Source organism: Calypte anna, chromosome 5A (assembly GCF_003957555.1).
Source record: "Calypte anna isolate BGI_N300 chromosome 5A, bCalAnn1_v1.p, whole genome shotgun sequence".
Classification (NCBI taxonomy): Eukaryota; Metazoa; Chordata; class Aves; order Apodiformes; family Trochilidae; genus Calypte; species Calypte anna.
In genome coordinates, this window is record NC_044251.1 from 17,629,144 (window position 1) to 17,701,232 (window position 72,089).

Sequence of the window (72,089 nt, forward strand, 5' to 3'; positions counted from 1 at the left end):
TTTCCACCCTTGGGCTCATCAGCCCGGTTTCAATTCTCTCCCCCTTCAAACCAAGTTTAAAGCCCTCCTGATCTGCCCTGCCAACTTACAGGCTGTAGTCCTTTTGCCTCTGCTAAATAGCTGAAGCCCATCTGATTTGAGGACACAAGGTACCCGGGAATTTGCCCCACGGTCAGAGAACCCAAAACCCTGCCATTGACACCAGCCTCACGAGTCATGAATTAACCTGCCAGATCTTCCTGCCAGTTCCCTCATCCATAGCTGTCATGAGAGGGATGGAGGAGAACACAACTTGCATGCCTGATCCCTTAACTTGCTGTCCCAGGACCCCAAAATCTCTTGTGACTGCTTTTGTAGATCTTGATACCAATTCATCACTACCTGCCTGGAAGACCAAAAGTGGGCAGTAATCAGAAGGTCTCACCAGGGCTGGAAGTTTACTTGTGGTGTCCCTTATCCTGGCCCCAGGAAGGCAGCAAACTTCCCTATAAAGTGGGTCTGGTCTGAATATTGGGCCATCTGTACCCCTCAAGAGAGAGTCAGCAACAACAATGACCCTTCTTTCATCCTTTTTTGAATGTGTCAAGATCTTTGGTTTAGGGTGAGTTGGCCTTGATGGGAGTCTCAGCCTATGTGGGGTATTCTCAGCACTTTCTGCCATTTCCTCCCACAAGGCCCCAGACCTGTTCTGCAACAGCACCGAAGGGGGTGAAGTTCCAGAGGTAACACCTGCCCCATTTGTGGTGTCAGGCTGGGACCTGTTCCATTGTCCCTTCTCATGTAGGTTGTCTTGGGATGACTGAAGAGCTTCCTGGGAGAACTGGGGATCCTGAGATGGTAAGGACTCCTGCGGTTCCCCAATAAGATTTGCCTCCTGAGTCATTTTAGTGCCAAGCAGGCTCTTGAAACACTCCCCTGGCTCCATCTCAGTCTCCCTGGTACTCCTCAATCTGCTCACCTCCTCCCTGAGCTCCATTACTCCATCCTGCAGCACTGCCACCCGGCAGAGCAGATCATCACCCTGCTCACATGGGATACAGCCCTGATCCTGATCGCTGCTGTCCCCAGCTGCCATGGAAAGGATGCAGCATTCCCAACAGTCTGTGATCTGGATAGCCACATCCTTCTGCAGAGGCACCCTCTGAGTACTCACATCCATTTGGGTGGGTTCTTCCTCCGAGTAGCCACCATCGCTCCTGGGGTACAGCGCAGCTCCGGGGCTCGCTTCCCGTACAACCTTCCCTGGTTCCCGCTCCTCTGCGCCGCGCTCCGGCTCCCTCACGCTGCTCCAGGGCGTTTAACACCGCCGCGCCTTGCCTGGCCACGCCCCCCGCCGCTCCTGATTGGCTGAGCCACCGAACTTTCGGGTTTCTTCTCGGGGTTCTGGGCTCACGGAGTGTCCTGAGCTTCGGAACCCAACGGTACCGCTCCATCTGACAGTCAGCCCATGGGCTTATCTCGTGTTTTTTCTCTCTCCCACTGCCTCTGCTGGTCGCCAAACCAGTCATCAGGAGACTTTACAGTACCACGACAGGGGCATGCTGAGCACCCTTGGGTGCTTTGCGTGTGGTTAGAAATAGCACAATCGGCGGGTTAATCATGCCTGAGGTTTGGTCCAAATATGAAGTGTCAGTATCTTTATATTTTTTATTTTTCCTTTATGTTCATTGTTATTGTACTTTTTTCTTTTTCCTTTCAGTTTAAACATGGAAGTGTTAGGCAGTTTCCATAGATTTCAGAAGTTTTCATGTTTGTTCTCAAGTTTCCACACTGACGCTCTTTCCTTATCTCTGGAGTTAGGTCCGGCCAGCCCTTTGACAATAGGCTTAGAAGGCCTCTCCAGATGCTGAGGGCTTGGAGCAGCTGGGGCACATGCAGGACACAGCCTGAGGCTTCTGAAGCTCATCTTGGGCCATTTGCCTCATCAGGACTGCACACTGGGTTCATCCCCAATGCCTCAGCAGCTGATGGTGAGGGGTGGGTGCTGACAAGTAGGTGAGCAAAGGTCTTGAGTCCCAGGTAAGGGCATTAAGCTCATTGGGAATACAACATATGTGTCATGACAGTCAGCCTCTGTAATACAGCTCCAGGGCTGAGCTTTGCCCCATGGAGGCATTTGATGAGAGATGAGGTGCAGCTGAGTTGAACAAATCCAGAGACAGCAGCAGTGCAGTAGCCCTGATAGCACCCATTTTGTTTTCCCCTTTGCATTCTCCTGGCTGACATGCAGTGAGGCCACGATGCAAAATAGCTGGCAGGGGATGGGGAAGGAGGGCTGAGGACTGCTGTGCTCTGCTGCAGTGCTGCAGGCCAGCCCAACCCTACTCCCTCTAAGAATGGGGTTACCAAGGGTTAGTTATATCATGAGCAGATGCTATTCTTCTATGGTTTATCATTCTACATTTTTCTAACTGTCTCTCCTTCAGTTTACTTAAGGGAAAAAAAAAAAAAAAGACAACTTGAAAGGTGCAAAGAAGCATCTTGCAGAATCAGTAAATATTTTAATTTAGATCTATTCCTATGTCAGTCCTGGCACAGGAAATCAGTCCCTTCTATACACTGGAAAATGCAACACATCTTTTTCCCAGTAACAGTGATAAGAGAAAGATGCCAAGAGGTTAGCTGAGCCATAATAAAGGGTTGATAGTAACATTACTGCTATCTAAACTATTCTGATTTCACAAGATGCACTGTGTGGCTTCATTTCACAGACCTTTAAAAAAGGAAAAAATCTGGTTTACATTACCAACACAAGTTGGTAGCAGAGAGACTTTTAGTTTTCCCAAATATCCCCTGGAAATCAGGCTTCCCTGTAGCTGTACAGGGAAACATACACAGGTACCTGCTGAGACCAGCAGAGCCTTGGGTGCTTTTCTCTTCCCCCCCTTCCCCAGGTAGCAGCTGCTGAGTCCTGGTTACAGCAGAGTTGCAGCTGCTCTCCTGTGCCTACATCAGAGCAAGTGAGTGGCAGTAGTGGCAGTAATGTCACCGTTCATGAACTTTCATCTCTTGATGTCCTCTGGCAGGGAAGGGATGGTCCAGCCTGAGGACAGGGTGCTGCTGGCCTCTATGCGGGTCCTCACACTGGCATGTGGCTTGGCACTGGGTGATCTCCTCAGGGATAACCTGGGCTTGGATTCAAAAGCAGCTTTGCTCCACCAGCTCATCCCTGAGGCTGTCCCAGCCAGGGCAGCAGACAGGGTGGTGGCAGTGGAGCTTCAGGGACAGCCTCACTCTGCAGAAAGAGAGTGAAAATAGAACTGGGACAAGACCAGTTTGTTGTAGAAGGTAGGACAGGAGTTACAGCCCGGGGCAGCCAGGGAGATTGGGTGGTTGTGCAGTTTACCCTGTGAGGGTGGCAATCTGTCCAGACAGAAGGATACTCTGAGGAGTCTTTTGTCTCACCCAGTCTACTGTAAAATTCACAAGCACCAGTGATGCTGTCACCATACCACATATCCCGGTCCAGAATGTGTCTGTGCTCACAGCAAAGCGAGGTGGGAGGTGGGAGATGGACTGATGACTGCTCTGCACCAAAAGGGAATGAGATCCTCCTCCCAGATCCAGCTGCAAGGGCTGCAGGGAAAGCAACCCTTGCCTGTTGCCCTATGCACCACCATCCCAATATCTTTTTTTCTGCTTCCATGTACTAGAGGAATTTGAATCTTCAAGTTCTCACAGGATTCTGTCATTACAGCGCCCGAGGCTGCAGCCCTCATAGGTCACACCCTCAGTTCCTGGAGCATTTTCTTCCTTAAACACCCAAACCTGAGACACACACTTCTGAATGCTACCATTAATGATGAGGATGGGGCAAAAGGCCCCCTCCTTGCAAAATTTGTAATCCTCAGACAGGTGTTGCTCTGAAATTTAGCTTCAATACTTTTGCTAGGGCATGGTTTTTACTGCTGTGCTGCTGGCTCATCATACCTCCCAAATTTACCTGGGTAATGCTCTGTTCTGGGAAAGAAGTCTTGATGGAGCATGGTTCTGTTCCCTCTGCCCAGTATCCTGACCAGAGCTTGGAATTCAAACCCCTCTGCCAGCAGCAGAGGCAAAGTCTGTGGAGAGGGGGTTGTTGCTGCATGTTGCAACCCCCAAACGCATAAATGGTTGTGTCCCTGAGCTCAGCTTTCTGCATCAGACTCCCCAGCAGATCCCTGAGCTCTTCCACACTGGCAGGATGATGTGCCTGGTCACAGCACATGCAAGCAGAGGCCAGCAGCCCCCTGTTTCCAGGCTGATGGGCAAACTTGTCCGTCAAACACTGGAGCCCAGACTGCTACCCTGTGGCCATTTCTTGGTCATCCTGTGTCTGCTCTCACCTAGTGCTGTCTTACACCCTTCTAATAGCTAAGCAGCCCACAACAGCACCACCACCAGCTCTGTAGGGCAAAGAGGGCTTCAGATAGCTTTTGCCACCTCCTCTGAGTAGTGCTGTCCCTTCTGCTGCTGCTTTGCTAAACTGAAGGATGATCTCTCAGCTGAAAAATCTTCTATGCTACGTACAGAATTACAGTGTTGAAAAGATTATGTGGCTGCAATGCTTCCTAAATCATGGGGCATCAGGGACAAGGAAAATGCTCTAAGTCCATAGCTCTGGAAGTTACTGCTGGATCAGTGGCAAGGCTTGTAAGGGGAGATAGTATTTTGTGATTAATCAGACTGAGACAGTTAGGAAAAAAGGGAAACACCCAGGCACAGAAACTCTTGTTTAAATGCACTGGGCCTACTGTTTGGAGATCTCTTTCCCCCTAAGTACTCTAGTTGTAACCTCTGCTCTGATTTTGCCACTCTGATGTGTTTTTGCACAAGACACTCAACAGATATGAGCTGAGAAAAATGCCAGAACTGAAGGAGGTAAGAACAGCTGCATGAAATCATAAGTGATCTTCAGAGCTCTAGCAGCTTGTGCTACAGGGTTATTTCCATGCTTCTCATCAGCCACCCATACAGGAGATTTAAGACAGCCAAATTAACAGCTTCCCAAAGCTTTGGGTCTAGGGAGCCACACTCTGACTCCTCTCCTGCTAAACCAGTCTCCAGGGTGTTCACTAATATCAGGGACCACAAAGTCCTCCTCTCTCACCTCTGCCTGGAAGATTTACCACTTTGGGTGTCCAGCAAAGGAGACCTGCATGCTGGCACTGACTGTGTTTGCCACCACATGAGAAGTGCTGTTGACTGCAGCTGGCCTAATACAGTTTATTTAGCATCTCCAGCATTGTTTCAAATAAGCACACATGCAGATGGAATTATCCTCTTTCCTTTAAGACTGATTAAAAAAACAAAAACAAAAAAACACCCATCTATGTCTTGTGAAAGAGAATGGGAGTTTTACCAAATCTGAAGTACTCCACAGAGACAAAATTATGTGGGAAAGGGGAATCAGTTTTTACTAACCTCTCTTCCACTTCATGCTACTTTGTAATTTTCAGTGCAACCTCTGGTATCAGATGCATTCTCAAGAGTCATGGGAATTGTCTATGCAAGTATATTTAGCCATATCCCTTTGGGTAGGTGGGGGCGGAAAGAGACCCCTAAATAGCTGTAAGATAACACTTACTGCAAGCATATTTGCTTAGAGAAAGTTTAGTCAGAGTTCAGAGAAAAGACAAGTCCTTGGCAGATGGATGGCCAGTGGCCAGCTTCTTCTCAGGCTGTCCCTCCAAACCCTCACTCAGCGAGGAGCATGCTCAGAAAAGAAACCTCTATGCTTTCCTTTGGTCTACTTCATGTGCTCTAAGCACTCCTCAGTATAAAATAAATGCTTAAAGAAGTGGAATTTATCTAGAATTTTCTCCCTTCTTTACAAAAAAAAAAAAAAAAAAAAAAAAAAAAAAAAAAAAAGTGTCAAATCCAAGCCCTCCACAATATAAAAAAAGTGTCTTTTATATGTGGGGGAATTCCCACTATTCACATTACAAAAGAGTCAAAAAAGTTCACAGCATTTCAACAGACGGGTGAAAATGTCCTGGCTCTCATTCAACTGCAGTGAGTGGGAGTGGGGAGAAGCCTCCCCCACAGCTGCAACAGAAAACTGTGGGACTCGGGCTGGAAAAGTAGCAGGGGGAGGATGTGAGTGCAGTTAAAAATAAAACTTATCAGATGACAATTGAATTGTGAGAACGTTATCTGGTTCAACAGGAGTGTGAAAACAAATAGGCATTTTAAGATGAGGGCCTTGAGCAAGGTAAATAACCTCAAAAATAGCAGGAAGTGACCAAGGAAACATACCAAAGTGATGGCAACAGAGCTCTCCCCGACAGCAGTGGCCAAGGATTAGGGTGCTGCCCCCTTCACCCAGCTGTGTGGCACTGCACCCACCTGACACAACCCTGACCATGGGAAGACACAGGACTGAAAAGATTAGCACAGGACAACACTGAACACGACCCAGTGTTTATTGACAACACTGAACACGACCCAGTGTTTATTGACTCCTGACATGTATGCAACAGGAACACAAAATCTGATATATGGTAACACACTGCAGGGGTTTCTGTATCAATCCCATGCAAAGTGCCAGCATTGTTGACCAGCATACAATCTGACAAGACAAGATATAGCCATAACTCATCTGCACAGTTAAAGTAGAATTACTTATTAGCCTGCAAATAGATAGGTTTGCATCTAGATGCAAGCTGTGCTGGAGCCAGCTATTTTGCAACAAAGACAACAAATACATGTAATATATCCCAACATTTTAAAAAATGCAATAGGAAAGGGCTAAAACTGGTTAAAGAGAGAAGGAAAAAAAGAGCGGGTCTTTTTGGACACAACTTTGCAGAGGCCATTCCTCATAGACCCAGAAATCAAGACAAAATAAGATCTATTAGAGGCTACTTTGCTCAAAAGGCCAGTGGTTGCTGGTTTAAGAATAAAAATAGTCTCTTGATTTTCAAGACTGTTTCCTGGCCCTTTTCCTCCCTGCACAGCAGAAACCACCTGTTGGAAATTGTGGCTTAGTGACTGCAGATTTTTCCAATGCAACTCCATTTGAAAAGACAACCATATTTTTTTAAAGATCCATTAAAAACTTGCACGATGCACAGGTGGCACATAACATCTTCACAAATATGAGTGATGAAGGCACTTTACCTAAAGGTTGAAAAAATACAACAAAACTTCTGGAGGAATAAACACCTTATATAAAACATTCTTGTTCTCAACTGGACAACAAGCACTGTTTAGCCATATATGTTTCAAACAGTTTGTTGTGAAGACAAAACACAAGGTAAGATTCTCCTTGAAATGCTGTTCCTACTGTAGCAGCCTGCTTCCCCCACAGTTCTGCAGACAATTTCATTCTTGCAAAGCAGTTTGCAACAAGTTCAGAAGCAGGCAAGAGAAATCTGTGTAGATAGCATCAAGCCTGTTGATTCCTACATGACCAACACCCTACCACCTCCTCAGTTAAACTCCAGCATCTTCAAGATCATCCCACTGGAAACAGGGTAAATGTCTGGAACATAAGACTGAGGAGCTGGTTTCAAATTTCTGTGCCAACTTTTTTGTACTCAAGTATCTGTGTTAATAAAAAAAAAAGACTATGTTCTTTGCCATGGAATTGCTCTCTCCTCTATCTAGATCAGGAAGACACTGGCTAAAAATGAAAACATGTACTTTATTTACAGTAGATGCATCTACAGTAGACGCTTCATCTACCACACACGTAGCTGATCACTGCAGAAGCCAGGTGGTAGCAACATTGGTAACTGAAGTACCTTTCATTTTCAACCTTTACACAAAGTCCTTCCCCTCCTACCCCATAATTTTTCCACTATTCCAGGCTTCAGTGAGATGTGTACTAACATCTCTTTCTAGTGCATTTTTTTAAGGTTACAGTTTCTAAAGGCAAAGCAAGACTTGCTTTGCTGTCTTTTAGCTGTCTTTGACCCCTTTGAAGTCCTGTAGGAGTTTCAAATTTACATACCATTATTAACTTTGCACGGCAATACAACAGCAGGAGTTCCTCCCCCTCCCTTTTAATATAATAATCCTGTGCCCTCCCCTTTTTCAACACCTACCATCTTTCAGAGGGTTACTTCACTCTCACGGAAGAGCTCTCTCCACATTAACATTAAATGATGAGAATTTCAAGTTGTAAGTTTCCTTCAAGTCTGTGTTGTGGTACTTAGAAGCAACTGTAGCAGACTCACGTTTTTCTTAATATCAAAGGACATTTATCACATTACCTTCTTCTAACCTTGAGTTATAAGAATGTTTACCACACATGTTCCCTCATATTCCTCTCTTAAGGTGCAGTGGTCAGGCTGAACAAAGTCCAGCCCTGTAAGACCACAGATGGATCTCTGGGAGAAGCCAGAGAGAACAAGGGGATTCTTAGCATTTACATTCAGAGTTTGAGGACTAACTGAAGGATCTACAGGGTTTGGGGTTTTTCCCTTTTTGTTTGTTTGTTTGTTGTTGGTTTTGTTTGGGGGTTTTTTCCTTGTTTCTTTTTTCTTTTTTTTTTTTTTTTTTTTTTAAGATAGAACTGCTAAAAAAACACCCTTCCATTTTTATGACCATTATTTATGTTATGAAAGCTGTTTCTTTCCTGTCCTGTGCAGCTGTTACCCTTGTGTCACTTATATTTAGTAGTTGTGATTGCATGTTACCTTTTCATTCCCCAGCTCAAGTGCAGAGCTGGCCTGCAGACCCCTCAGCAGCACGAGAGCCTGGCACAGCATGGTGAAGAGATGCTGACAAACCACCCTCACCACTGCTGGCAGGTGGCACAGGAAAATATGGGACAATGAAGAGGACAGCTGTTTGAAAAACTTAGTAGGGTCTGACATACACACGGAAAACATGAGACAAAAATGAATGCAAGTGAGTGTATTAGGTTGAAAACGATTAGTGTGAGTGATAAATACATCCACCATCAGCTCCCACCTTCATTAAGAGCTATTCTGAATTGCATAGTAAGTGCTGGTTGTAGAAGCTTAGGTAGATAGGAAACAGCCTGCCAGTTACTCATTGAGTTTAAGAAAAAAAAAAGTGCTTTGCCATTTGAATAACTGATCTCATGGCTTGGGCACAGCAGTAGTAGTTTCCTGGCATAATGGATCAATCGAAACTGAATCTCTGTGTCATTCAAATTACATACACATGCAAAGTTAAACAAGTGTGTTAACTAGGGATAAGCAGCATAGAAATCAAGTGTAAGTTGTCCATTATTTATCATACATTTGTCAGACTGCCAGACATATCTTTTTCTTTCAGATTCTTATCTGTGTCATACAAAACATAGTAGATGAAGAAGTCACAAGAATAACACAACTCTACACATCACTGGCCTTTGGTGCCAATGCTCTGTGTGCCATCATCCTTCCAAGTTTACACAACTTTGGGGAGAAAAAAGCTGCTTTTCCAAACCATGAAAATAGAAAACGTAAAACCCATCGTGCTCAGAACAGAAAGGAAATGGTTTTACAAAGCTATGGGCAGACACAGAACTACTTCCCCCTCAGTCCTGGGACAGAAAGGAGGGGCAGTGCAGATGCACAGCTAGAACTTGTCTCACACAAAATCCAGGAAATGTGGCAACTGGGTGGACAACAATCTGTTTGGAAAGTCACGCTAGCAAAGCGCTGAGCCAGTGTTCTATGCACCAAAGTGACAAACAGTACATCAACAAGCCCATGTGGGACAGACCATAAGATGACACTCTACAAAAGTCCAGTTTAATTTCACTTTTCCAAAAATCTCTCCTTGCCCATTAGCAGTCTGCCACAGATTTTAAACTTGTAAAGCTCCCATTGAGCTAGAATTTTTCCCCCCCACCCATAAAGTGCAAATAAGACTCAGGTTTTTACCACTAGTTCCAGTGATCATTATCTTGGTTACAAGAGTGATCAAGAGCTGGTTGGCTGAGCCCCTACCACTAGTCTTAGTGATACTTTTTTTTATTTTTTCAAACCCTGGTTACTTATTCCAGCAAAAGGCAAACAGAAAACAAGTGTCTCTTCTGCCAGATGGAGGCATGACAGGAGGCTGCCTTAAGTACCATCAACATAAGATGCACATCCTAGACACAACCAGTGCATTCTTGTGCATAACAAGAATTTGCCCTTGCTCACTGGAAACTGAAGTCATCTTTGGGATTGTATTTCCTCACAAGTTCAGGAACAGTTTATTAGTCTTCATTAAGTGGTGCTTCTCTCTTCCTTGCATCTACATCAAAAAGATGAGAAAAGGAGAGGCAGTTAAGCAGAGGTTCCTTACAACCTTCATCTGAAAACTCAGAAACTGAATAAGGTTGGTTTTCAATGAACAGCACTTAACATTAACACAGCATGTTAATTACAGTCATAGCAAGGTTTTTTACATATGCCTTGCTAAAACTGAGACAATTCAGGCAGTATTTAAGAAACGTAAAAAAATTTCAGACTCCAGACTGTGAGACTTTGCTCCCATCCTGAATCTTGGCCCCTTGCTTATGACTGCCTTCAAGGGTGTAGCCAATATTTGCTTTGCCTACCAGCCACACAGATGACAGCTGCCTGTTGTGAAAAATACTCTACTAATTACAACTTTGCTACTGCCCAGCTGCACTGCACACATTTCTAAAAAGACAAATGTCCTCCACATTGTATTTTGAGGGACTGGTAGTCCCTGAAGGCCAGATCTTAAAACTGCTCCAAAGAGCAAACCTTTGATCATGGCCCCAGGTAGGGTGATGGAGCCCATCTGGACAACTCAGGCCATTACTCATATGTCATTAGTATAGTAGCAGGACATGTGGCTGCTGTTAGGAAAGCTGGGGTCACCTCTTCCCAGGATTCTGCAGAAGTGTCCCTGGGCTAACTTAAAGAGATCCAGTTTAGTGTAGGTAGCTCTTGAAGTACACTATGATCACAGCTACTCTAGCAACTGATGGCCAGAAGATGAACTTATATATATTTCTAGACTTATTTCCAACTCCTAATCTATACATTCCAAGGTAATAATGAATATCCCCACTCAGAAATTATGTGTAAAATAAAGATAAAGCCCTTTTGCATTACTGCAGGATTCAACTGCCCTTCATTAATACAGAAGAAAGGCCCTGTTTGTCCAGAACATTTAGAGAACATGATTATGAACCTGAGCAAGTCTCACAACAGAAAAAGAACTCAGACTCCCAGTGACTTGAGCAGTACCTGGGGAGGGACAAACTCGCAGCTGCCATTTGGGAGAGAACTCAGAAATTGTCTGTCCCATGTTCCCCATCACACTCATCAGGCCAGGCATGAATCTTCTTCTGTCACATCATCTCCACTTCACTTAACATAACTAACTTGTAACTAAAAATTGAAAAGCTTTTTGAAAATGAATGTAATGCCCACCTAGCTACAGAGTTATTCCCAGTCTGTCACTGGCTTTGGAAAGACCCAAAACCACTAAATTCTTCTGGTGAAAACATAAAATAATCATACCGGTTAAGTTCCTGAATTTTTTTTTGGCTTCTGCTCTTTCTTCAGCATCAAAATACCACACAGTCATGGCATATCTGTAAAAGAAAGCAATCTTATGTTTGTTTTACCTTCTGTCATTAAAACAGAGCCTTGGAGTTTAATGCTCATGAAGAAACAAAAAAAATAACAATGTTAAATTAAAACAAGCAGATAGAAAACAAGGATGCAAATGGTCTAACTTTATGGACAGAATTTTAAATGTGTATTTTATCAAGTCAGACAGAAATATAGGTGAGAATTTCTGCTTGGAGGCACAAAAGAGTGCACAGCCCCTGGTAACAGAGGGCAAAAACAGGTTACAGACCTTTCCGTGTTTTTTCTGTTCTGGGATGCCTGCAGGCAGCTTGGGGGTTGCCCTGCATCACATCAGTTTTTCGTAGTCTGTTGACAGTTGATAGCCCCAAGAATCCCTATAGTGTTAGGAGGGCAAAAGTATAACCCAGCATCTCCCAGCTAAATAGCTATGTCTGGCTTGCAAGATTTCCCGTGTCAATGACAAAGAGCTCTTTTTGCCTAACACAAGCAATCTTGCCATTCAAGCTTGTTCTTCCTTACTTGAGAGAATTCCCAGTGACTGAAAATCAGCAAATCCACTGGAAAATCTAGCTATTTATTTTTTTTATGCACATGATTGCCATAACTTTAGTTACAAATATTAGTAGAAGAGATGTTTTGCTTTTTCTGGCCAAATATCAGTCCCAAATACACTATTTACCTGGTTGCATAAGAAGGTTGGACTTCGTGTGGGTTCCTTCGATCTGACCAAAAAAAAAGTAATCGGTCAAAAATCGGCTCAACATCTGCTACATAGGACTTTCCCTCTGGGAATATCCGAAGAATTCCACCATGCAACTGAAAGAAAAGGAAAAGCTGTTTTTTATATGTAAACACCCACACATTCATATGAGTAATAACTTGTTTCTCCTTCCCTCAGCAGAAACAAATGGGGAATAAACATCTAATAATAACCAAGACAGCTACATGACAACACTAGAAAATCATACACTGAATCTCTTGGCCACTTTGATTTTCCCAAACTGTTTGTCACGTTTCAGAATAAACATCTGGCTAAAGTAAATGAACCAAGATAAAGACAACATTGGCCCTGTAATAAACACTGGGAAACTTCTGAGATCCAATCACATCCCTAGAACCAGTGAACACCACAAGGCGGGTTAGAGTGCTCCACCTGACCCGTCTGAGATCAGACTCTCCTCCCAGCAATTGCTAGATACTGTTAATGATATTTCAGAGCCTGCATCTGATCATGGGGGAATTAACTTTTACAGCCTGGGAAGACTGAAGTCTAGTCTATTGTTGCATTTGTAATAAACTTCTCATAAATGCACTGTTTCCCAGCCAGTTTTTTATCTCCTTATGACATAGCCTGGTTTCTCTGCCACATCATTTCTGTTTCCACATGCCATCAATTTCATGGAAAAGTCTGCTGATCTACACAAACTGCAGAAACTTCAAAAGATGCAGATGAACTCTGCCTCTTCCCTGCTGCTGTTAGAGGCTCTTCGGAAGCTTTTATGCTGCACCACAGACTGCAGGGAAGATGCTGTCAGCCTGGCACTGACCTGACTTAGTACCTCCACATGGCATGCAAACCTCAGTAAGAAACTATTAGGTCAGGTTTAAAGCAACATGTTTGCTTTGATATATTGCATCTACTCCAGAATATATTTGCATAAAATTACAGTCACATCCACATAATACTCTCCACCAGTGTCCTGAATTTCAGTTTGCTTTCTTAGTGTGTGCCTGGATGCTTCCTCACTACTAGAGTCAGAGTGCAGTGCACAAAATAAATTGGATAGTTGCATTCCCTCCCACATCTCCTCCCTTATTTTATTACATTTGAAAAGTTTCACTGTCATACTCTCCAAAAAAGGAACACATTTTTCTCCAAAGGTGCATTTTTAGTGGCATTGCTTCTATATCTGAACTCGCTTTTGGAAGTTCATAGGATTTACATGTGCTTAAAAAGCATCTACCTAAAGTGGCCAAGACAAATTAAAGGAAAAAAATCATTGAGCAATTTTCAGTAGATAAATAAACCATGTGAATGGTTTGAGACACATTATGACAAAAGAAGTGCAAAAAGATATCCTGCAATTTTACAAACCCTGAATTTGTTTTTAACTTAAAGGTAACTTAAGTTCAAGGCTGCCTTTATTGCCTTACTGTAATACAGGCAGAAAAGAGCACTGTCCTATCCAGAGACCCACTGGTGGAGCCAAAGATGGAGAGGACAAACCAAGCAGTTTGTTCTGGGTTGATGTGGTGCCATTTTTGGTATCAGGGTGGTGGGGTCCCAGGCATGGCTCCTGTAAGAAGCTGCTGAAAGCTCCCCAAACTCCAAAATGTCCAGCTCCACTTCTGGATAATGTTGAGGCCAACAATGACAATGGATGTGTCTCCTCAATTAACATATTCCAGAAGGGGAAACAAGCGGCTGTGAGAGGGCAGAGGAGAGAAGGAGGAGAGAGCAATACCAGGGGAAGGGAGCAATGCCAGAGATGAGAGCAATGCCAGGGTAGAGATACCAAGGTTGGTAAGGAAGGAGAGGGAGAAGGTGCCTGAACAGAGATTTTTTTCCCTGCATCCTGTGGTAAGATGGCAGGCTGTCCCCCTGCATCCCTTGGAGGAGAATGGTGGAGCACACATGGACCTACAGCCATGTAGGACCCTGCATCAGAGAAGGTGACTGTTTCCAGAGCAGGCTGTGGCTCCATGGTTAGACCACATTGGAGCAGTTTGCTCCTGAGGGACTGCACCTTGGGAGGGACTCACATCTGAATAAAGGACTCTCTCCTGTGAGAGAGAAGTCTCCTACGTCTCATTGGTGCAGAGGAAGGCTGAGAGGAATCCTGAGGAGGAAGGAGCAGCAGAAAACAACCAGTGATGAATGGACTGGAATCCCCACTCCCTGTCCCCCTGTGCGGCTGGAGGGAGGAGGTATCAGGAACAAAGTAATTTGTGCCCAGGAAGAAGGGAGTGGGGTAAAGTAAGGTGTGTAAGATCTGGAGTTTTTTGGTTTTTCTTTGTTGTGTTTTGATTAATGATAAATTGAATTAAATTGATTTTTTTTTCACAAGTTGAGTCTGTTCTGCCCATGACCATAATTGGTGAGTAAAACCCTCCTAGTCCTTGTCTTGCCCCACAAGGTTCTAGGTGGATTTCCTCATCATCATCCTGAAAAGGAGGAGGGGCATGAGCAGCTGCATAGTCCTTTGTTACCAGCCAGGCTCAAACCATCACACTCTTTCTGAGCCTCATCACTTCATAAGGAAGAAGACCACGAAGATAACTGCCCGAAGAACTTATGGAAGCTAGCCTAAAGGATCAGAAACACTAAAATCTCAAATTTGGGCTCACATTTTATTCTGCTCCCAGAACCCATTTGTTCTTTAGTGGATTATGTTTTTCTTTCAAGTGCTGCACTGCTCTTTCCTCTAGACAAAGCACAAAGGCCAGAAGCTCAGGGCTTAAAAGCTTTATTCTATAGCAACAACACAGTGTGTGTGGGATGGGAGAGAGAATGATAAGGAAACAGTTCAAATCCTTGCTTCCAAAGGGTTGCCATAAACACCAAGAAAAGAAATGTGGAGCTGAAGAATGGACCAGCTGTTCAAAAGTTCACCAGAGTTCACAGAAGCAAAGGACAGCTCCAAAGCTCTCTTTCTGAAGTAGTTTTTTCTTTGTGTTCTCCCTCAACCCCATGACTTACTTACCTTAGAGTCCCAGTTCTTATTCAGATAATAAATACAGGTGATGCAGCGCCCGTCGCCGTTTGGATTGTCCACATGACGAACATACCCAGTTCCATTTCCAGGATAGCAAGCAACCATAGCCTGAAAAAGAGATAAAGCTTGTAAAATAAATAAATAAATACATTCTACAGGATGTCCACCGTCAGTTTTTCTTTCTGAAAAACGTCCCACTGCCATTTAGGCTCAGCATTTTTCAGATGATCAATCTAAAACTTACAGCAGAAGAAGGTATTATCGCACAAACTTCTCTCCTGGGTGAGCCAGTGTGAAATTTCAAACTGGAAATAAATACCCTTCATATCTCACAGTATTTACATTAAAGAATGAGATGGGAAAAAATGAAATTAAACTAAAATACTGGTACGTGTGGTACAAGCTTCATGCTCTCTACAAGCTACACGACTCTGAGGCAGTTTCACCTAACGTTGGCTGAGCAGTCCTTGCAAAATTGATTTGCCAGTCATTTGCCAGTCCATATGGTCCAACATAAACTGAGGATCCTCACGAGGTGTGGGTAAAAATCCAGAGAGCAAATTCTGCAAAAATCTGCAACTCCTGCTGTGTTTGCACAGGGCAATGCACATTTGCTTTCAAGGACTGAGCCACAGAACTAACCAAACAGCTTCAAGAAGCATACTTTTCGCTTTGATCATCTTCAGACTTGCTGATACAATCACTTAATTTGTGGTTTGTTTAAATTTCACCTTGAATGATGATATAAGCCTAACGTGAATTACTCCAAACCACACTACATTCAGCAGGTCTTAAGAGTTTTACAGGAAAAACATTTTAAACAAGTTGACACCGTTTACAGCATAATTTGGGGAACAATTAAGGGAAGAGCAGGTGGGACTGCTGGTAGGGTACCAGATCTTTGAGTCACTTCACTATTGTGACTGCTTGGTACTAACACCAAGCTCCACTGAGGCTGTGGCAATAGAAGTCTTGGTCCTACTCCTCTGACATGTCCTTTCATTGCTTGCCAACCTTAGCTGCAAGAGATGGGGGGTGATGGACTAAGTTTGGTTGGAAAACTGGACATGGTTTCTAGACCACATGGTGGTCTTTGAGGACAGGGTTATAATCCTCTCAATCTACTGGCTGTGCTCCTGTGACTATTGCCCCGGATGCTGTTGTACAAGGAGCACACTGCAGGCTCCCGTTCAGCTCACTGCCCACCAAGACCATTACAGTCCCCAGGCTTCTCCAGGCAGCCTCCAGCCTGTACTGGTGCAAAGGGCTCTTCATTCCCAGGGGCAGGATTTCACATTTGTCCTTGTTAAATTTCCTGAGTTGTCACTGGTCCATCTTGGTCACTTCAGGTGGCAGCGTTGCCCTCAAGTGCATTAACTGCTTCCCCTCAGTTTGATGTCAGATTCAGACTTGACGAGTGCACTCAGCCATATGCATCAGGCTACTGGCAAGGCTGCTTAACAGCTCAGGTCCTCTGATAGACCCCTGGGGTGCTCCATTTGTTACCAGACTCTAGGTATAATACAAGTGATTAACCATCACTCTCTAAGCCCAACCATGCAACTCGTTTTTTATCCAATTATCCATCCATCCAAATCATAACATCCGAAACCTGGATACAAGAGTAATGTACGTGGCTATCCCACAGAATGAGGATGTGATTGTGTACCATTCGTATGATCTGCAACAATCTGCCTAAGTACAGTCTAACAACCTGCCAAGTACAGATGATAGCATCGAAAATTGACAGTATAGGCTTTACCAAGAACAATTGAAAATTCTCTCAGAACACCAGAACTCTTCTTTTCTGCTTCCTAGCACATGCTGAAGTCACGCTGCCCTCATGAGACACATGATCAGCTAGAGTATAGCACATGCTGCTTTAATCACAAAGGTAATTTTACTGTGCCAGAAAATACTGGCACAGAAGTTACTGTCAGCCAATACAGTGGATTCCTTGTACCTCTGCTAACCAAGAGCGAAAGTCTGTTCATTGGAGCTGGCCAGTTAGGACGGGTGTACAAATACAGATGCAAAAATACTGCCCTGCAACTCAAGTCACATATGAATTGACTTTCCTTCCTCCCAAAAGCAAGGTAAATGGTACCTGCAGGCAGCAGTAAGTCATTGCAGCCTGCTCCTTGCCCCAACACCTCAGGCCACAGCTGCTGTGGGGCTGGTGGCCCACCCGGGCAGAAGATTATGCTGAACAAAAGGGAGTACTTTTAATTTCCCGTGATAAGCCCTCTTCCATCACACCTGGCAGTATGATAGGTGCCCTGCTGTAGGCTCTGTCTGCCCTGTTGTCATTCTGATGTTAAAAGCAGCTGCACAGATGAATTTGCATTTTACTGTCAGCTTGATAACAGCAGTAAGGGCCAGCCTACAGCCCAGCACTGGAAACAAGCTTAGCTTACATTCACAAGCCTGGTAGAAACCACAAGCCAGCTGTAACTGCAATGTAGAAATGGTCCAAGGGAGCTGTACCCCCACTGGGGAAAGTAGCTTCCCCTTTGCAGATCCCCCCCATCCCAGCTGCCAAAACAGCAGCTCACACAGAGGCACCCTTCACCCATCCAGCACATTAGGGAGCTGGATTAGGTGGAATAATTAAAATAGTAACGCTCTGCTAAACCTGAGCCTTTTATGCTGGGGAGCCCAGAAGCTGAGAGAAGAGGAAAGGGGGCAGCAATGCTGCAGAAAGGCAGGGGGGAGGATTGCAAGAGGGGAGCCGGGGCTCCTGTCTGCAGCAAGCACAGCTGCTGCCCAGGGGATGTGCCTGCACTGCCAGCACCCAGCCTGGATCAGCAGAGCTCTGCCAATCTTGCCAGAGAGACAATGCACGGTGGAAATAAAACTTTGTTGGTGGACAATGCCTTGTTTTGTGTTGATTTACAACACAAAATTAAGGAGGCTTTAAGTAATTCTCTCTTTGGAGAGCAGACATTACCCCAAGACTAGTGAGCTGCCTAAAAATCAATCCAATATTACTACTATTTTTTAAAGCCACAATCAAGAAGCTGCTGGAGACTAATAAGATTGCAGGCTAGACCCTTAAAGGGATTTAGGTGCTTTACTTACTACCGAAATCTGGGCAGAAGGCCAGAGTTTTTCCCCAGCCTCCCCCATGTAATGTGTTCTCTTAGCAGAACATGTGCTTTAACTCCAAGACATTGATGCATTAGTTATTTATTTATTTACAGCGTGCACCTTGTGCAACTGCAATTCACGGAGTCCCTGGGGATGAAGAAGTAGTACAATTCCCACAGAATCCAAAAGTACTGGACACACTGGAGCTAAACTTTATGAAAAGAGGGGGAAAAAAAGTTTTCTAGTAGCTAAGGGAGAAAAGCAGAGGTGAAATATCCTTTTTCCTGGCATGGTGAATATTTGAATGAAACCTTAAACAATGAAAGGAAATCATTGTGGTCCTCCTAGAGCCTGTTGAAACGATATCAGGCTTTATCAGAGCACTGGTTGGAGCAGCTCCAGAGCTGATCAAGCTGGCCTCAGCAGGGATTCCAGCTGTTAGCACTACTTTTGGATTCATTCAAAGCAAACAAGAAACAGGAGATGAGATGCGTGACCCAGACTTAATTTAGGTAATTGGTGAACACTGCTATTTGCTAGTTTAGTGCACAGGCTACTTACAAAAGCTGGAGGCTGGATCATAATAAGCAAACCATTTATCAGGTGAGCGAGTGAATGTTTCCTACACTTTTTCAGATATTGTGCCCACTTTGAGCACACTTTGGTTTTGGAAGCATCACCCTTCATTAACCAGCTCCAAACCTAAATTAACTATAGCAGGCAGTATTGAGCAGGAACTTAGCTTCTTCCCCTACCTCTCTCCCCCCTCCCCCCCCAAAATACAATCTATTACAATGGCTGCTGGTTGGCTTAACTTTCCAGTGTAAGTACTCAGAGCAAATCTCAGCAACACTTCCCCCCTATTTTAAGTTAAAACAGATGAATCTGTCTTATATCACAGCTGTATGGTTAATATATAGGGATATATGCCTTTACAATAATACACACACACACCACAGTTTGAAGACCAGTGCTCTGGTGGTCTAGTTGACAGTCATAAATTAAAGCCTACAGGACTTGTAAAATGAAAAGCAAATCATCAAGGCTGCAGTTTCTGTAATGGCTTTTTTTCAGAGATGCTGTGTTTCCCAAGAGGGTACAAATCAACCGCTGGTTAAACAAGCAGTAATTACCAGCTTTAGTAAGGAGCCAGGAATCATCAGTAAATTCCATGTTGCACAGAAGCTTGCAAAAATAAGTTATTCATCATTCAGTTTAAGTATTATACTCAAGTCAGCCAGAGAAATCTGCAAGTAAAACTGCAGGACACCAGCAAAGTTTGGAGGCAGATAAAAACCCAATTCCATTGAGAGGATTTTTCCGTTTCCCAGTACTCCTAGCAAGGCAAAAAACAAATTCTCTCCACTGATAGCCAAGACCATGCTGTGAGGCATCATCCTGCTACATTTCACGAAATAAGCAGCAGTGGAATGGACTGATCCTTGGATCAAAACACTTCAAAGCTAGAAGGTGCTCTAAGTGGAAAGGCACACTGCCTAACAGAAAGCAGTGATGACAGCCATTCAGAAGGAGATGCTCTCCACACCTGTTAGCACTAAGCCAGGGCCCTAATGTATCAGTGCAGACTGTATAAGTGGTATTTTAGCCCTATACTGATCCTGTATTTTCCTCTCAGAACGAGGATGACCTCTGGAACCAGCAGAGAAAATCTTGATCTGCATCACTCTACTCTACCAATACCAACTGCTCTTGCAGATTAAGCTAAAGACTATACAATATATTTTTCGATTTCTGTACTAGATTTGTCCTGTACATTGTTGAACATCTTATAATTCTGATCCAGAGCATAGATCAGCCCTGTGTACAGTCTATACACCAAACAGTTAAATTAAAAAATTACTTGTAATGTCTGTTAGATGATAGAATGGTTTGGGTTGGAAGGGACCTTGAAGATCACACAGTTCCACCCCCCATGACACAGGCAGGGACACCTTGCACTAGACCAGGTTGCTCAAAGCCCCATCCAACCTGGCCTTGAACACTTGCAGGGATGAGGCATCTTCCCTGGGCAACCTGTGCCAGTGTCTCACAACCTTCATACCAAAGAATGTTTTGCCAACATCTAGCCTAAATTTACCCCCTTCCAGCTTAAACCATTACCCCTTGTCTTATAACTACACGCCCTTGCGAAAAGTCCCTCTTCACCTCTTTTGTAGGCCCCCTACAGAGGAAAAGTAATATATAGACACAAAACAATGGTCATCTACAATATCACCATGATGACTGTCTAGAAAACCAAGATGTTAATAAGAATTAATTCTACTATGATAGCCACTGCAGCTTTGATACATTTTTTTTATTTGGCGGTATGCTTCCAGTTTCCCCCAATTTCAGTCCAATTTGTGGCTATCAGTCCTGAACTTGAGCACAAACTAAAAAAATCCCTTGACCAGAATTTAATAAATGAGGAATACCAAGATTCATTTGGTCAATTCAGCTCTGAGTGCATATTGTACTCACCCTGATTTTAGTGTGTAGGCACACAGAGTCTGTACAGCCAGAAAGGGAAAGGGACACAGCATGCTCTGCATTAAAAGAACATGAGTAGTCCGACATTTCATGATCAAAGACAAGGGATTCGCAATTGAGGCTTGTCTGACACACAGGCACAACGGGGTGTTTCTTAAGTACTTTCTTGTTGCACCCAATCGTGCCCAAGTGTTTTCTACCATGTAGTTTATAATGGTTAGGTATAAAATATTCATGAACATTATTAAATATTAGTTTGTTTGAATTTATGAAAGTTAAAATGCTCAGCTGCTATACTGAAGCATGAACTAAGAAAAATGGTCTAATTTAATAGAGATGGGAGGGAACTGAGGGAAGAAAATTATGTTAAAACAGAAAAAAAAAACCCCACCCAAACAAACCAGAGACATTAACTTCATGCCTGTTAGTAAGGGAATCACCAGTTCCAAGGGGAAGGTGAAACCCTACTTGCTTCAGTCATGCAAAACATGAAACAGGCTTTAGTGGCAGTACTGCATGAGAAACCAGTACCTCATTTCCTCCCCCATAACTTGTCAGTGTTCAGTCAAACAGCTGTTGGATTTATGGAGCTAAACTCAGCACCTCCTCTTTGATCAGCTTCTTGCTCAGAGGTGGAAGGAAGAGAGGGTAAAGGTTGTGTGAGGAGGGAGACTGTTTTTAGAAATGAAGAAACACTGGGCAAGCTGCTAGAATTTGGCAAGGCAAGACACATGCATCTTTTCACTTCAACATTTATTTTCACACAGAGACCTAAACTGAAGCCATACAGAAGTCATCTGAAAAGCAAGAAAGCCAACAGAAATAACAATAAAACCCTGGGGCATTTACTTCTTTTATGAAGCCCAAAGCAGATCAAACTCCACAACTGCAGCCACCAGCACAGTTTGCTGAATGCCTTCTTCATTAGCTTGCAGAAGCAGTCCTACACAAGCAAGGTTTCCTGGATGCAGGTTACAAGTGTCTACTGAAAGGCCAAACAAGCCATGGCAAACAAGACATGAAAGACTGATAGGACCCTGTACCAGTAGGTGACTCCTCTCTGGAGAACTGTTCCTGGACAGACTGACATGATCACAGCTACTTTTGCTTCTTGCTCCTGGATCATGTCAGCAACCTTGAACATTTGACAGGAAAGGAGAAGACATTCCTATGGCCAGAAATGCAGCCACATGAATGAAAATACATTCATTCTCAACTTTTCTCATCTCAGGAGCACAATGCTCCTGTTGGTTTCACAATGTCCAAAATAATACTTCCCTGCTGGGCAAGTAGTTAGAACTGTTAAAAAATCCTGTTTTCATGGTTAGCATTCCAGCAAGGGGGCCTGCTACTTGCTTATGCCCACACATAGGTGACCTTTACCATCAGACTCAGATCTCCTAAGAGCTGGAAACCTCATTTCCCCCTTTTTATTCTGTTTGGTCTTTTCCAGACACCACTGTATTTTGATTATGGCTTCCAGGGGCACAGAGGCACATTTTTGAGAATTTCTTCAAGGAACAGCCTGAGAATGGGAATTGTGGGAAAGACTGCTACTCTCATCTGCAAGGAAAAGATGCAAAGATACTGGTTCATCTTTGCTCAGCAACAAAAGGCTATAACAAAAAGGCTGTAATTACCCAGTATTATTCTAACTACCCTAAGATGGAAACTTCCTGCTTACAGAATCTCTTCTAGAACTAAGGGTAGAAACAAAGAACTACACATGAAAGCTCTGTTCATGGATTATCTCCATGCTAGACAGCTGTTGATGACTGGCATATTGCATAGCGGTAGCTCAGCAGCCTATAAAAAGTTTTCAAATCTTGTGGAATCTGTCTGTAAGGAAGCTAGATCACAGAATGATGCTGCTTTAAAAGGGAGCTCCCTGTTAAATGAATCTGTGATGAGGCTTAAGAAGGTTCACTAATGACTGGCAACAAAATTTAATTCTTCATGGCCTATTAACAAGACGAACAGCTTCAGCTTGTGACTATTTTTATTTTTTTACTTAGCAGATAAATCTGAATGCCCTTCAAGCTGGCTGCCGGGGCACTGCTGCTATGAAGTGGGAAGGCATGGAACTGCCATGCCTGGTGTCAGCAGTGGCTGTCCATGGCTGCCAAGAGAACAGGGAGCATTTGCAAAACAAGTACTGGAGACAGTGGCGAGTTTTGTTGCTGGATACTCCCTGGGTTCCTAAAGTGAAGAGGCAATTCAGGAAACTGTGAAAGGACCTGAAAGAGGAGAAGTTTCTCCAGACTTTCAAGGAGATACTTGTGATTTCCTAGGCAAAAGAGTATCAAGCATTCATTTTCCTCTTCATACAATCTACATAGCTTTGGGGAGTTTTGTTGTTGTTTTGGTTTTTTGTTTGTTTGCTTGTTTGTTTTTAAAGCTAAGTATAGAACATCTCTCACTTTCAGACCACTGCTCAAATTCTCTGTGCTTAGCCTCTGGCCACAGACAAGAAAAAACAGAGCACTGTAATTTCAGGAAACAAATCCAAAATTGCCATAGGATCACAGCTGTCCTTACACAGAGCACCTTTGTCTCTTCTAATAAGTAACAGGATTTACCTCCTTCCTTTTACGTTTAATTAACCTGCATCTTTCTGCATGTACATCAGTTAGGACTTCTCTTGTCTTTTGCAACGGTAAAAAACAGGTAAGATTTTTATTTTCATCCTCCTCCGACCTAAAACTACATTTCAGGCTGCAGCGTTACTTGGTCATCGTGCCCGGCATGCACGCAGAGACCACGCAGCTTCAGAGGAGATGAGTGAGCTGTGAAGAGCAGCAGCAATACCATCACAGCCAGACCTGAAATCTAAAAGGCTATTGCCAGCGAATTAGTTCAGCCAAGGATATTCAGATTAAGTCTCCAATTAGCAGCTGTAAACAAGCGCGGTGCATTAATGTATCAATAAAGGCTGTTTCAGTTTAGAGAGACCGCTGGCCCCTGCGCCGCTGAGCCCTGGCTTGAGGCCAGCGAGCTGATGGCTTAACGACAGCGCTACGTGCGGAGCGTGAGGCCACCGGCGATCAAACGCAAACTTCACTCCAGAGCACACTTCACAAGAGCAACCGTGGAGGGAAGAGGGGGAAACCCACGCACACTGCACACAGACGCTGCTCAAGGCTTTTCTCTGTTCTGGTTCTCACTGGTCTCCTTCCCCCTCCTACTGCACGCACAGAGGCGTACATGCTTATTTCCCACACTTTAAAAGCATAAGTAAATTACCGTTTAATTAAATCTTAGGCTTATTTTCGCCTGTTCTTGAAGCCCTCTTTCATCGCCCAGAAAACTCTTTCAGTCTCCTCCTCTCCCCCAAGAGCCAAACCTGGATGAGCCGCGCTAACGAGAAAGCATCCCAAGCAATCAATGCAGATGGAGAAAGCATCCCCTGTAATGAGTCCCAGGGGACACGGTGACAAGCGCCACCCCCGCAGAAAAGCAAATTCATAAGTAAGTGCAGGCTCATTAAGGAAATCTGTAAGGACCGTCCTTGGATATTCAGATTCTCAGTGGGGAATACAGGCATAGTAACCAGCACAGACACACTCCACAGAATATCCTCATCTGAGTGTTAGAAAGATAATTTCATAGTACCTTAAATATATTTTTCTTTTTTTTGTCAGCACTTAAGACCTTTACAGTTCTGCTATTAATCACCCAGACGATTACATCACTTTTTTTTTCTTTCCTGCAACGATTAAAGAGCTCTACGTAATTTTTTTTTACTATTATTCACTTATTTTTCGCCCATGAACCCAGAATGAATGAGCAACACTGCCCATAAGACCCATCAGCTCACATGTGGTAGGCAGCACCCCCTCATACTTCCCATGAGCATTTCACACAGGCAGAGGAGGTGACAAGCCTCCATCTTGAAGTGGACATGCCAAGGGGGCAGGGATGCCCCAGCCACTCAGCACAGTCCCTCCTTAGGGCCACTGCCCAGGACAACTCTAGTGGCCTTGCCTGCTCCAGCCACAGCAGAGGCAGCACCACATCAGGGAGATATTTTTCTTGTTCCCCTTTGGCTCAGTGAAAGTCTCTGATGCCAGATAGGAAGGCAGGGCTCAGACTAGTGCTGTCACATTTGGTGGGTACCACAAATATGCCTCAAGGGTCTTAACAAAACTGTCAGTCACCTGAGCTTCTGAGGCTCCTAAGACATTACTGCCCAACATAAACAGAGAGATGAAGGGTTCTCAAGTGTTTGTTATCACAACGGTAGCACCAAATCAAGGGTAACTGATAAGACCTGTTATCTCCTACATTAATTCTGGAAGGAAGCCGTTTCACTTACCCCCACCTGTCTTTTGTTCCCCTGCCACCTTTTCAGAGGACTTTTATTAGTACAATAATTCCTGCAAATGATTTTGTGCAGATTAGTATTTGGGGGGTAAAACATTAAAATTGCCTATAATAAATTACCATCAGAAATAATTTCTGCTATGCTTAAAAAGCATGCACAAAATTACCTCTAAGGCTTTCCCTGCACATGAAGTTGTATTGCCGTGACTACATGTGGATATTACAACAGTACAATCCTTCCAAGTGTGGGTGCTATTAAAAGGGATGAACATGGATACAGTGATACAGCATCTTTTCATGCAGGAAGGAAAACAAGCTATTCAGATTCAAGGTAATTTAGTAATAAAATAGCTATACACCTCTTCTAAGCTTAGGCAATAAATACATACTAGTAAAAAAATAAGGTAAATAAACCCTTAAGTGTTGCATCGCCTGCCCTCTGCACCATCTCCAGTGTTGGTACATGAGCGTGTAAACAGAAACCAGGCAACTCCAAGCAAAGAAAGCATGCAGAGAGACAGACGTGCATGCACACAACAAACTGAGCTCCAGCCTTACATTTGTGCATCTTAAAGCTTTTCACAAAAGCTCCCCCAAGGAAGCCCGGTCCTAAACCCAGCTGCGAGGCAACATCACACTTTGGATTTGAAAGCGAGCTGCTGGATTCCCACTTTTTACCACTGGTCAAGCCTCTCCCACGGATTTATGCTGCCACCACCTGACAGAAGAGACCGGCCCTGCAGGCTGGCTGCGGAGCTGCCAGGGGCTTTGCCCTGCCAGCCGGGGGACACGGCCGTCCCGGAGAGTGTCCCCGCTCACCCCCGGGGATCTGCATCACCACAGCTCCCGCTGGAGCTTTACCCAGACGTTCTCACTGATGCTTAATGAAGCAACAGCCCTTGGGAGGTTTCTTAAGAAATAGTTGGGACTGGGGCTTTAAGTGATACCGTGCTTCAGCATTTAAGGTAGTTTTTGCAGGAAGCACAGCAACTACTGAGCAGGGAGGTGGTCTCTCTGGTGTGGGTTCAGGATGTTTCCTGAGGATGCAGAAAGCCAGGAGAGGTCTTTCTGGCTCTGTTCCCTCCTTTTTCCTCTTCCTTTCCAAAACTTTTCCTCTCTGGCAGCCAGTGTGATGAAAGCAGCATGTACTCAGAGCAACCAGAGGGCTGGCCAGGGATGAGCCAAAATAGAGGTTGGGTGGGGGCTGTTCTCCCCAGATGCTAGCAGGTTGAGTGACCAAAAGAAGCAAACCTTGTTCCTGTTCCCTGGGATGGAATGTGAGATGGTGTCTGTACAGGCTGTAGGTGGGGTAGGAAACCCTTTAATGAGGGGGGCTGTTGGCTTTGCTAGAGGCACGGCGCACGAGGGCAACACTGTGGTGGGAGACACGGCAGAGAAAGGCAGCACAGATACTTGGAGGACCTTCACTGACAAATCCTCTCATTGCTCTTCCGTGAAGAGGAAGTCTGTAAAAAGAGTTAACCAGTGACCCTTCCTGTTGGCCGGCTTCAGAGACACCATGCACATGCTCCACAGACAACGGAAGACACAGGACAAGTTCATTCAGGGAAGTGGAGACATTAGTAAAGACTGTAAAGAACAGAGTCATCAATACATCCTGGGGGACCCTCTTCTGCTTGTGCACATTTAGTCATATGCCATGGTTTGTACTCCTTAATTAGAGGGACACATTACAGAGAATTTGAGAAGCTTCTCTTTTTCCCACTTACCAAACTAATTCTACCAGATTTCCTACGGGAAATCAGAAGTGGAAGATGCAGTTACACATACAGTCTTCAACAGCAAGCACAATACCCTCAGACTGTTAACAACCTAGGAATAAGCAAGTTGAGGACTAATTGATACTTCGCTTCTCTCCTTTTATTTATTTTTTTTTTAATAATTCCTCTCTCAAATTCCCCTGGTTCTGCATCAATTTTCTACCAACACAGCCCAGCAAGGGTCTGACCACCCGTTCAGGGTGGGTTTCCCAGCCTGCACTGACTAGCACCTCTCCCTGTTTGTATTACTGGAATAACTGCTACTGTTAATGGTGTAAGACAGGTTTGTTGCAAGACAGTCAATAGCAAGGGTCAGATAAAAGTTCTAACTGCTATCAATAACTTCCATCGAGCAAGGCTCCTTGTTACCTCTCAAGACACCATGTAAAACATGCCCCATATTTTGAATCTAAAAAAACCTGTAGGCAGAGACTGGAGACAATACAAGAAAGCACTGCAACTTTTGCTGAAGTCTTCTGAGGATATTCTAGCATAGCCTAAGCCAGGCACCAGTGGATGTGCTTCAGTTCCACTGATTTCAAAGAGCCTCCAAAAAAAAAAAAAGAAAAGGTACTTAAGTAAATTGCTGAACTAGGGCCAAAATTTAAAAAACATTTGCCTTATCAATTTGTATTTAAAAAGTTATAGTGCAGGAAGATATAAGCCATGATTAATTATTAAGATATATAGACAAGAAAAATGCTAGCATATTTCTTGTTTGGATTTTCAGGTCCAAAAAGAAAGCACAGACAAGAAGCTATTGTGAGCAAAGGATTCACATGAACTAGATATACACAAGACTCAAAATGGTTACCATTTTGCTACAAGTAGGATGCAATTCCCTGGTGTTTGGCTAAAGGCTTTGGACAAACCGCTTCTGACTGGAAGCACTGACTGGTGCAGATAGTGTACTCCTGTAACTTCCACTGCTCATTTTAAACTGGGTGGCTGGTGGCATGAACATTTAGTAAGCCTTCATGGAACCCTTATGGACAGCAAAGTCTCTTGAATTACTTTATTTGTGAAAAAACAGAGAAACAAGTAGCTTATTTAGTCCACTGCTTTCTGTTAGATGTTTTGCATGATGGCACTATGTTTCTTTTCTACTAATCTTATCAAAACACAATTGACAAGAGAAAAAAAATTAAAGTAGGGGGGAAAAAAAGCTCTCGTGTCACTGAGAGATAGTAAATGTATATGTGTGAGTAAGGGATGGAGGAGAAATGGGTTCTCCTCCCCCTCTATTCTGCATTGGTGAGGCCGCACCTGGAGTATTGTGTCCAGTTCTGGGCCCCTCAGTTCAAGAAGGACAGGGAAGTGCTTGAAAGAGTCCAGCGCAGAGCTACTAAGATGATTAAGGGGATGGAACATCTCCCTTATGAGGAAAGGCTGAGGGAGCTGGGTCTCTTTAGTCTGGAGAAAAGGAGACTGAGGGGTGACCTCATCAATGTTTTCAAATATGTAAGGGGTGAGTGTCAAGGAGATGGAGTTAGGCTCTTCTCAGTGGTGACCAGTGATAGGACAAGGGGTAATGGATGTAAATTGGAGCACAGGAGGTTCAAGTTGAATATCCGGAAAAATTTTTTTACTGTAAGGGTGACAGAGCCCTGGAACAGGCTGCCCAGGGGGGTCGTGGAGTCTCCTTCACTGGAGACATTCAAAACCCGTCTGGACACGTTCCTATGCGAGGTACTCTAGGTGGCCCTGCTCTGACAGGGGGCGTTGGACTAGATGATCTTTCAAGGTCCCTTCCAACCCCTATGATTCTATGATTCACAGCTCTTTCCACACTCAGAGGAACAGTCAGGAGCGGTGTGCTGACGGGATGAGATGCCTGTGAATAGTTTGAATAGTAGGAGATAGATGGTCTACTTGGCATGAGCCTCCTTCATCTGATCTCTTGCTTCACCTCACTGCCTGCACAGCTAGAGAGACCTTCCTGCTTTTCTGACCAATTCTCTGTCATCTCTTTTCAAAGCAACAAAAACAAATTGCTATGTCACACTACACACTGATCAAAATCTTCTGTCGCGTCCCTCACATTCTGTGCTGATACATCAATTACTCACCCTGAAGCCCAGCACAGGGCCCATCAGCTGCCCCAGGCACAGATACTAGAAGCGGTTCCCAAAACACCTCTATCCAAGAACTCCTCCGCTAATCCAATAAAACCTGTTCACTGAAGCTTAGGGAGTCCTGTGCTGCTGGCAGCTTTCTAACAACATTTCAGTCTTCAGCTCTGAGACAGAAGAACTACAGTCATGATAAATCCAACTCAGAGCTTCAAATTCCCTCCAGCTGATATGCACACATCCTCCTCCTCCAAAAATCTGAAACCAGCAACACTTACTTGCAAGCTTTCCTTAAGGCCTGACCTCCTCATTCTCACAAGCCATCCACTGCAAGATGGATGAGCAACATGTGACCTGCTGGTGCCAAAGGACCACTTGCCCTTGACATATTACACAAAAGGTAAAGGCAATCCAACTGAAACAGGAGAAGGAGAAAACTTTTCAAAATGCGAACACCCAGGGGAAAAAAAAAATTATAAAAGTACTTTGACTTTGTAAGAGTCATCTTGAAACATTTGATAAAAATATTGATCTCTGCCAAGTGTATCCAGTGTATTGAGCAAACATCAAGATTTCACCTGATTAAAAATGTATTCATGCTTGGGTCATTGAGATTTTTGCCTTCACCCTCTAACTCACCTCTTCCACATATTGAAAAGAATTGCTGAGGGACTACAGATACTGATGAACCTCTCCATCACCACCACCCCAGGGAAAAAAAAAATCTGTGCAGCATAGGAGAAAGAAGAGGGACAAAACACTTTCATGTATTAAAATCAAACAAATTGCTCAGGAAGCAACATGCAGAGTAATGCTGCATTACCTAAGCAACTATGCAGATAAGTGTGGAAGTCACAGAACCATATAATGGTTTGGGTTAGAAGGGACCTTAAAGATCATCTAGTTCCAAGGCCCCTGACATGGGCAGGGACACCTACCACTGATCAGATTGCTCAAGGTCCCAAGAAGACAAAATAATAGTTTACTGTGAAATCAAATTGAGAAACTGGAGTTAATGCAGGCAGCTGAAATTCTTAATGCAAAGAAAGAAGTTAATTTTTACTGTGCACAGGCTGTCCTGCATCAGTGTGGTGAGCATCCATGCAGCTCCCTTTAAATGTATATTTATTAGCAGTGGGCTGTAATAAACTGAATTATTCATTAATAATTACCTTGGGAAAAGGCTGTGTACAAGTATTAATAGGAAGGACTAGCTCCACTCCCTCCTTAAATGCAAGCTCAGCGGGAGGGGACAATGAACTCTGAATCTTGCTGTTTTCCCTGGTGGCTTTCCACCCCTGCGAGTCCAAAGGACAAAGACTCCCCATATCCAGAGGCAGTAATGTCATCTGTATTAGTGTCTCTCCACAATGATGGAAGGCTTACAGTGACACTGACTGAGCCAAGAGCCCTCATACCAAAACAAAATAAAATATGAAGCAGCACATATTTGGGCTTGGGAGTAACAGGGACACTGGCAAGCACATCAGTAGGGCTACCAATGCCCATCTCTGGCTTTAAGAGCTGAGGCAGTGGTACTGGAAAAGACTGGTACCAGTCCAATGGATAACAAGACATTAAGGAAAACATGCTACTAGTATGGGAAAGGTTATGGAAAACCTCACTGCTTTGCTATCATTGTATAAGGCTAGAGTCTAGGAACACTCATTAAAGACTGAGTGCAAAACTACAGACAATAAAAAATAAAGGTCAAGTACCTGTGCCGATGTCACAAACATATGCAAAAACTCAGGATAAACAGACCACTCTGCTCTTCACATTGCCTCCAAGCTCAAATTATTTCCCTCTTTTTAAAGGATTAACCACCTTCTGCCTTCTACTGCAACTGCAACTGTAAAGCACATGGACTGGCCCCTAACACAGTGTAGGAAAGGCTGCTGGGTGGTCAGACTTTTTCACAAGAGGGAAAGGAGAACCAACAGCATCCTCCTGGTTGCCAAAGGCTCTGGTGTAACACACACTGAAGAGTTTTTCCACTGTCTATCATGCAGTATATCTACCAGTCTACTACACTCAGGTTCTTAAGAGTGATGATATGCAGCAGGTGCTGAATTCAAGCTGCTTGTAAATTCAACACAAACACTGATCCATAGATGTTACCCACATTTCTGAACCTACTCACAGATATGTGTACCACTGCCTGTAAAATATTTCTTCAGTTCTCTCTTCCTGATAAGTGAAGAAGCAATCTGAAAGATTCTCCAAGTGGCCTCTTTCAGAGAAGAAGTATCTTCTGAAAGTTCCAAAAAGTCATTGACAATAATTTGATGAAAAGCAAACAAGAACTAATATGCCCAGGTTTATAGTCATTTAATGCTCTGATTGCCAAGTAAAAATTATACATTCCTGTGTATAATTAACCAGGCTAACTAATCTTGCTTGACAAACACAGATATAAACATCAGTTTTGACACCAAGCCAAAGCAACCAGTCTAGGATCTGTGCCAATGCTGAATTCCTCAGTCTGATATCATAAAATGACTTGTCTGTTGTATTTACAGTTCCAGTGGCTCTGGACCCTGCCGGCAGCCAGCCAGAAGAACAGATTTGAACTTACCCATTATGCCAAAACATGTGCATTTGATTAGAAGAAAGAGAAATTATGCATATTTCTTCTGCATGGTGGTATTCATCAGACCTCCCATTATAAACTAATTGCAAGGCATGCTGTTCCACAAGTATCAAAAATCCCTTGTAACACAGAATAAACCAGTATATTTCTATAGGCAGTATTGCTTTTCAGCTCTACAGACAGTTTGCTGCTACCTTGCTCCTTACATCCACACCTCAGATCAGAAAATGCAGCATTTCACTCTGAGTTTTAAGTGCAAAGGACAGAATTTGAATACTATAGAACAGAAATTTTCTTTCTTCATATAGAAGTGCAAAAACACCTCACCTCATTACATGAGTTATGAGGGACTCAGTAAAACCCCTCAACTCAAGCCGGTGACATTCCTCCATTTCTTCAGTTCTCAGGAACAGAAACTTGGTAACAACCTGGCAGACAGACCATGTTCCAAAACCTACCTAAGAACCCCCCATCATGTGGTAGGCATCTGCTCCAGTTTTCAGCAAACACTCGTTAGCCATGAAGTGCCACCACAAAAGACCTATGTCTCCTGTGATAGTCAAAGAGGGGTGGGATGAACAGGGAGGTGGCATGGCTACAAGCAGAGGATGCAGAAAACATCGCATTAAAAAAAGAGAAAGGTCCATGCAGAGATTTTGAAGCAAGTTTTCAAAAGGGTTCACATACCACAGAGACTTCTAAATTAACTAATGTCATGCTGAAAACATTTTTTTAACATTAGGTCACACTTATATGAAACTGAATGTGAGCACTTGGGTTCTGAGCTAAAAACATCAGTCATGGGCTTCCTTCAACAGAGGTCAACCCTTATGATTATGAATTCTTGTATTTTATGCTCACAAGAGGGGCCCACTGGTGCCCATCAGGTGCCAGATGAGCTCAGGGACCTCAAAGGCAGCCCTCACATGGCTTTCAACTCATGACAGCACCCAAGAAGGTACCAGTGACGCACAGCAGGACACACTGCTGTCAGGTCTGGGGTGCAGAGTCCATGCAGGGTGCAGCCACGCCAGTTCAAAGTACCTTCCACCCCTCACCTGTGAGGACCTGCACAGCTCCCTGGCAGCACATCAGCTGCTGACTCAGCCAAGGTGGCCCAGGGCAGCAGGAGTCAATCTGGGACCCTGCCTGGCCATGAGGTCCACCAGAAGGCAACACGTGGAAGGGCGAATAGCCACAGCTCTCAGCAACAGGTGAGCTATCCAGGCATCCCATCACAAATCCACCTTTTCCACCTGCATACCAGGCAGCTGACCCGGTTCCTACCAGCCCATCCCTGTCTTCCCACAGCAAGGCCTATGGCTCACCGAGCTCTTCAGTGTTTGAGGGTGCCAAAGGGATGGACATTCCAAACTCCAGAGCATCGAGTACATCTGCAGCTTCTAACTTATATATAAAAATAATAAAAATAAACAAAACCTTTCTTATGTCTTGAAAGAGAAATTCTCCAATAGTTTTTCTTCTGAAGTATTTTCCTAGCTTGTATTTGGTTGTTTTTGGGGGGTTTGTTAAGACTGTTCCTTTTATTTATTCATAAAACAGGTATTACTATTCTACAGGGCAGGCATTTCACTGCCTACAAAACTTTATAATTGTCCTTGGAAAATTTTACATTACATGGCAAGCCCTTTTGCATTACATGGTGCCACCTCTGCACCTGAGCAATATTCATTTGCAGGTAGGCTCAAATCTTCTACAGACAGCATTGTCTACACCACCCCTCGAGCCCCCAAAAACTCCAATTAACCCCAAAAAGGGACTTTGCAACCTGAGTAGCCAGAAGCTACAGTCCATCAACCTCTCACCTGTGGTGCCCAGAGCACCACCTGACTCAGAGGAACTTCAGGTGACCAAAAGTGCACACCAGGCTCTGGCCTTGCTTTCCAGCCTAAGCCACCTGCCAGTTTTTATCCACCAAGAATCAAGCTCCAGCAGAGTGGAGACAGGTTCTCAAAACCAGACTGACCTCTGTCCTCAAAGAATCCCTCTGCACAAGAACATGAACCTGCTCACACAAAGAAGAGAACTCAATGATACCTCGATGAGGCTCTTTGCCATTTACCTACTACAAATGGGGAACCATAGTATTATTTTACTAGAAAATGGAAACTCTAGTTGAGGAGAATGCAGAAGCCAACAAGTAGTGCATTGGGTCTGTGAACAAAAGAACCCTTTAGAAGAATGTCACCTGGTTATTTTGGTCATTTAACCATGTCAGCTAATATTTTTAAACATGACTTATTCCAAAGATAGACTTGGATCACTGGTGTGCAAAGATGAAGGGTTACATTTCATTATCAGCCCACAAATGTCAACCAACAGCTTCTAAGAGTATCCAGTGCCCTTGTAAAATTGTACTTCCATCCATTCTCTTTGATGCAATATTAACTTTCTTGTAATGCTTTTGGAAGCGTTTGGAAACGTTAAAATCCTGACTCGTATCTGTCATGTAGCTACAAGGAAAGCTTCCTTTAGTGGACAGAAGTTGTTCTTGCCTTCTTGTCTGTGTGTAGCTACAAGAAAGAAAAAAAAAAAACAACAAACAAAATCAAAACAAAAAAACATGAAGCACCTCACACTATGCAGAGTAAGCTGACAGAAGTTCATTTACTAACCAAACCTCTTTGCCACTTCCAACATTTAAGATGAAGATTAAAGTCATGCTATTATTTTAAAAGCATAAACCTCTAAATAATGGTGACACTGATATTACATAGATTCATTTCCATGACAAGAGGGGTTACTATAAAGCCAAAGACTTACACTTTAAACAAATCAGTCTGTACTCTTAACCCTATCTAATACCTATATCCCAAATGAATAAACCATAGAAAGATTTGTATGTCCAGCAGACTGGTCCAGTTGCTCAGAAACACCCCACAGCCCTCCACAGTTAAGCTGTGGAAGTTTTCATCCATTTATGTCTAGAACCTTGTAGATAAAACAAAAATACACTGAATTTGAAATAGGAATATTTGTGTTTGCATTCACAAGGCTTTAGTTTTAATGGTGGAAAGGAAATAAATATCCATAGGTGACGTGGGGATCTGCATGCACTGCAGCAGTCAGTTGGTTAGTCACAGGAATGATCTTCCTGCTGAAGGCGTCCCACATCTCAGTTACAGATGGCAGCTGCTATTCCAGGGCTGTCACATTTCCATGGTATTAATTAGTATAATAAAGGGATTGGTAACTATTAAACTTCTCAGTGAAACTCCTCTGAATTTAGTTTGTTACAAACAATATTGAGTCCCTTTCAGTTCTGGACTGTTGTGTAGTACTTCCATGTGCTTTTTCGAGTCTGACACCATCCACATTAGAGCATGAGGGCCAAACAGCTCTCTTTATAGCAAGTTGTTTACTATATATTTATTAAAAATCATTCTTTCCTATCTGGAAATGATATTTGTACAAAAAACTATTGCAAAAAACCAACGAATGTCAAAATCAACTCCACAACCCAAGGTCACTCCCCAAAAGTTAGCGTTACAGCCCTCATGTTGGCTCTTTCTCCAAATACCCTGTACAAATGCAGAATCACCTCATTTCACTCCAGCCCAACTGCAATCCCCTGCTTTCTCTCACCCAGGGGCCAGCAAGCCAATGCAGCAATGCACCTTCAGCAGAAATAAGGCAGAAGTCACCCAAAGAACTAGCATGACCTTAAAGCCATGCCAAAGGAGAAGAGTTATTTTTATCTCATAACAGGCTCCCACCAAGAACAAGGGAAATCCCATCTACTCACATTTTAAGTCAAATCTACCCAAGCTTTAACTGACACTATTACTAGTAATTCAGTGGAGCTAAGCATAGAAGCAACATTTCAACCTTTTAGTATTTCCACCACTGCATTGAAGTGAGCAGGGTACATACACAGGTTTTAAAGTGTGAGCAAACAACTAGTAAACTTAACCCATGGCGTTTTCTTTGATTTCTATGAAAAAAAAAAAATCTCAGCACCACTCACACATCCCTTTAGTTCAGAGCAAGGCAGGACCAAAAGAAACACCTAACTTTATACTTTAGTAATTTTTTTTAAAAGTTTCATAATTTCTATTTCTAGCCTATTTGTAAAGGAAGTGGAACTTTTCAAAATGTGCTATATGTTCTAGAATTCAAGTCAGAAATAAAGAAATGGGGACGTTTTCAGTATTCAGTATATTGAAGAAAACTTATTCCAAGCCAGTGCGCTTTGCCACAGCAATCGGCCAATTATCCTAAACAGAAGTAATGACATTGCAAGTGCAAATAAATTTCATTAAGAAAGAAATCTATAATAGAAATGTTCTATGATACAAGCATCCTTTCCATTTATGAATTTCCATTTATTATGAGCAAGAAAGCCTAGAAAAAACAGCTCTCCTCTTCAAAAAAATGAGAAGTTGGCTGCGCTCAGACTGAGCATCCCTTCTGCTGTGTTACATCCACGAGCCAATGCAGTGCCAATAACCTCGCCAGCTGTAGGACACTGACGCGAGTCAGACCATCGAAACTACTTCGGAAAACACTTTGAACACGGGTGCAAACAACCACATAATCGGATCCAAGCGGTGCACGTGGGCAGGGAGGGTGTAGAAGCTCTTCCCCCCACCTGAAACAATCCTCCAAAGGAAAGTCGTGGTCAAGGCTTGACCTTTCCGGAGGAGTGCTCCGCGCTGGCGGTCCCCGCTCTCCGCAGCTCATGGGGGGAGCAGTTGCCAGCCGGAGGGTGCAGCCGGGCCCTGGCCCCATCACCAAAGCGCAGGTGCTGCCCGCAGCGCCCGGGATGGCACATGGGGTTACAGGCAAGGGCCTGGCCGGTTCCGCGACCACCGGAGGCCGGCGCAGACCCGACCCGGGAACCCCGATGACGCCTCGGAGCGCTGCCGGCACCGGCGGGGCGACGGACCCGCACCGGGCAGCTCCGCTGCCGCGGTCTCTTTTTAAACAACCCCTCGGCACCCGCTACCCGCGGGCAAGGGCCAGCGAGCGGCTGCCCGCCGCGGGAGCCCCCTGAGCAGCGCACGGCGCCTCCGCCCCCCGGAGCGGTGCCGCAGGACAGCCCAGCGGGGCTGCTCAAGCCACGGGCGCCCACGGTCAGCGAGTGCGCGACATGGGAGGAGCCCGTGGAAACTTTCCGCCAGGTCCCACCAAGAGCGGCGAGGCGAGTCGGTCCGGCCGGGCGGCGGTGCTTGGGGTCCGCGGCCCCTTACCTTGGACCGCTCCTTCACGTAGTACTTGCCGAGCCGGCTCCCACAGTACATCACCAGCCGGTCTATCAGCGTGAGGAGGAAGTTGATGGCTTCGCAGCCTTCCTCCGTGCCCCCGATCCACTTGATCTGGTCGCCGCGGAGATGCCGCTTGGCGACGCCGCGGCTGGGTCCGGCCAGCTGCCCGTCGGCCAGCTCTCCGTCGCGGTGCATCCTCTTCACCCGCTCCAGCACACAGTCTCCCACTACCTCCCCTAAGAAGTTGTCCAGGTAGCAGAAGCCGATGTCGTGCAAGCAGGGCACGACGTACTCGAGGGCGATTCTCTCCAGGTCCAGCCTCATGATGTGCCCCAGCGGCATGGCACTGCGGGGACGGGCGCGTCGCTGCTCTGCCGGTGACCACGTCGGGAGGCGATGCCCGCCGGGCCGCCGCCAGCCGCGCAAGGGCTCCGCCGCAGCGCGGGGCCAGCCGAGGCGAGGCGAGGCAAAACTTTGGTCGCGACGGACCGGGCAGGGCAGGGTAGGGTAGGGCACGGTTGCTCTCAGCGTCCCGAAGATACGGTGCTGCCGGAACTCCGCGTTGCTGCTGCTGCCGCCCGAGAGGTGTTGCGGGACCCCCGGGGCCGTGCGGAACCTGACGGTCGGACCGCGGCGGCAGATGGCCCCGCGCCGGTTAATGCTCCGGCTACGTGCGGGATGTGTGCTCGCCCGCTCACGCCGCGCCGCCGCACGTGGGTGGAGCCCACCCGGCACAGCGAGGCACCGAGCGGCGCAGATGGCCCCGCCCGTCGCCGCGCCCACCGCTGCCCCGACAGCCAATAGACCGCCGGGGGGGCGGGGCCTGCCCGAGGGGAACAGGCGGCGAGGGCTTCCACACGTGCGAGTGGGGGGCGTGGCCGAGGGTGGTGCAAGCCCCGCCTCCCCGCGGGGTGGGCGTGGCCAGCGCCATTGAGGAATTCTCCCCCCGCATGTCGGCGGCGCTGTGGCCTCCCGGGCCGTCCCGAACCCCTCGGAGGACACCGGCACTTGCCTCGCCCTGCTCCGCCCCCCGCAGGTCCCGGTGAAGTTCGGAAATGCCCCCGCCAGAGTTCTCCTTTTCCACCCGCCTCCCGCCGTGGCAGTTTCAGCACCAGACGGAAGTGTTTAATTGGGCGGCAGGTACAGCTTTTTTTTTTGTCTTTTTTTTTTTTTGCGAAGAGTGCACTGTTTTTTAAAAGTTTGCATACTAGTACTTCCCTTTGTTATTTACCCTCGCCAGGTTGTTTGACTTTGCTGGCGAGCAACACCTCCTGGACCGCGCAGCGCTGAGACAGCCGGAGTTAAACCGTGACAAACTTCAGTCCTCTGTTCTAAACGAAAACGCTTCTTGCCCCAGCGGTACCGCTTTTCGGTACCGCTGTCCCTGCCCCGGTCGGCCACGAATACTATCTCGGTGTCGCTCTTCAGTCTGAACGGCACGCGTGCAATTAAAGATGCACGATGAAAAGCAAAAAGTAAATAACCACTCAGCTCCGCTCCTCTCATAGCACGCAACATGCCCGGGATTTGCTGAACAAACAAACGGAGCCTCCACAGAAACCAGAATTAGAGCACAGACACAGTAAGTAGAGACGCTGTCAGTGGCCAAACCCGGCTGCAAACCTTGCGGGACGAAGCGTCCGCGCCTCACTCGCTGCCACTGAACTCCCTCGCATCACGCCCCGCGCTGAGTTCCCGACACCCTCACACAGTGAGATAGGGATTGTCAAAGGACTTTGCTTTATTTAGGCACACACTTCACATGACGTACGGTTATAATGAATAACGTAGAATTCTGAATCTTATTAATCCCTTAATGCTTCTCTGAAAATCAAGTCGGGCATAAGAGCAAGGGATGCAATATTAATTGGACGGCAAAATGTCAATGTTAGAAAATTTGGATACATTAGGAAACATTATTGTTGCATTCTTGTACTCTTCACATATTTTTGTCATGTAAAAGCCATCATGTGCCAAAATCCTTTGATATTTGTTTTTGGGTTTTTTTCCTGCCTCTTTTTCTTTTATATTCACATGCGTGAGAACAGTTCTGTGCCAGAATCAACTATTTGTAGACCCTGAACATCTATGCTTTTTATCAAGTGTAATGCTGCCATTTTGACAAGTCAAGGGCTGAGAGGGATATCACAGAATCATAGAATCATAGAATCCTTGGGGTTGGAAGGGACCTCGAAAGATCATCTAGTCCAACCCCCCCTGCCAGAGCAGGGCCACCTAGAGCACTTCGCATAGGAACATGTCCAGGCGGGTTTTGAATGTCTCCAGTGAAGGAGACTCCACGACCCCCCTGGGCAGCCTGTTCCAGGGCTCTGTCACCCTTACAGTAAAAAAATTTTTTCGAATATTCAACTTGAACCTCCTATGCTCCAATTTACACCCATTACCCCTTGTCCTATCACTGGTCACCACTGAGAAAAGCCTAACTCCATCTCCCTGACACTCACCCCTTACATATTTGAAAACATTGATGAGGTCACCCCTCAGTCTCCTTTTCTCCAGACTAAAGAGACCCAGCTCCCTCAGCCTTTCCTCATAAGGGAGATGTTCCATCCCCTTAATCATCTTAGTAGCTCTGCGCTGGACTCTTTCAAGCACTTCCCTGTCCTTCTTGAACTGAGGGGCCCAGAACTGGACACAATACTCCAGGTGCGGCCTCACCAATGCAGAATAGAGGGGGAGGAGAACCTCTCTTGACCTACTAACCACACCCTTTCTAATGCACCCCAGGATGCCATTGGCCTTCTTGGCCACAAGGGCACATTGCTGGCTCATGGTCATCCTCTTGTCTACCAGGACCCCCAGGTCTCTTTCACCTACACTGCTCTCCAGCAGGTCAGCCCCCAACCTATACTGGGACATAGGGTTGTTCTTCCCCAAATGCAAAACTCTACACTTCCCCTTGTTGAATTTCATCATGTTTCTCTCTGCCCAACTCTCCAGCCTGTCCAAGTCTCTCTGAATGGCAGCACAGCCTTCTGGTGTGTCAGCCACTCCTCCCAGCTTAGTGTCATCAGCAAACTTGCTGAGGGTACACTCTATACCCTCATCCAAGTCGTTGATGAAGATATTGAACAACACCGGTCCCAGTACCGACCCCTGAGGGACTCCACTAGTCACACACCTCCAACCAGATTCTGCCCCATTGACTACAACTCTCTGACTCCTTCCTTTCAACCAGTTCCTGATCCACCTCACTACCTGATCACCAAACCCATACTTGATCAACTTATCTACAAGGATGCTGTGAGAGACGGTGTCAAATGCTTTACTGAAATCAAGATAAACCACATCTACCGCTCTTCCATCATCTATCCACCTAGTAATTTCCTCATAGAAGGCTATGAGGTTAGTCAAACATGATTTACCCTTGATAAAACCATGCTGACTGCTCTTGATGACCCCCATGTTCTGTCTGTAGCTGGAGTTGGTCATTACACCTCTGTTTTTCTTCTTTCAAGAATTTGGAATTATGAGATTGGCAGGTCTGCATCAGAAGAAGCCACTTTGGAGAGTTAGAGATATGTCTTAGAAAGCTGAGTACACAGCCCCACTGGCAGAGTGAAGCTCACCGAGTTTCGAGTACTTTTATTCCACAAGCATCAATAAGTCATGTCTTCCTCGGGAGGGCACCCGCTGCCCCTTGTTGGCAAGAAGTCAGGTTTCAGGGTGGACAGTGTGCTTGTTCTCTTGCAGAATGATGTGTTTTTCTCATGTAGTACTTGCAGTAGGAGTTGGACTCATTACTTTTCCATGTGAAGATAAAACTCCAGGAGAAACAAGCTCCGGGAGTAGTGTTTCTATTTATTTTTATTTACAGGTGCTGTTTTACTTAATCTGTTTGTCCCTGGCTTTTGTGGGAAGAATGATGTTGAGGAGGAGGAGGAACATGAGGATGATGATGATGAAGGGGTGTGATAGAGATCCCAATTGCTTAGGTTAGAAACTGTTTCCCCATCCATACAGGTTGTACCCAGCAATATTCTCCATATCATTATACTGGAACAAGTTTCTAACCTAAGCAATCACAATCTCTATCATACACCTTCATTATCACCAAGGAAAAGCAAATTCTTGCCTAGCCCACTGGTGCTCTGCAAGATCCCTGTCATTTCCCTTAGGGGTACCAAAGCTGAGTGAAGAGATGTTGGGTTGTGATTGAAGTAACTTCCAAGCAAAGTCATCCACTTGCTGATACAAGAGGCAAAGCCATTTTCAGTATATACAATCCTGAACCAAGACCACCCAAAGGAACAGCAGGGCCAGACATAGAAACTTCTTATGAAGAGAAGCTTCTTGTGACCCCAAGTATTTCTTGTGACCACTGCACAGCTCCCCAAACAAAGGTCACAAATAAAGGCATGAAGGTGTGAAATAACACAGTTCACAATGTCATCTGCACCTTTGAACACACAGTTTGTTTACACTGCAGTGTGTCACGGGCTTGAAAGGCGTCACCACATTTTAATTAAAAATCCTACATCACTCAATTATGTATGAGCCATCCCTTTGCCACATAAAGCTCTGTTTATCCATACACTGTAGACATTTTTATTTTGCCTTCTAAAACTAATTCTATTTTTTCACATTTTCCATTCTAGAACATTATTTTCAAAATGCTTTAGAGTCCTGTGTATCTGTTGCTTGCACCTGCCTCCATGGTACATAACAGAGTTCAGTAGACTAGAACAGGATATTGGGTTCTGGCAGAATTATTTTAAGGAGGTTTGTTTTAGAGGACAAGAGCAATTTGTAAGTGTCAGTAAAGCCTTCATGCCTTGCTCCATGACAGTGTTGGGTTTTTTTCAATAGCAGAGTTTACAGATGAACTGCTTCCCACTTTTTAGAGCAGAGAGTTTTAGAAATTCTGGGTCTTGTCTTCAGACCCTTCCTTATGGAAAGCCAGCCCACTTCAGTGCCAAGAGTGGAACTGCAAAGGGAAGGGGGGAAGCGTATTCTCTGTATTGGAGAGAAAGTGAAAAATAGTATTTTTAATAATGAAGAGCTGACATCTCATGATTTAGTTAGACACCAACTGAAGCTCTGCCTGCAGAAGGAAGTTTTCTGATGACAACCCCTCCTGCCTAGAGGCAGGCGGAGTTGGTTAGGGGGATGACAGCCAGCACACCTTGCTGTGGCTGCCTTAGATAGCACTAACCCCACCAGCCCTGCCCACCCTGCTGCTGGAGGTTTTACCTCTTCTCTGCAGGGCTGACAAAAGGGAACATGTTTGGGTTCTTTCGCCACAACCACTTCAAAAGAGCAAAATCCAAAGCCTTAAACCCACCTTCACTGAGGGCTTGGCTTTACATGGAAGTAGCCAAGGCATCAGCACCTGCTCTGTTCCTGTGCCTGCTGTCCTGGTAGCAACTCCTCGTAGACCAGCAAAGCAGTCATGTTTTGGTGTGATGTCTCCTCTGTCTACAACAGTGAGACGTGGCAGAGCTCCTTTGTCAGCACCCTTCATGTCACGTCATACTGAAAAGCAGGTGTGAGGGCAAAGGCACGTGTCATGGCTTGAGCTGATCAAGCAACTTGTTCCTTTTCCCCAACCCCGTTGTGTACTTGCTTTGGCACACTTTGGACTCCTCAAAGGCCAATCCCTTTTGCTAAGGTGGCAGAAATGCAATCCTGAGCAAGACAATAGAGTCATTGTCAGCCAGGTCAGGAAGCTGAATTATCTCAGGTCAAGTCTCTTGAGAGTCACTGGGAAGATGGAAACAATCATGAATGTCCCCTTTTGGCAGGGCTGAAGGTTCAATAGCTCAGGCCTTGGAGGTATCTGTCCTTCAGTGCCACAGTCATCTGGCCTGCAGGAGGGTTCAAAGTCACTTACTGTGATAAAAAAATCAGGGTAGGCTTTGGCTCAGCTTAACATCTGCTAAGGATTGCTTTGTTTGCAGAAGGCTGTGAGCATGTGCAAAATAGGAAACCAGTAAGTACCTTCTAAATCCTAGATTTGGGAAAAGAATATTTTTAAAATGTTGCTTGCTCAAAGGCAGCTCAGCTAGCATCAGCAGCCATCAAGTGTTTTCTAAAAGCTTTTCTAAAGCTTTCTAGGCATAAAAATGGCCCTTTGGGATTCCCAGCTTCCTGGTGGGATTGAGTGCCCCTATCTTGTTTCAACAGTCCCTGAGATATGCCAGACTTGAAACTTGCAGCTTTTACTGACCTGTTGTGGACCTCTTCTGGAGTAATGGATGTTTGTGGCATCCATTCAGCTGTGTGAAGAGCTGTGGTGTGTTCAAAACTGCCCAGCAGGAAGTTTGCAAGAGAGCAAGTGAAGCAAAGTTTCATAGTAAATGCAATTAATGCACCATCTGACATTATAGCACTTGGCAGTTAATTTGATGGCTATCAGCTACCAAGAACTTGGAAGAAAATGTGGCTATGAGGAAAATATGGCAATTACTGACACTTTTGTTGCATAAACAAGTTAACTGTGCACTATAAATAATGCAAAAAAGGGAAAGCAGTAAACTTTGCAGGTATAACATTTGTATAAAACAAAGATTTAATGATTTTGAAACTGTTAACATATTTTTAGGAATCTGACTGTACAGACATATGGTCCATATGTATTTTCATGCTTTAGAGAGGTTTCTCTTTTTGATTTGGAGTCATAAGTTAAGAACTACATATAGGGAAAGTACTTGCATTTGAAATTAAACAGAAAATTACTTTGAACAGCATTAGGATTGCCTTAAAACTGATTTCTCTTTAAATAGACACTCCTCTCAGAAACCATTTCTTTTGCTACCAAATGTATCTCAGTGTTTCTGATTACATGGTAAAACCCATCAACAGAGAAAAAAGTCTACCCAAAATGGTGCATTGTCATAAAGTAGAGAATTTGCCCAGTAAAGGAAGAATTCACAGATCAGAAGACTGGAGCTGTAGCTGAGTTAGGTGCATTGCCAAGGGCTTCAAGTCAGAAAGTCCTCAGAACATAAATTTTATTAGACCAGAAATCAAAGTTCTCAACATTAAAGAGGTTTCTACTGGAAGGACCAAGCTTTGAAAACTTTCCTAATATCTTTTCTTTCCCCAAAATATTAGGTGATCATCTAGTATCAGTAAAGGAGATTAGGATAAAAGCCAGAAATAGTGTTTAAAATATCTACCCTGCTGGTTCACAGTTGCTGAATTTTCACATTTCTAGTTCTCCCATAGCTTCCAAGGAAATCATGAGATAAGTATAGAACATATGTAATAAGTATAAAAAGGGAAATCTTTCTTATCTTTCTTTTCTTTGTTGGTGGACAATTTGAGGGATCAGACTTTCATTTTTCTGGTTCTATTAGCCAATGAGTCAGCAATAGTTTACTTTTTGGATTTTACAATTAAAGCCTCCACTGTGCAAGTGTTAGTAGAGGCAAACTTCATTTCTAGGAAATCTCTACCTACTAATGAAAATTACAGTTGCCTTCCAGCAAGTATTGTCCTGCTGAAATGCCAGTAATATAGTGGAGTTGTCTGGGCTGGTTTGCTGTGGGGTTTTGATGTTTTTGTTTGTTTGTTGTGGGTTTTTTTTGTTGTTGTTGTCTGTTTGTTTTTATTTGTTTGGTGGTAGTTGGGTTTTTTTAAGTTGCTGAAACAGCAAATAGCAAAATACTTTCTAAATGAAGAAAATCAGAAGTTTGATTTTCAGGTACCTCAGGTACCTCTGCCTACCTAAATACTTATGTATATCATAAAGATTTTTTTGTTAAATTAATGAAAATATGGCATATGCTTTGCTATTTTTTTTCAATTTAATTTTTAAAAGTTGACACTTTTTCATAATGATAACAATAAAAAATTTTGAATTTGCATTTTCATGATACAAAATTAATACAAATGGGAAGTTTTTCTGTATTCTGAGTTTGATGATTAGGAACAGATATTCATGGACTTGGACATTTTATTGTATACATAATTCCTAGAGCTGTCCTGCTAATAATAGCATGTAGAACTGATCTTACCATATCTAATTACATTTTTTTTTTCCTCCTAATGCAGGACCATGAAAATACCTCTCCCTAAGTTCTCTTCTGAATAGCTTGTCAATAAAACTTGTATCAAAGATTTGTTTTCCTGTCTTAAACTAATGTGTCTAATAAAGTTCATTTATTTTACAAGATGTTATTCTGAGCAAGTACTGCCTGAGTATGATTTTGGCTGCATAAAATTTAAAGTACATGTTCATATCAAGTTATAAAATTAATAATTTACACATATAAATAGTTGCAGTGCCAGCCTTAAAACCGCTGCCAGTTTGCCCTTTATCCAGTTTCAAACACCCTCATGGGAGCACAGAATCTTTGTTCGATTTAAAATGTGACTTGCCTTTTTTTGGTAAATAAAGTTTAATTAAGATCTTAACACTCATGCACTTCTGAGGATCTTGTTAGTGGCTATCACTTGTTCACACATTTTATCTCCTGATGCACAGTTTTTTTTTTTCCTTTAATCTTTTTCTACCTCATGAGCTGATAGCAAGCTATCCATCCACATAATAGCAACAAAAATCAGTGCTAGTAGGTGATTATCACAAGTTAAAAGCTAAGACCAGAAATCACAGTAGCTATCAATCACACTGCACAGCTTTCAGCTCTTTTGGGGGCAAATGCTACACCATTCCCCTTAAACCTCCAAGTCCTTCTCCTGGTGTTTGAATAGAGTAGATACAGCTTCACCATCTCTGACACTGGGGTATCACTCTTGGCTGGCCAAACAATGTCACCTTTCACAAACCACCTGCATTTCAGAAAAAAAACAAAACCAAAACAAAAACACCATAGCTACCCATAGCTTGTAATTAAAATCTGCCTTTTCAAAGGCAGATTTGTTCTTTCCACCTAGCCAGTAGTGTTTTCTCCAGCAAACCTTTCAGTAGGCAGTGTAGAAATGAAAATCCAGGACTTCATGAAGTAAGTAGGAAAAAGAGTCTTAAAGGAATTTTAAAGTATACTGCAGAAAAAAGATACTGTCAATATCTTTTCTTCTAAGTGTTGAAATTATTTTTTATTGTGAAGTACAGTGTCCTTTGGAAAAACTGAAAAGGAGTCTGAGTGTTGCAGGTATAATATGATCACTTAACTGCTAGATAACAGGTTTTAAATGGAGAAAGACCTTGTGGAATTACTGTCTTGCCTAACTAGTTATAGAAGCAAAAAGAATGTAAAATATTAGAACCAAAGAAGGTCAATATCTATTTAAAAAGCTAGTTTTAATTATTATTTCATCCATACACTCATTTGGTAGGCAAACAGATGCTTCAACAAGTCATCTTGAGGCCAAAGTTGGGTTCCAGTTATTCCTATTTCATTCTCATAGTGATTAACTGCCTTTAATTCACGTTTTCCATCATCTGTCCATAGTGGTTTGGTATTCTTCCTCTTGCTGTTTGCTTGGCTATGAAATGTTAGAGTGTCAGGATGCTGGTATGTCCAAATAAAACCCCTAGACATAGTGACTACAATCTGCTTTTAAAGAGTCATATTTTTGTCCCACAACATAATTTTTTTTTCCCAAAAGGGAACTTTTAAGCTGCCTTTCCTGCACAGAAATTGCAGCAATTAGGCTCAGTTCAATGTGTCATCCTTACTTAATAAACAGATCAATCTCACTTTGCAGTTCCTCCATTGCCTTTCTGGGGATTTACAAGTCAGAGGGTAAGTAGATATTTACCACCCAGTGGAGGTTCAATAGGAACCTCAAGGGAGGCCAAGCAAGCCTGGAGATCACAGAGCAATGCCAGTTCTGGCAATGTGTGTGCCCAAACCAGAGGGGAGCAGCTAATACCTTCAGTGAAGACTTACCTTGATTTAAGATTATTCGAGCAGATAGCAGGTACTTGCCATATCCCGAGAATGGAGCAGCTAGGCATACGTTCAAGGTTTTATGACTACAGTAAGTAAGCCTGTACACAATTCATTCTTTAGAAATTTTCAGAGAAAAATACTCATTTTTTAAGGGTGGATAGAAGAAAGAGAAAAACACACAGAGAACACCCATGACTAAGCCTGTCTTCCCATATGTGGTGGTGAATGGAAACTTCATCTGGGCTCTTATCTGCACCTCTGTGCTCGAAATGATGTGATGTTATTACTTGAATAAGAAAAAAAAAAACCCTTAGAATTGTTCATTTTCTCTCTTCCCTAAGGAAGAAAAACTTGTTTATGTTTTGCAAACAAAGATTTTAGCAAGTGACCGCACCCTCACTTAACTAGGAATTATTACATGATTATGCCTTCTGGCTTGGGGGTGAAGAATCACCTGAAGAGATCTATGCAACATTGCACTGTAATTTGAGAGGTTGATTACACTGATTTTTATTAAGCTAGCTCTAGGTACGAGTCTATCCTGGGGGTCCAGGAGTCTGTCCTGAAGGCCATGTTATACCCCAGGAGCTATTCTGTCTTCTAAACGTAACAACACACTGCCTAATGAAAAGCCCATTGAAGTCTTGCATGTAACCTCAGTGAAGTCTTGACAAGGAAAAACATGCATATTTCTTCTGGCAGAGTTACCACTTTTCTAGAGGCCAAAATCTTAGTACAACATTGATCACAGAGTGCATTGATTCATGTTCATTTTTTCCTCAGCATTTCTGTTAAAACCTCCCATGCCTTTTCCATGAAAGACAGAAAAGATAAATGGACATTGTAAAGGCCATCTTAAAAGTAATCTGCTATTTCAGCACCAAGATGAGTGCATGTGCCTTCTTAAATATGTGACCAGGGGTAGTTGCAGCATCAGTGTTAAGAGTAGGCTGATTTTAGAGAGAAAAGTGAATCATCTCATTAGCCTAATATCAAGATTCCACATTTTTGTGCAGATGAAAGAAAACTTATAAACTAAGAAGCAAAGGACATAGATAAACTCAGTGTCTCTGTATTTTGATGTATAATGGCTAATCTATAAATTATTTTGCGCTTTAGAATCAGTGATTTTCAAAAGGTCAAGGAAGGTAAGTTCATTTGCAGGGACACTGCTGAGAAAGCAATGCAATTATGACAGAAAGGTTGGCACAGGAATTACACCATGAGAATTTACTTTCTAGTAGAGACATGTATGCACCATGCCCATATCTACCAGGCACAAACACCTCCTGCAGATAATCCTTTCTAGTGGTGCAAACTCTTCCCCATGGGCCACACCAGAGCATGGGAAATGGTGACTTACACTGACAGCCATCTGAATGCAGGTGTTCTCCCCTTCAACAGTCAAATGTCTAGTAAACTTTTTCCATTCTGCTGCCCATAACTCAAAGTTCCTATCAATAATGAAAGGGTTTTTATATTATAAACTGCTATACTCCTATTTGCTGTCAGTGAATATGAATTACATGTTCAGTAAGGCATGGAAAGCAAACCATGATTGTCTTGGATGGAGAGGCAAATAACAAAGTAAAATGACTTGTCTAAAAGCCCAGCGTTGGTCTAGGTCCAACCCCAACACAGAGATGGAGCCTAAAATCTCGCTCAGATGTCTGTACTTTCATTACTCCACAAGAAGGAAAACTTAGCTAAACATACACTAATCTGTGTGTTGGATACTCACACTAATCTGTGTCAAATTTATTGTGGTATGAAAAGCTATACACACATATAAGCAACCAAGAGAAAAGACATCTAAGCTTCCCTTACAGAAATTAAATTACATTATTTCCGAGCTAGTATGTGTGGTTTTGAACTAGAATCACAGAACCATTTTGGTTGGGAAAGACCTTTAAGATCTAGTCCAGCTGTTAACCTAGCACTGCCAATTCCATCACTAAACCATGTCCCTAAGCACCACATCTATACATCTTTTAAATACCTCCAGGGATTAATGACTCCACTACTTCCCTGGGCAGCCTGTTTCACTGCCTGACAACTCTTGTAGTGAAGAAATTTTTCCTAATATCCAACCTAAAACTCCTCTGGGACAAGCTGAGGCCATTTCCTCTTGTTCCATTGCTCGTTACTTGGGAGAATGGACTAACAACCACCTCACCACAACCTACTTTCAGGCAGGTGTAGGAAGCCATAAGGTCTCCCCTCAGACTCCTTTCCTCCAGACTAAATAGCCCCAGTTCCCTCAAATGTTCCTCACAAGACTTGTGCTATAGACCCTTCACCAACTTCATAGCCCTTCTTTAGACACAGTCCAGCACCTCAGTGTCCTTGTAGTGAGGAGCCCAAAACTGAACACCAGGAATGAAGCGCAGTCTCACCAGTGCTGACCAGAGGGTGATGATCACTCTCCTGCTCCTGCTCTCCACACTATTTCTGATACAAGCCAGGATGCTGGTGGACACCTTGTCCACCTGGGTACACTGCTGTCTCATATTCAGCTCACTGATGACCAACACCCCTAGCTCCTTTTCCTCTGGGCAGCTTTCCAGCCACTCTTCCCCAAGCCTGTAGCAATGCATGGGGCTGTTGGGACCCAAGTGCAGGGCCTGACACTTGGCTTTGTTGAACCTCACACTATTGGCCTCAGCCCATGTAGATCCAGCCTGAGCAGGTCCCTCTGTAGAGCCTTTCTACCCCCAAGCAGATCAACACTGTGCCCATCTTGGTGTCATCTGCAAACTTGCTGAGGTTGCACTCAATACCTTTATCCAGATCATGAAGAAAGACATTAAAGACAACTGGCCCCAACACTGAGCCCTGGGGAACTCCACTTGTGACCAGCAGCCATCTGTATTTAACTCCATTCACCACAACTCTTGGGGCCCTGCCATCAAGACAGGTTTTTACCCAGCAAAGCACACACCTGTCGAAACCGTGAGCAGCCAGTTTCTCCGGGAGATTGCTGTGAGAAACCGTGCCAAGGATTTACTAGAGTCTAGGCAGAAAACACCCACAGCCTCTTCCTCACCCACTTAACAGGTCACTTTGTCATAAGAAGAGATCCAGTTAGTCAAGCTGAACCTGCCTTTCACAAACCCATTCTGACTGGGCCTGATCCCCTGGTTGTCCTGTATGTGCCATGGGATGGGCACTCAAGGTGATTTGCTCCATAACCTTCCCTGGCACTCAGGTGAGACTGACAGACATTTAGTTCCCTAGATCCTCCCTCCAGCCTTTCTTCGCTAAACTCTAGCCAATCAGAACCTCCCCCGTTAGCTAGGGCTGCTGGTAAATGATGGACAGTGTCTTGGTAAGAAATTCTGCCAGATCCCTCAGTACCCTTGGGTGGATCCCATGTGTCCCCCTGGTGCAGACAGGCAGTGATGAGCCACCACTGGAGAGGCAGAGCTGCGGAGGGAGCCACAGAGGTCACTCAGCAGAAGTCTATAAAAACTCACTGTAGGGAGTAGCTACACTCAGTCCTCAAACTCACAGACAGACAAACCAGTTTACATTTATGCATTTAAAGACAGCGTTTTACAGGATGCTTAATTCTTTGCCAGCAAAGCACAGACAAGGTAACAAGAAAGGAAAAAGCTCCTCATATTTCATATTATTCTACCAGTCCTTCCAGGATATAAAAGATATCAACTGTGTGTTTTCTCAGCTTCTCTCCTGCCACTTAGGGATTCCTCTTGAAAGATATTCCCTCAAGAATTCTGCCTGGAATAGTTTAGCATCCTTCATTAAATATTTTCTCTGCTTACTCTTCCCATTCCCTTTACTTCAGTATTCCCAGGAGAAGTTTTACAAGATGTTGATCTTGTACAGTTGGGGAAAAAAATACTCAGCACCCAAGGCCTTAAATGGAGTGTTTGTTTCAAGACTTTAATTAAGGTTTAAATATATGTTTCTAAACAAGGAAATTAAAGGACTAGAAACAATTATCTGTTCTTTGTTTTTTCAGGTTACCTGTGACCTCAAGGAGCAAATTTCTGTAATATCTCTCTACACCTCTGCAAAACTTTTGGTGAATGTTTGAACCACAGGGAAGAAAAAGAGTGGCCAGTGTGTATTTTGTGAGCTAATGTCCAGAGGCCAACAAAACACCATCAGAAACAGAAAATCCTATCTGCTGACTGTAGCAAGTTAGGATTGTATACTTGGGAAAGCATACCTCCAGAAGAGTCTTGTTATTATGGACTTTCCTGATGCATCTACTGCTACCACAATTAGAATGGTAAGGAACTGTGTTTCCATTACAATCTAGTATGGCCATTCTTCTGGAAAAGGCAAAGAAGTACTCAGCAACATGCAGCTGGATGAAATCCAGACAATGAAACGCAAGACAGAACTACTGGAAACAACTGTGGGAAATACCTGGCATCTCCAGGAAATATAGCCCCTGAGCTACATAGCTGAAGGCATGCAAGCCACAGCCACAGTGGAAGGTACATCACATTCCAGCAAGTCACTTTTTTCTCCTATGGAGTTCTCAATTGACTTCATCATTCCAGCAACAATACTCTGTTAATAAAGTCCAAGTGTTTTGTAAATCAATGTCTTTTTACTCCAAGTGATAACCATAACAATAGACAGAAGATGAACAATAGAGACAGTAGAGATAAGAACCAGTGTGCAGCCCTACAATCATTCAGACAAGGAAATACTGTATTATGATCGCCTACTCTCAAAAAGAAGTTAGTACTGCATTGCCAGTCCTCACCCAAAATGGCAGTACACCACATCCTGAAAGTGAAATCCACAAATTTTATTTATCAAAAAACAAATAGGAGAGGTAGTCTAGTGTGGTGCATTGAGGCATGGACTCAGTCACTTTTCCAAACTGAGACAAAAGTTTATTAATCTGAGGGTCCTGTTTATAATCTAGCCCTTTCCCAGGGTCCCCCCCAACACTCTTGGTGTTTTTCCACAGAGTTCCAGGGAATTTCTATCATCTCTTTGTTAAGCAAAGTGGCTTCATTTGCACATTCCTATCACTCACATAATCTTCACTACTTCCCACAGTCTAGTATAGTTTTCTTGTTGAGCTTATGCTATATTATAAGATGCTTCCACTTGCCTATTGGCTTGCCACAGCCCTGCTCCACACCTTCTGTGACTTGTCTGCTAGTGCCTCCTTTAACAGGAAAAGAGCACTGCATTCCAGCCTGGAAAAGAGCCTGGAAAAGAGAGGACAGGCAGGGACTGCTAGTATCTGAATTAGCATCATGAATATCAACTAGGTTACTGGAAGAGGGATAAATCATTACTAACTGGTCTGCAAATATTTTCTGAATTGCTTGAATGCTCTTCTCTAGCCCTGGTGGATGGCAGAGTCATCCCCAGTCACCTTCTATAACATAAGACATATTAGTTCCTGATTATCTCCATGACAGGTGAGTGAGGATGATGAAAAATAGCACCCACTATCAACTAGGAACTTGGAATGACTACATGTGTGGAATGTAGTCATCCTGCACATTTTCTCCTTGGAAGGCCACAGTTCCAAGGACCTGATGGACCCTGAGGTTTTAGTTTCATTGCTGACCAATATAAGAACAAGCTTCTCCAGGTTGTGCAGACACTCCACAAGCACAGCACTCATGAGCAGTTCTGCTTAATTCCTCTCAAGTGTGTTCTCCACCCTTGGACACAGGTACTTCCATCATCTTTTCCATTTCCTGATCTAACAATTGGAAAGGGCTTAATTACTCAGTCTTCATCTGTGCAGGTGATGATAGGCTCAGGAATGAGATAGCCAAAAAAAAAATCAACAGATTAAGCAAAGCAGAAGCCAGTGTTTGAACCTCAGCTCCCACTATTAAGATGAGAGCCGGTATGCTGCCAGGGCCCCAAGAGCATCCCTACTCCTGGAGGTCTGACTGCAGGGTTCAAGATCTCTTTGGTGGCTGTGGGGAGAGCTGACCCTCCCTTCTGTGAGAGGTGTTTTGGGCTAAGCCTCTACCATTTGTCTTCCACCTGAGCTTGACCACCCCAGGGCCGTGTCTGACCCTGTTTGGGCCAGATCCTGGCCCCCATCTGCATGCTGACATCTCAGCCTCGCCATGTCCTGTCCCCAGTGCTATGGTGGTGGGAAGGTTCTGTCTGGAATGCCCTGTTCTGCCTGCTCCTGGGGAGCACCAATTGCTGGCAGCACCCTGATGCAGGGCATGGTCAGGCTGCTGATGTTTCCAATGAGGCACAGCTGCAGTAAGTATGACTGAGGGCATTATTTATCCCTGTATGATGCAATTCCACACTGCCACACAGGGAGAAGAGCTGAGATATGACAAGGGGGCTCCGAGTTAGCCACCCCACATTTTTTGGATTAGCAAAATTAACCACCTTGTGCCTCAGCAGTTTGCATTTTTAGCTAACTTCTGGATAGATTCAAAGTGACAGAATCATTAGTATGTGGCTTGTGTTATTAAAGGTATACATGATACCTCCATTTGCAACAGCAGACAGACCATCATTGGAATAGTACAGCCCACTGTCCATATTTCAAAAGAAAAATGTGAAAAAAGTTGAGTTTCCTAAAGGGAATGATAGGAATGTCAGAAAAATCTGCTTTACAGGGAGCCTGAGGAGACTGCATTAGATGGCAAGGGGAAAAGTCTTTAGTCTGATATACAAACATACAAAGCAATTCGCTGGCTAGAAGCAAAGGTTCAATTTCAGATTAACACTAAGAGGCACAGCAAGGGGAATAACTTACCCAATACAGAAGCAAGTTTTCCCACATCTGAAGCATATAAATGAGTTTGAAACTTTCTAGTGTCCTCTGTCGTGACCCAAGCTAAGAACTAATCTATGAAGCAACAGTATGAAAGTTTGATGCTTTCTGCTACACCTATGTGTAGAGAAGATACTTCCAATGAGCTGCTTCAGGTGTCAATCTACAGCTATTAAATAATTTTTTCCCCCAGGAGTTTGAGAAGAAAAGGTTATTTTATCTGTTCATAAGAGTAAATACCTTTTAACAAACAGATGCAAAGATTTTGGAAAGTACAATGCCCTCAAACCTAGTTTAAAAAAGAAAACAGAAAAGAAAGACAATGGGAGGGGATCCTTCCCCGCTACTCAGCATTCATGAAGCCACATTTGGGGTACTGCATCCAGTTAGGGGGACTCCCCACTATATGAGAGACGTGGAAGTACAGAAGGCAGCCCACTTTATTCACTGTGAGGGTCACCAAGCACTAGCACAGGTTGCCCAGAGCACTTCTGGAGTCTCCACCCTTGGAGATACTCAAAAGCCATCTGGATGGGGTTGTGGGCTCAAAGTGGTTACGCTTGAGCAGGGAGCTGGGCCAGCAGACCTCCACAGGTCTCTTCCAACCTCAACTATTCTGCAGTTTTTTAATTCTGAGAACAGTCACATCTGAGTTAGTCATGAACTTGTGGTAGCCACCAGGACTGCTTGCATATGTTTTTGAAAATTATATTGCATTACTACTTTTTACTTGTATCAAACATGGGTTGTCTTTTTTTTCTCTGTGATCTGTGGAGCTAGACTTTGGTCTGAGTTTTATGAGTAGAGTCTGAAGCCAGATCACTGAAAAGAACCTGTTATCTGGTGTTCTTTCACTAATCAAAGATCCACCTTTGATAAGGTGGTGTTTGGCCCTGAGGACTGAATGGAGTCTATGTGAAATGTCCAGCCAGTCTCTGCCAAATGTCTTTATAGGGGAAAAGTACTCACACCATGAAACGGATGAAAATTTTTAATAATAAACACCAGAACTTATTCTAACTCTAAAAGGGTTAAACCTTCTATTCTGTTAAATTAACAACAGTTCTGTTACTGTTTCCTCATTGCTTTGCCAGTGTGGTTTCCTCTGCAGTAACATCTGTGACACCACAGACTTTTTCAGTACCTAATTATTGATGTTAGAAGAAACTGTTAGTTCACCAGGCAGTTTGGAGAACAATTTTTAATTATATATATATATGAAGGCATATTTGATAAGCATCTTGAATCTTCCTCACTTTCTCATGAAATTTGTGTGGTAGCAGCCCTGGAATGTAAAAATCATCTAGGGAATTTGTCATCACTAAGTTTAGTGCTAAGAATTAATAGCTTCAGTATGTTTTATTGTTTAGATGTGAAGTTAAATTCAAAGATCAGACTCAGTTTCTTTTCTGGAAAACCAGTCTAAATACAGTTAGGGTGTGCAAGTTCCATTTTTGACTGCCCTGCATTGGACCCTGGGGGCAGGACCCTAGAAAGTGCAGAACAATTTGTTTAGCAGACTAGCAGCTTGAGTAAGAAAGAAAAAGGCATTAACTTAGCTTTTCATTTCTAATTCTCTAGTCAATAACATTTTCACTGTCACCAGAAAAGCAGTTTAAAAAAGGACCACTGCTTTTAAGGAAAAGTACATTCACAGATTTCTGAAAAACGGAGCTTACATGTAAATATAATTCCCACATCTTCAAAGGATCCAGGCTATGTAAACTGGCTTTTATAAATCAAAAGGGTCAAAGGATCTAGATCACAGCAGTTACCTAAAATTAAATATGTCCCACTTTAGTTTTATAAGTTCTTATACCTAGAATTTACTTTCCAACCCATGTTAATGGCTCTTGTGCATCTGCTCCATCACTGACCTCATCTCCTCCCATAGTCCCTACAGTCAAGGGCAGTCTCTGCAGGTCCCAGAGCTGGGATCCACAGCAACTCATCATCCATCTGGACTGGGCAGCTAACACAGAAGTGATTTTACTCCTATATCCAAAGTCCTGCATTGACCACTCAGCTAGGGCTAAGAACTGGGCTAAGAGAAGTCATTAATAACTGAAGATTTTGTAATAGTTGAAGCAAAATATCATTTGATAAGAAAACACATAACATTTGTTCATGCTGAACAAAATAGGACTGTACGATAGAATTTTCACAAGGATTCAGTAGTAGATCATAAGCTTTCCACAAAAAAAGTTAAGTCATGTTTTGGAAGCTGGTGGCATGTTTGTAGAAGTTGTATGGCACGGATTTACTACTATATAGAGAACTGAAAGATCAACATATATGAGAAAGACTGATATTTAAGTTTTGCCTAGAATGGTTACGGTTGTGTAAGAAAGATAAGAAAATAATGTAGGTCTTCCAATGCAATACACCTGCCTTATAATTCCTTTCTCTAAGTAGACTTAGACATGGTGCAGAATGTGAATCTCTATTGACAGATAAATAGAAGTATAATATGGCAGTGAAACTGGGAACGTAAGCATTTCTAAAGAGATTACCTACCATTTAATACAGCATACTTTTTATAATCAAAAAATTAAATATGCAAGTTCATTTTGTTAAAGATACTGCCATTTTCTACTAGCAAGATAAACTGCATTTTGCTATTTTATGGCCACTGGTGCCGTTTTATCATTCTGTAATAAAAATCACCTGCAGAATTGCCGATTTCTTTTTGTGGAAAGGACAAAATAAGATTTCCGCAGTAAAATAAGATAGATTAGGACTGTATATTAAATAAAAAAAAAAGTCTTTTTACACTATATTGTCTTCTTATGCTATCTGAAAATAGCATAAGACTGCACCAACCATTGCAATTTTTTTCTTTAACATTTAAAGTATCATATATAGAACAAAGGTAGCTGACCACAGTAGTTTAAATCAGTTGTTATATATTGAAATGGAAAGTCAGAAGAAAATAAAGGAAGAGGGGAAAAAAAGTCCATAAACTGCATTTGAATGTGACAAGAAAAGATTAGGCATTATGATGACAAAGACCAAGCAGAATATGAATACTTGCAACTTTTTTAAGAAATGTGCATTGTGAATGCAGAGGTTTGGTGCTCACACAAAAATTGCTTTGTATTGATAAAATTTCTTTCACCCCAAGGTGAATTTGATGCTGAATTACATTTCTCTGAAGGATTCTGTCATTCTTGTAAAAACTGATTTAATCATAATGACTCACAAATTATTAGCTGAGCCTTAAGACAAAATGTCTGCACCCAGTGTTGTTAATAGCACCTGGTTGAGGCACATCTTTGTTCTTTCCACACAGCTCAAGTCACATGAGAATAACCTTGACCTTATCTCAGGGAAAAATTATTCATGTCACTTCTTTTAGTTATGGAGGTTGTTCACCCAGTCATGCCGGACTCAAATAGAAAGGATGGATTTACAAATTCAGTGCCAGACACACCAAGTCAACACAGTATTTTATTTAATCTGTAAAATTAGTTCCAGAGCTACAAAAGGCAGAGGAAGAGATAGATCCAGCATGCCCACTGTAAGAACTCTAATATCATTTAGGACCTCAAGCAGTCACCTATCAAGTTCTATAGTTCCTTTTCCACCTCAGACTTTTTCTTTCTATCCCTAATATAGCCTAGAAGTTACTTGTCTACCTGCACTGCTTCATTAGTGACTTTTTTTCTTTCCACTTCCACTGTCATCTCTGCACTGCCATCTTTCACACATCCCTGCCTCTTAGCTCTCTCAGATTCATATTTTTCTCCCCCAAATGTTCTTGAAGATGCCTTCAGAGGATTGCTCTCTGAGAAGCATATTTACTCTCCATCCCCCTATCCCCCCCAGCCACCAATCCTTCACCTTTCTTTAAACTCCAAGAAATGGAGACAAACTGATGTGTCAAGGTGACAGAGGAAAGCTGTTTTTAAGCACAGAATTAAATTCAGGGTATCTACAGTCTTCACAAAAGGACCTCCTTCACATCTGCCAAATCGCTTTCCCCTCTCCCTTAAGTCTATTCATACTGCTACTTGGAATTTAGCCAGGGCAAGTATTTGTAAAACAAATGGTCCACTGAATCTTTTCAGTTGGAGGTGCCAAATGAAGGATACCCTGTCTAGCAAGTAATGGTCCTCACACCTTGGACACAGACTTTGTCAGAACTCAGTCTATGCACTCCTAAATCCTTTCTTGAATCTAGCCTTAAGAGAAGAAATTTTATTAACCTACTTAGATTCTGAGTAAGAGTATCTGTGCAGGAGGATAAATAATATTCAACCACTGCACTTTGGAGCACCATTCAGATTAGTAAAATATTCCTATATACAGGAGCTTTAATGGATTTTCCATGCATGTACTAGTACAGTCAAACCCTCTTCAGCATTAGAGGTATGCCTTGTATCATAAGACACCTTATTTTGCAGATATATTTTCTGTGTTGTCCACATTTGGTAAGATTTGCTGTGGGGTAGAGCACTGGGTGTCAGTCTTCTTAATGTTTATTCAGTGACTCATAAAGGTTAGCAAATGACAAGAACTGCTTCTTACGTCATACATCATTACTTGTCTGCACATTACAGTAGCCAGTGCTTCTATTCACATTATAGTCCAATGTGACTGCTATTTTTCTGCAATGATAGGTAAGCAGTAATAAGTACCCCATTATAAGCTTCTTTTGTAGAGCCTGAGAACCCAAGCGATGCAGGGGTTAGCACTGCTGCTTTTGTAGTCCATGTTCATATTGGTATGGCAAGTTGCTAAATGGTCAAACCTGCAATATCTCTCTTAAGTATCTTCTATTTTCTCTCTCTTGTAAGTGCATGCATTTCCATGTTTATTCCATTATCATTCACTAATACAGGAAACAATTGTGAGGGACTTTATTTCAAATATGTATCGGCCTCATTGATTTTAGTGTAACTTTGCTGTAGTTTAAAAACTACAACTGTTTTTCTAACAAAACTAGGAATGGTCTTGTCACTGCCATTATCTTTCTTCTGATGGCTTTTTGAGTTAAACATGGACTATCTTCATGATGCTTTCGGAAGCACAGAAACAAGGGTAAAAAAGGACTTCATGAGGTTACCCACTGCCTCTCCCTGCTGCAGAGCAGGGCTAAATAGCCAAACCATGGCTAAACAGATCTGAGTACTCCTTAGCTGTTAACATGGGTACAGCCCATGTCCATACCATGGCCACTGGTGACTGTTTACCTCAACTTCAAGATCTCATCTATTTATAGATGTTGTGACTTCTAATAGATGATGTGATCCATACTGTGCATTACACATAGCTCTTTTCATTCCATGCTCATACTTTCTCCTTTCACAATGCTCCGTGTTCTCTGCAGGGCTGAAAATCTACTTGTTGCCATAGAAAGAAGGGCATTTCCACTGCCCCTCTTCTCAGCACTATGATCTGCAAATAGTTTACATCAGCCTATGTGTTCCCTGATAAATCCTCTGCTTTCACAACCCTGAGCAGTTATAAATAGCAACACATGATACCACATCTTGAAAAAGACAGAAAACTTCCCAAGAAATTGATTGCCAGGCAAGCAAAATGTCCGAGACACTGTTTACTATTTTCATTCATTTGCAAAGAACTCAGACTCATCTAAAGTGATAAAGTTTGCTGAGGCTGCACAGAGCTCCCTTGAAAATCCTTTTACTCAGTGGGAACTCCACTGGGAGAATGGGCCTTGGATACTGAAGTGTTCTCAAAGCTGGTGGTATGTGGTCTAGCAAAACATTATTTACCCATATGTTGGGGATTTGTCTGTTGTTTTGTTTTGTTTTTTTTTCCTGAGGCATTCATCATCTTCATGTTGTCAGGTATTGTACGGAAAGATATATATGTAATTGTAAGAACTTGTGCACAACTATATAGAATTTACTCACAGCAAAAAGTTCAGCACCCAAGCAAAATTCTACTCACTGAGCAGAAATTTTACCAGTGAGCGTGGGATTGCATCCTTAAGACTGCACTCCCCTTATAATTATGGATGAGATAGAAAAGTATTACCAGCTTCATTTCACAAGGGGAACATCAGACAATGAGCAAATTACTCTACCATTGTTGCTGAGTCTCAGCAATAACCCCAGCTCATTGCACTCAAAACCTTGCCCTCGTGTCTTTTCAGACAGAATAGCATTAGCAAATTTTACACATCAAAACCTTGTGTAGGTTTTTGGTTTTTCTTCCCCTTTGGGTGGGAGTTAGCTGGTGCAGTGTGCTTACACAGTATAAACAGCAGTGAACCCTAACCTGAGTAAATCTCAGGCAGAAGAGCCTGATAGGTTGGAACAGATTTGAATAACCAGAAAGAGCACATATCTGAAATGTAATGACATATTTCAAGCACTCCAAAAACACGAGGCCTTTTAAACTATGAGAGATTATGAGCTTCAATCAGTTGTGTAGTAAGGAAAAAATAAACCATAGATAATTTAGGTTGGAAAAGACCTTTAAGATCATGGAATTCAACTGTGAACCTAACACTGCCAAGTCCACCAGTAAACCATACTAACCCTACTGCCTACTTATAAAGGAAAACCTCATAGCTACCTAAACAGAACTTGTACTCAAGTGCCCTAAAACTTGTACAGACTTGCTTTGTATAGAGCACAATGAATGTCAGGTGTTAAGAATGAGAAGATGGATTTGATTTAAATTACAGAAATAAAAACTTTATAAGATTCAATGACCAAGATACTAATTTCCAGATAAAAATTCCAGAATTATTGTCCATTTCTACCTCAGGATGGTGCACTACAATATGCTGTATTACAATATGTTCCAGAGTAGAACAGCATTGTAGATTCACTGGAGAAAAATGGTTTCATTCCCGTCTGGGTCTGAAAAATTTAGGGCCTCATCTCAGGAACAGTCACTGAAATAACTGACTCACACATCTATGAACAAAATTACTCCTACTAGCAAATTTTCTCTCGGTTTTTATCACCAACTCTAAAACTTGATGTGTCAAAGACAAAAACACACTGGATGATATACTGGAAAGAGTTAAGTCTTAGCATCCTCAACCCTAAGCAGTTAAGTCATGCTAAAAATATTTCCAGGGATACTCACAAGATGGCAAATATATATTTAATTGCCTGTTAGTATAAAGACGTTCAGGGGAGCATGTTTCAAGCTCTTCATCATGAGAAAGTGATTGAGACAATATCCTAAATTCCAGTGATATAACTGGAATGGATGCTCATGTATGGACCCAATGCATATGAATTATCCCACCAGCCAAACCCTGACTTTTCACTCAGTTTGTTCAGTTCATTTTCAGGCAAAGTTCCCTTTTACATTTGTGTGGGTACTTTCACAAGGGAGGGCCATAAATGTAAGAGTCATTGAACTGTCCCTAAAAATAGATCATAGCCCTTAAATTCATATTTATCAGGGAGTTGATAGGTAAGAGATGACATAACGCAGCTGACCAATATTTTGTGGCAAAAGAATGGAGTGAGTTACCTTTATGGATAAAAACCCAGTAAAGCAGAGGAGGCCTACTAAGGAATGGATGATTTAATTATTTATTGCTTCTGCTAACAAGAATGTAACATACAACCTGCATAAGAGGAAGCTAAATTCTTCATTACTCAGAGAAGGCCAATTAGATTCATTGGGATTGATTCTAAGAGTGGCAATGGGAAATGATTTAGAAAATTTAGGCAAAACCTAAAGCTCTCCTTAGCTTTTAAGGACCCAAAAGAGTTATGTATAGCAATCCTAAGAAGGCATACCTGAGATAGCTGGATAAACCATCTATGATAAATGTCAAAGTAAAAGCAACCAGGGCATCTGGCCATATCATGTATTTCCAAGTCTCTAGCTTAGGAAGATACAGACACCAAGGACCTTTTTTCTGTGATATGCACAGATGAGGCTTCCAGAAGAGGTTACAACCAAAAGGAAACGAAACTTGCTGGAAATATGTTTGACAGTTGGTTTGGGAACAGAACTGTGATGTTATCTGCTGCCAATGGAAGTCTTAACTGATGCTGGTCTTCCTTGTTCTGTATTGTAGTTCTGAGCTACTTACCTACCAATAGATATGCGTATTCCTGTCACAGTGGTACTGCTCCTAAGAAGGGAGACTAAAACAGTGGTTCCAGAGTGTTACAGAATCTGGTATAAACTGACATTGAATAGAATGTGATTTTTCAGGAAAGAAAAGAAGGTGAAGGCACAATATTTGCAGATGATTCTCAGTTTTGGAATTACATGGGAGGGTGGACTACGATTATGTATAGTTTGGCTGAGGGTATGCCATGGAATGCACCAAGATTATACTCTTTTCCTTGGTTGTACCTGTTCCCAAGTTGAAGATGTCTCCAATACAGGGATCCCAGCCTTGCTCTGAGAAGGTCTCATCAATAAGGATTTGAAACTGCCTACAGCATCCAGTGACTCCTCTTATGTAATGACCCAGTGTTGCAAGCTGTTGGAGTTCAGCCAGACTTAGCAACAGTGGAAAGTTTTTTGTTTTGGTTTTACAGACAAGATTTTGAGACTACCATCTACCCTTCTGCCCAAAGATGTCTTTTCAGAGCCCACTGACCATCCATTTCACAGATCCCACTGCAGGATGCTTGGGTTTTAAAAACTGCTCGGTTCCTACAGTGACTCTATTCCTAACATGTGAACCACATAGCTACAACATTCTTTCTGGGGAACATCCCTTAGAGCATATGATGTTTTAAAGCAAAGATAGAGACTCGAGAACCAAATGAAATTATCAGATGTGAAGTTGCATGATTGTCCTTAGAAGGATGATGCAGGAAAACAATTTGCTGATTTTAGAACCATAATGTTTATGATACTTGTGTTGCAAGGCAAAACTCTGCATAAGCAGACATTGGGCAATGCAGGTTCAGTGGAAGCTGTGCTACCCATGTCTGACCATTTACCTCCCCATTACGCTCCAATAATCATGCTATCCAGGGACAGGCCTCCTGAAAGGACAGGCAGGCTTTGTGTGATAGATAGCTGATATTCATGCAGAAAAGCAAGACCACCAAACCTTTGCACTTGTCAATATTTGTACTCCAGCAGCTGGTGACTAATGGTTTAACACATTGATTCTTGTCGCCACCCTCCCCTGTATTCCAGGAAAAATAAGATTCAGTTTCCCAACTCAGGGGTTTAGAAAAAAATCGAAAAATGCTGCCCAGCCCCAGCCTCCAAAATAAATATTCTTTATTCTCACAAATTCCTTTACATCCAAATACATCCTAGGCTTTTATTAAAAAAAAAAAAACAAAACAAAACAAACAAACAAACAAACAAAAAAACAAAAAAATCCACAAAAAAAAACCCCAAGAAACCATCCTCCACCAACTACCAGCAAAAAAATCAATAAGGACAGTGATGTCGATTTTATAGGCAAAGCTTTAGTTTTGCCAAAGTTCACTGAGGAGGTTTCCACTTGACCTGGAACCAGAGCTCAAGACTTCCAGGCTCACATTTCAGTACCGTCTCAGCTAGGTCAGTACAACTTGTTTGCATCAAACTTTCAGCCATTTCATGGCAAACATGGGGAAGTGAGGTTCAAGAAGCACATGTCATAGTGAAGTATTGCCTTCTGCACCTCTGAACAGCATTGCACCAACTTAGAGGATCTGCCTATCATCAGTTCCACACTAGTAAAGGCTGAAGTAAACACAAACCAAATTTGTCCTGTGTATAAGCATGGTCAGCACAGGAGTACTTCTGCAAAACAGCCTGCAAAGGGTCAAAGACCTGGAGTTCAACTCCTTTGACTGCCAAGATCAGGCCTGATATTCTCACCCACTGTGGTTAGCATAAATCATTACAGATCATTTTACTACTCCTGTTTATGGAAATGGCTGGTTTTATTAAGTAGGAACTCTCTTCTTGGCAAAACCAAACAGGTCTGTATTGCATTAAGCAGATAGTTATTCTGACAGAGCAACCTGACTTTAAGCAGACACATTTCATGCTATGCCAGGATGGAACTCACCAATGATGACTTTGATTTCCTTAAAGAATCCCTGAAACTATGCAGTTTCAGTTTCACATTTTATAGTTCTCTGTTTGAAAAGACAAAAAATGGGAAGTAAAAACCAAACATGGACCAAGGAATCATTACATTCCCATATGCTGAAGTTTTCTGCTAGGGCTATCCACAGAAGTTGAAGCAAAGGAAGGACATTGATAATCAAGTGGTGCTTCTGCAGCCTCTCCCTTTAAAAAATTGGCTCTGCCAAGAAGTCCTAGCACAGTTCTTAGTTTATGGCAAAATTCCAGCAAGAAAATTCTGTGTCTCTTCAGCTCAAGGGTCCCATTTCTTAGGCCTGGTACAGACAAGAAGTCGTGTGTGAAACCTCTATCACCAGCCCATGCACAGTCCCAAAGATGACCGATGCCCTTCAGTTAACAAGGGTCCAGGTAAAATCCAGAGATGTTAGAAGCCAGAACTGGAATTCAGAGCAACCATAATACTCAAGAGGATCTTTAGCACTGGGCTGCAGCAGGACAGATTTTCAGCATACTTTTGTTTGCAGGCTATCACTTGCTTAATTAATTGTGTGGCATAATTACCGTATACAAATGCACTTATATAAACTTAAATAAAAAATGCTAGAGACATTTTTTTAAAAAAAACCTCTTCTCAAAAAATAAAACTTCAATGAAACTGTGCTTTTCTTTCTTTCTTTTTTTTTTGGAAAAAAATTTTCAAGGAAAAGGTTTGACTTTGCTGGAAATATTTTCCAAGCTTAGTGAAATAAATTTATGAATCGATGTTTAGGCTCAACACTTACTTACATTCAAATATGATTGTTGGGAAGACCCTTTTACAGAAAACTACTTGAATACATAGGATGGTGGTTTCTTTCCATTGCCTATCTACCTAGCTTCCTATTTATCACAAAAATAATTTACATATTTGCCAGAAACATAATGCCCTTGAATATATCAGCCATATCCCTCAGTGGACAACAAACTGCACCGGTGTTGGCTGGGTTAAAATTATTTTTATTCATATTAACTAGTTTGGAGCTATGCTTTTTGGTTTTGCTGGAAACAGTGTTAATTCAGGGATGTTTTCATTATTTCTGAGAGCTAATACTCTTAAGGCCTTTTCTGCTCCATCCCAGGAGGCACTGCTCAGGGACTGGCTGGGCATCCATCAGTTGGTGTTGAGCAACTGTTTTATTTGCATCACTTGTCTTTCTCATGTTTTATTTCTCTCTGTTATTTTCCTTTTCATTATGATTACGATTAAAATCTTATTTCACTTATTAACCTGTTCTTGTATCGACTCACAAGTTTTCTCACTTTTACCTTTTCAGTTCTTTTCCTTCCATCCTGCTCGGGTGGGGTTGAGCACAGGGCTATGTGGTTAAACCACAAGACAAAGGCATTACTGTCCCTAATATCAGGGCTTGGAATTAGATGATCTTTAGGGTCTCTTTCAACCTATAATGCTAATGTTAGATTTATGACTCTTAAGATATAGACATCGTCTTAAACTAGACATGGTAACACCTAGCTAAAAGTCCTCTGCATCAACTGCAAAACTCTGGTCAGGTAGCAGAATGGGATAAGTTATGTGAAGTGTCAGAAAGCTGTTGGTCAGGCTCCAAGACAATAGGGCGCTTCAGTTAAAAAACAAAATACCTGACCACTTGAGTTGTTACAAGATATTGCCAAAATAAACCACAATTATTTATTCAGATGCTGTTCCTTGGCTTTCTTTTCAGGAAAACTGCCAGAAAATAAATGAAGTATTCACAGAATCAACAACCCAGAAAAGACAGTTACAGAAAGGTCTGAAGTCAGAATATGCAACATGCTTCATTTAACTAAGCAATATAGTTAGATAAAGACTTGTTTTTCTTCAGCTAACTGAGATTGCTTGTTAGCATTTAAAACTGAAGGGGGTTATTTAGAAGGAAAGCAATTAAATAGTGCTGTGAATTATGCCACCAACAAGAAAAGGCACCCAAAATTGCCTATTCCCCTTTATGTGAAATCTTTCCCTCTCTAATTTCTCTTTCATATCAGTGCTACTTGGCCAATTGAACCTTAGTGATTGTGCCACATGATTTATTGTCTACAGGGGACAATGAAGTTGGCATTTACCTTTTAACTGTCTGGATTTTTTTCATTAAACATGTACCTTGTAGTCCAGGTTATGAGTGCATTTGGGGTTCATCAGCCATCATCAGTTTGCAAACACAGAATGTCAAAAGCCAGACAACTTATGCTATGAGCTCTGGGTGCTAAAAACCACTGCCTTGAATGGAAAATGTACGGGAATACTCTAAGATGAACATGTCTTGGACCATCTTCTGGGAAACCAAGTTCCCTGTTCTCTGCTGTCAGGATATATTGGCTTGGTCAAATTTCAGCAAGAAGAAAAGGGTAGGCAGTAGAAAGAGTGGAATGGTGGCAGTGACAACCATGGGGAGCTGAGCGGGGAGAGTCACTTAAAGAAAGGCACCCAGTATCTCAGGATACAAGACCTGAGAACCTGTCACATGCCTGCTGTTAACTGCTGAGTGTGTGATGTTGTAGGGCTGGAGTAAATCAGTCACTGAGACAGAAAGGCAATATGCCCAGTTATTGTAAGAATAACTGCTCTAGTGTCAAGATTCTTTCTGGCTAAAATCATTTAACTGATACATCTGACAGGACAACATGTTTCTTAATGCCTAAAGCCTGACTCATGCAAACCACATGAAGTGAAGTAAAATTACAAAGTGCCCTGTCTACAGTTTATATGTTAGTTAAGTAGATTAGTTCATACCTATAAAAATACTGACATAACTATCTCCCCCTACCTTTTTTCCAAGGAGGTATATACCTTTGGTACAATTGATATAACACTGTACATGATTCTCAGTAACTGCCTGGTGTAAAACAAAACTTACAAAATTGTCTCATTAAACCTGACTAACATTTGCGTCTAAAGCACTCCAAATGAAGTGTGAGCCAAATTCTCTGTAAAAGACCTATTAACAATGAAAGAAAACATGAATAGAGAAGTTTTGAAGAACCCTAACTTGCTTTCTGTTGCTAAGGGATACACTTCCTTGGTATACTCCCATGTTCTCAGCAAGTCTGACTCACAAGAAGTCTGGCTTTCAGTAAATAATGAAAGCCCCACACTGCTGAAAACAATGTAAGAAGGGTTAAAAATCAAATCAAACCAAGAAACATGCAAATGAAATAATACCTTATATACCCAGTCTCAGACACTACGTAGGGTGCTTTAGTACTGAAGTTCTCTCTATAGACTACACAATGGATCTGGAAAATGGATATTGGGACAGACTGGACATTGTTCCCACTGGAAAGGGATGTTTTTGACACTCCTCTCCCCCTTCAATTGAGCCCAAACGGCTCCTTGCTATTTGTGTCCCTTTTTTTCTTATTTTCTCTTTCTCTACAGCAAATGCCACTGCCAAATATTTCTCTCCCACGGTATCTCCCTGTCCCTCTCACTTTTCATAACCTCTACGTGTTACATGGAACTGTTTCAGAGACACGGAGGTCAAGGCCAGAACTTACCCAAGTGACTTCCACTTTTGGATGCCTCCAACGGGATGTCTGAAACCAGTGACGTCCCAGGGATGGAACTTTAGTTCCCATGAAGTTCAGAGAAAGCTATTGGTGGTCATAACATCTAAAATTAGGAATCACTTCTGAAAATTTTCACAAATCTGCTTTACCCTGAAGGTCACTGTGGGAATCAAATCCAAAGTCCTAGTGCTGATTTTGCCATTTGCTGGAGAGACAACAGAGGAAAGCCATAGCCTCCTTGTTCCTCCATACATGTTTACACATGTCCTTACCTATCTTGTGCTCAAAAATACAAAGTTCTCTCCTTCACTTTGTTATGCTCTCATAAGCATAACCACTGGAATGACTGGCTCTGGATTTCCTATTGCATTTTGCTGAAACTATTCACAGGAGTGAAGATATTCAGAAGTCCAGAGACTAACTTTAGCCAAACAATTAAAAAAAAACAAATTATGGAAGCTATGTCCTCCAAAATGCATAAAATGTCTGTGTTTTAAAACCAGTATAGAATGTACAACCGTATTATTACCTGTGTTATCTGTATAACTCTACAGAATAGTAATAAAAAAATACAATTTGAAAATCTGAGATAATTACACAAGAGAAGTTATCCATTGTAATAAATGAGGAAAAAATGAGTAAGATCTTGACCAGTTATTCACTGAAAAAGCAGGTTAATGGAAATTTTTACACTATTTTCTGAAGGTCATATACTGATCTATTAATCCTCTGACTCACAAGTCACTAGAAGGTCAGTGGTCTTTTCTTGTACACACACTAACAATTATGTTATAACAAAGTTAAAAGAAAATCCCCATTGGGGCAGGATAATAAAAAAACCGGAAAAGAAATGTGAGTAATAGGGGAAGAAGTAAAAATTTAAAGCAGCTAACTGTAAAATGCAACATTGTTTTTTATTATTACAACACAGGTGTTACAAGGAAAAGAAAAAAAAACCCAGCAAACTGGAACAAATTTTTATGCAAACACAGGAACTTTCTTACAAATCCTCTATGCCAATTTACCCCGCCCCTCCCCCCCCCCCCCTTTTTTTTTATTATAGTAACTATTAATCTTCCCACTAAAATAAATAATTGCATATGAAAAGCTGTAGCTCTTGTTAAATGGAAACTGAATCTGAGCAGGGCTTTGATCAAACACATTTCATATTACAGATTGTTCTAAGTGGGAAAGCAGGAAATTATATCAAGATCGATGGAAATTAGAGTTTAAAAGTGGTCCTTCTATAGTCTGCTCCTCCTAGTGCACATTCTGACTGAAACTACAGAAATGTATCAATATTTTTGGACTGAAAAGCAACAGAAGTAACTACAGAAAGTAGTAGAAGTAACAAGAAACAGAAGTAACTCTTAGCAGTTTGACATGAGAAAAAAACCCTGGATTAAAAACTGTTGACTGAGGTTAACCAACATTTTGCTTTTGGCTTAAATAAGGACATCAGTTGACTTAGAAGCACTTGCTCCAGTTTCAAAAAGCTGAACCTAATGGTTCCATAACTGTACATGGAACTTGTACAGTGTTGTTGCATTAGTGGATGAGCACTAGAGATGGTCCTCAATAAAAGCAGCAATCTGCTCCCTATTTTGAAGTAAATGATCCCCACATTTAAAAGATGTGATTACAGTAGCACACAAAGGCAGGAAAAAATTAAGATATTCCTATCTTCTCAGTAAACTCTGCTACTAAACTCTGTGCCAGAGATTTGCTGACCTGTATGCACATTAGTAGGAAAAAGGCTGAGACATTTATGAACTATGTAAGACTTTGCCCTTAGTGATTTCCATGTATATGAAAGTCTATCATTAGATCTTAGATGCTTCAGAAATCAGAAAGGGGATGATTAAGTGCTAGTATTATCTTTTTCAAGAAAGATCATGAGCAGCTCCTTCTATCCTAAAGCAGTCTGAGTAACTAAACATTGCCCCATTTAACTCTAAAGTTATGGGAGCTCTCTGCTACTGAAAGTGAGCTTAAGGCCACATGGCTGTGAAAAACTCTCATGTATCCTTCTCCCAACCAATGTGCTTTCATTATCCCCTGTAGTGTGACCAATTTCCTGTGCACTTCATTGTGTGTTGTACGCCCACACTCCAACGTGTGCTGCTCCTCACTACCCACTGCTGCTGTCACCTACAATGAAATTACAGCACTACTGTTCTTCCCAGATCCTGAAGCATCCTAACCCACACTGAACCTCAGTGGCTGATATTATATCTTGAAGATTTCATTTGCAACTCAGTGGGACAAAAGGTTCCATATAGTTGCACAGTGACATCTTATTACCATGACATTCAAGTAGGAAAAGATGCACACAGAGAAAACATTCACCTGGGCACTTCATACAACTAGCAAAGAACACAAGATGATATCCAATTTATAAAAACTTAATATTGGAAGTTTTATCACCATTCAGAGAGCACTGCAGCTCTGTCACAGTAACAAGTAGCAAGAATACTGTTGCTGAACAAAATCACATTTGCAGTCCCCAGCATTGTATTCCACAGAATATATCTGAATACTTTCCATTTGCTAGCACATGAAAGAAGGATGTGAACTTAAATGAAAAGTAGAGACACAGGATCGTGATGGTATTTCTTATTTAAAATGAAAGCAACACAGTGGGAAAATCATAAATGCACTTTTGGAAGCATAATACACAGAAAATGTGGTTTTTCAGAAAATATGTTACATTTCTCTTATATTTTTCAGGTCCTTGTGGGGAAAAGTAGTAGGAATACTAGAGCAGAAAGAATACCAATCTCCACGGAGTGAGGGCCTGATGGATTTCTTCTCTTTGATTGTATCATTTTATTTTGATTCCTCTTTGGAAACACTCATCTCAGAGAAGGAATGTGCACTGCCTGCGACTGGTTTTCTTACTGAATCATTGCACCACCTAATTTGGAGATCTAAGAACAAGCATGTTCACTTTGTAGGTCTACAGGAAGCAACTGAACTGAGTCTGAAATTTTTTTCTCAAGCAGGTACTGAAAATGGCTCAAAGATACTGAAAACCCCTTGAGATGTTTTCCATGCAGTTTCATAAAGAGCTTGGGGAACTTTCTTTACTTTATAGAGAAATGTATCTTTTTAACAACCATTCCATCTATCATGCTTGTAAAATACCTTAAGCAGCATTCAACAGTGATCTGAACTGTGTACATGCTTGCTAAATACTGTTTAGCTAAGACTAGCTCCAGCCAGCCAAATTGTTTTAATATGCATGTGGATGAATGTAACTAAGAGAAGACCACCTATTCCTATCCATGTTGTACCTGACCACTGAAATCTCCCTGAACCCCGTATGCCCAAAGTGAAAAGTTTGTTCCAAGACAACAGAAATCTCTAGAGCAGTCTCACTTAGATGTAGATTTGACAGTCCAGAAAAGAAAGCAACAAGAGTTAGTGTGGCCACAGCTACTGGGCCATACCAGTACAGCCTAAATTCCCCTTGAGTTCCCATATCTGAAGTTCTGTGTCATCTGGAGCTGTTTACAGGCACTTCCTAGGCTATTCACACCTAGATCAATTATGCTTAGTGGTCAAATATGAAGGCAGAAAATATCACACTGATTACAGTCCATTCGAACCGCCTGCTTGTTTGCACCACCTGTATTTCTGTCAGTTCCTTTCAATGTTAATTAACCACAGCAGCCCAGAACACATTACAAAACATATTTAAGATGAATTGTCATGTTTGGAGCCATGTAGATCTTATGATTTCTCTTACTACCCCGCCTAAGGACTCAGCTTTCTAGGGTATTTCAGCTCTTCAGTTTCTCCATACTCCAGCATTGGACTTCAGGAAGATGTTACCCTTTTCATTAACACACCACCACATCCATTTCATGTTAAAAACACCCCGTATAAGTCTGTAGGAAGAATATGCAGCACTGTAGAGCCATCTCAGCAATACAGAAGGTACATCCCATGCTGCTGGTACAACAGCAGATATAGGTGCAAACAAGTCTGGCACAATTTGGGCAAGGAAAAGTCAACTAATTTACTATTTGCATGGATATAAAGATGAAAAAAATGTTTTGTACAGTATGGTTTAATATCATACACAATTAGCCTGAGATTTCAATCTTGTCTATAATCCTGATGTCAATCTTAGTTGATGCTTTCAAATAGGACTCTTGAAGATGTGGCTTGCAAGGATCTATTGTTTAAATATGCCATTCAATGCTTGCTAAGTATTTCAGCCCAACTATGTAAGAGTTAAAGCCAAAGTCCTAATCATACAGAAAAAAAAAAAAAAGAAAAAAAAAAAAAAAAAAAAAAAAAGAATCCAAAGTCCATTGTTAGCAGGGAGAGGCAAGCACAAACAGCAGTTAGCAAATGCTAAATAGGACATGCAAAAAGACTTCCATCACGTAAACAGGGATAATTATAGGGTTACAGAAAATTCCCACAGAGTAGCAGACAAATTCGAAAAGCCATATTGTTAACAAGGACAACCACAGAGAGAAGACCTCTTCTGGTGCAAGAACAGAAATTACATCGACTGACATTTTAGAACGGTGCAACAAACATGCAGTAGTACTGCAAGGATGATGAGATGGAGCTAAACAAATTCTAGACTGTATTTAAAGTTAGGATGTCATCAGAACCAGTCAAAGCAATATTTCTGGCTCTGTTTTCCAATGCCCCATGATAGTAACCATGAGGTCTGACTTTTGGATACTCCAGTATCAAGCCTCACCACACCTATCAGTCTTATCAGGTAATCTTACCTCTTGCCTATGTCCACCCCTTAATTCTGATTCTTTTCCTGCTATAAAAAACTTTTTAATTCGCTACCATTATTTGTTAGACTTATAACAAAATAGAAAAGGGTTCAAAGTCAAATGCCAGATTGCAAGCAGACAGGGCAAACTGTAAAGACAGAAGAATATGCTATGAAGATAGTTTTACAAAAAAAAAAGAGTCAAGGAAAGAAAAATAGGAAGAAATAATGGTGATTCAAAGCTATAAAAAGTGGTAAAGGAAATACTGTATATTGGTACTTATTTTGATAGGCTTTTTTTCTGTATAGTTCTGTAGCGTTGTAACTCAATACAGCAACACAGAAAAGGGAAGTATGGGATGTAATTGCTCAGGCAGAGTTATGAGGTATGCAGGCATACGTGAGCTCTTGCACAC

General features: G+C 42.6%; 1 protein-coding gene across 1 annotated transcript; it reads right to left on the reverse strand.

Annotated features, from left to right (window-relative positions):
- Positions 1–6,416: 6,416 nt before the first annotated feature.
- EGLN3 (egl-9 family hypoxia inducible factor 3) lies at positions 6,417–37,511 on the reverse strand. The gene is made up of 5 exons (XM_030452225.1): positions 36,780–37,511; positions 15,206–15,325; positions 12,181–12,317; positions 11,427–11,500; positions 6,417–10,182 (listed from the first exon to the last, which is right to left on the reverse strand). The coding sequence occupies exons 1-5, from the start codon at positions 37,134–37,136 to the stop codon at positions 10,145–10,147; spliced, it is 726 nt and encodes a 241-aa protein (XP_030308085.1). The 5' UTR covers positions 37,137–37,511; the 3' UTR covers positions 6,417–10,144.
- Positions 37,512–72,089: the final 34,578 nt, after the last annotated feature.

Coding starts and splice junctions, on each gene's coding strand:
- EGLN3 (XM_030452225.1), bottom strand. CDS start 37,136: ATGCCGCTGGGGCACATCATGAGGCTGGACCTGGAGAGAATCGCCCTC. Junction 12,318..15,205: donor ATAAGAACTGGGACTCTAAG/GTAAGTAAGTCA, acceptor CTTTTCTTTCAG/TTGCATGGTGGAATTCTTCG. Junction 11,501..12,180: donor CAACCTTCTTATGCAACCAG/GTAAATAGTGTA, acceptor TTTCTTTTACAG/ATATGCCATGACTGTGTGGT.